Genomic DNA, 72,089 nt, shown 5'->3' with positions numbered 1-72,089 from the left:
AAACATGCTTGAATTCATATAGTATACCTGTATGAGTGACTTTAATTATTATCCATTGTTTTACCAGAGACTTGGTAACAGATCGGCAGAGTGTGTTTAGATGTTTGCTCAAACAAAATAATACTTTAACTCTGAAAGTACACAATTGAATGAGGAAAGAAATGTGTCTACTGGACTGACCGGTTTCCTAGCAGTGCTGTGCTGAGGAAAAATGGGGGTTTAGGGTTGTTAATATGATACTCTACCTGCCGATCTGTTACCAAGTCTCTGGTAAAACAATAACAACCAGTGCGGAAAATTCAAGAATAGAGGGCTACGTCGCCGAAGTTGTACCCACTTACTGCGATATAACGTTTAAATCGCATTTTAGGATGCACAAGACAGTTGAAGTAAGGGTGTAGGCTATATGAAGCGTTTTATCTATTGCTTTCTGTGTCGGAAAGGAGTAAATGATTTCAATATAGTTTAGGCTCCATTGCTGCCTATAGGCTATAATAATAATAAGAAGAAGAATGAATACAACTTTATTTATAAAGCACCTTTCATGAAAGGAAATGTAGCTCATGTTTACAAAGGAATGATATGTACAATGAAAATAGACATCAAATAAAAAAAGAAATAACAGTACACTGAATACAGTAGGCCTAAGCTATATAGTTACGGTCTTTTGGTCTATTTTAAATTCTCTGCCAAGACCTTGGACCTCATCTAAATCAATGTGATGAACCTGCACTGGAGCTACTCATCTTGGCAACACTGGCTGCTAGCCAACAAAGAATCCTTCAGAGGAGTGGCTGATAGGTTTGGGGTCAGCAAGGGCAGTTTACATTACTATGTGATGCAAGTCGTTGAGGGCCTCAGTGCATTAGTGACAAGATATATACGCTGGCCATCGCCTGAACAATACCCTGCTACTGCTGAAAGATTTGAGCGAAAGGGAGGTTTCCCTGGTGTCCTGGGATGCCTTGATGGCACTCACATCCCCATCAAAGGGCCATCAACCCATAAAGATGCTTTCATTAACAGAAAGGGATATGCTAGTTTCAAGCTACAGGCTGTATGTGACAGCCAGTTGCGTTTCACACACATACACACTGGAAATGCTGGATCTGTACATGATTCAAGGGTGTACCGGAACAGTGACCTAAAGGCCATGCTGGCTCATCCCCTCCCTGCCCAGTACCAATTACTTGGTGATTCTGCCTACCCACTCGACTCAAACCTTCTTGTCCCATACCGAGACAATGGACATTTAACAGAGTGTCAAAAAAATTATAACAACATCCACAGCTCAACAAGGGTGTACATTGAACGTGCCTTTGGACTTTTAAAATGCAAATGGAGAAGACTCCATCACCTTGACATGGTCCTACTTGATACCATTCCTAAAGTAATTGCCAACACATGTGTCCTACACAATTTAATTCTTATCCATGAGCCTTACCTGGATTATCTTATCCAAACCTGGATTAGCCTTTTTATTTAAACCACCCCTGGAGGAGATTTATCTCTGTGTTATTGACAACAAATTATAGCCTACTTTCGTCATTTTTGTCACGTTATTGCATGCGTCGGCCCCTTTTCTAGACTTGCGCCATTTTACGCAAGCCTATTGTTCTGGGTGTGAATTGCTTGGCAACACCCCCAACGCAACGCGTAAGCACCTAGCAATTCATGCTCCCTTGAAGGCCCTTGCATGCTTCTAAAGGGAGCATGAATCGCTAGGTGCTTACGCGTTGCGTTGGGGGTGTTGCCAAGCAATTCACACCCAGAACAATAGGCTTGCGTAAAATGGCGCAAGTCTAGAAAAAGGGGCCGACGCACGCAAGACGTGAAAAACCTCTTGCGCTTGCGCTTACGTAACTGAGCATAAATCAGCCTTTAGAAGCATGCAAGGGCCTTAACGGCGTTGGATAGCGTGATAACTTACTACGGTGACAGCAACCTGCTATTCATAATATTTACATCTTATTTACATGTTCACAGTCACAGCAGTGCATAATCACAATAACGATTATAAAATAAAGCTAGCGACGTCATCTAGTTCGTCATCTATTTACTTGCAGCTTCTGTGGCTGTACTGTCATCTAATGCGCCGTCATCGTCGTAGTGGTTGGGGAGTATGGCAAGCCATTTTAACATTTAAAGGCTGTGCTCGAATATCCGAAATGGCCATTGTAGATATCAACAATGTAATTCTGACTAGTCGTAATTATATTTCGGATAGTCGTAATAGTAATTCCATTTCGCCTAGTCAAAATGATAGTTATAGATATCTGCAATTCTTTTTTGACTAGGCGAAACTACAGATATCTGCAATGACGCCATTGAAAACGACATTCAACTCGTCACATATCTAAAATAACAATTAGGGATATCTGTAATTCAGTTTTTTTTTTCAGACTAGACAGAATGAAAGTTAAAGATATCACAAACGTCATTTTGAATAGTGTAAAATATCTTCTCTTGCACGAGTACCTATGTTTAAAAGACGATTGAAAACTTGATGCTCGTTGTCCATTTGAACCAGGCACAGGTGCAACTAATCACTCACTTAGCGAAAACTAAAGTGGTTGGTTGAAGCGAAATCGTGGAGGTGCTCCCGCCTAATGTGTGGGGAGGGGGGTTGGTGTGTGCATGGGTCATTTGCATACAGAAATCTGTAAAGTCATTTCGCCTAGTCAAAACTTTAATTCTGGATATCCAATTTGAGATATCTCTAATCAAAAATAATTTCCAGATATCTATAATTTCATAATGGATATCTACAATTACATTTCGACTATCCATAACTCCAGTATGAGATATCTAAAACGCCATTTTGACTAGTCATAATTCCAGTTACAGATATCTGCAATTTAATTTCGCCTAGTCAAAACTCTATTAAGGATATCCGAAAAGGAAGATATACGTAGATATCTTGAATTACTAGGATTTGAAGCTATCTTGAACTGACATTTTGACTAGGCGAAATTAATTTGCAGATATCTCAAATTGCAATTAAAGATATCTGCAATTCAGTTGCAGATATCTGCAATCTATGTTGTGGATATAGAGAGGACTTTCACTTTCACTTTCAAATAGAATTACGGATGTCCAAAATTACGTCACCCATAGAAATGAATGGCAAAAGTGACGTAATTTGCCCTATACAGAATTCTTTATGGATATCTGAAATTACAATTATGGATAGGAGGAATGTAGTTGCGGATATCTGAAATGCTAATTTTGACTAGGCAAAATCGAATTACAGATATCTGCAACACATATCCTGCCTGGCTATTAAATGTTAAAATGGCTTGCCATAGGGGAGGGGGGAAATCTGCTGTTATATTAATGATCTTCTTTGACATTGGTGGTGGTCCGCCGCCGGTTTGAAATTGACCGCCGCATCTTTTTTGGCTTTAGCCTTGAGGTTTTTCCGACAGGCTTTCAGTTGTGCCCTGTCCCTCGTCTCTCAATTTTTTTCTGTAATCAAACTGATAGCCTATTACCACCTTTGTTTACGGGTAACTTTGCTAACATTACCTGAGTAACACTGAGTATACATCGTAAACCGACCTATTAAGTGTTTTAGAAATGGAAAATATGCGTCGATTTAAAATATTGATGTCGACGCATTTTCAGCGTCGACGTCATCAATGACGTTTAACCAAAAGATTCAGTGGTTGTATTAGCTCATAATTCATCATATTCATTTTATTTATATTTTTTGCTTAATATCCATGCTCAGTTCAACTTAATGATGATAATTATGGTAGTCTGAGATTGGACAAGAAGTGGCACTCCACCAGTGGTGCCAACCACCGGTGCACTATGCCGGCTATCTGGATGCCACTGCCAACCACCGGTGCACTAACATGCCGGCTATCTGGGTGCTAGGTTCAGGCAGGCGGCTCTTGTCTAACTGTTGTTACAGCTTTACTTGAAACTGAAATCCATGGCATGCAGTACAGGAAGGGGTGCATAAATGCACATAAATTGGAAAAAACATCAATCAAAAGCAGGGCTCTCAAGTGTCACGCATTGAGCGTGACAGTCACTCATTTCGGTCTTTAATCACGCACTCCCGCCACACATCGTATTTCTCACGCTGAAAAAAAAACCTCTAGGCTAATGTGCCGCAGCGCGCAAACATGACCTGGCCGCGCTGCTCTCACCATGGAGGAATCAAGCACGTCTCCCCGAATCCCCTGGAGTTCTGACGTGAGGTGCCACTTATCAGCCAATCCAAAAAAATAAATGGGCTACACAATAGCCAATCAGAAAAAACTTATCTATTGTATCTGGGTAAGATTTAATCCAGCAACCAATGAAAATAAAGCATCCTGGCATTGCGCGCTACTGATCTTCTGAAAGTTTCGTTCACCTGAGGAGACCACTGGAGACCTGAACATCAGTCTTCCACACTTAAGTTGTCTCCGGTTTTAATGTTACGACAAATTCACAATGGTTTGATACAAGCAATGACAACTTGACAGCAGTTAGAGAACTTTTCCCAGATAATTAGCACCAGTTTTTAATAAGTGTTTGTAGCCAACACAGTTTTAGGCTACAGCCTGCCCTTTCACTATAGCTTTGACTCCGAACTTCGTTAATAGGCTATAATACATTTAATTAGGCCTATTAAAAATATATAGCCTATAATTCGAACGACTATTAGGCAGACCTTAATATTCAATGATGTTATCGGCATTATGTTTTGTAAATGTGTTTGCGTGAACATTATATTCAGATTCCGGGGCTTCTTCACGTGAACTCATTAGGCATATCTTGTTATAAATATCCTGGCCATGGATGCATTAATTATTGCATATGTCTTTCAATGATGTCAGATAAAAAACAATAGTAGTATACTGGTGCTCTATCTGCAGCCAAGAGAACTCCTGTGCCCATTAAGGTGTGCAGGATGTGACAAGGCACATAGGCAGTAAGGGGCATCAGGCCAAACAGCAGGCACTGAAGTCAACCAGCACAGTCAAAAACTTTTACTTGCCATTGACTGCAGAGATGAGTGTACAAGAGGTGAAGGTACATTTAAATGCATAAGGTTGACTAAAATGTTCAAGAATACCATTTTTCCCAATTAATACATCCAATTCTATGACTATGGCATATATAAGACATTCATCCATGTAATGGACAAAATACTGCTCAGTAATGTACTTTTACTGTTACTGGGGTCTGTGGGCATACGGCAGGGGCGGGGCGAGTGGAATGGGGGCGGGGCGGGGCGTGGTTGGGGATATGTCACTCTTGACTGGCTTCAAAACTTGAGAGCCCTGCAAAAGCAATATCTAAATCAAAAGTAGTATAAAAGTTGCATGTAGATGTATGAAAGACAGTAGAGGAGTAGTAATACATAACCCAGCCACAGATCTTAGAAAGACTTTGAGGCTAGTTTGAAGCAGAACACCTACATTGAGATTAGCTTGAGCCAGGGTAGTTAAATCTGGAACATTCCTTAAAGAGAGAGATATCTTAACTTGCCTATTCAAACACTTTATCTAGCTTTCAAACTTAAGTGACACTCAGCCTTGCTCAATTTGATGTTATAGGACCCCTTTTGGTATTCCCATAACTGGATGGTTGATAACTTCAGTGTGGGCGGACATGATGGATAATACAGCTGGGAGTAGACTGGCCGTGTCAACGATACTTTTGTCACTGGTGTTAACAACAGTACCACCTCATGGTAGGTCAATTTTAATATTATGTAACAGGAATAAATGTCATTTTTAGTGCTGTCAATCGATTACACTAATATTATCGAATTAATCGCACAATTTGCTTTGATTATCGATTGAATGTAATGTGGAGAAGAGGAGTTTGAAAGTGGAATTTTGACAGCACTAGTCATTTTAATAGCTTGCTTATAATTATATATGATGATTCTCTGACAACTTGCCACAATTTGTAAAATGTAAACGTTTAATCATTGCATCTCTCCCATCTTTTGGTATCATCCGCTGACTACTGTTACAATGAAGCGTGGTGTGGTAAGGGCCCTATTTCTATCAGTTTGTTTGCTGTGTGAAATACAGTTGCATTGGAAGAATATATAAATTGAAAATAGCCTGTTTGTGAGGTATTTAGAGTGATTCCAGATTAGTATATACATTATTAAATTATCGGTCCTTATGAGGTATTTAGACAGATAATAGATTAGTACATGTAGTGGCAAAAACAGTTTTTGGGTTTCTTTCTTTAAACCCACGGGTCCTATTCCTATAGTATCCTTAATGATTTGCCAATGGTTTTATTGCAGAATTTTTGTTTACAAAAAATAAATGAAAAGGAGGTGAAGGAGGAGAGGCAGGTTGGCTGGCTTGAGACCGATGGGGGTGGTGGATGAGACACACAGTCCAGTCAAGGTGTTACAATTCAGGGTTTTATTTAGGACTGTAGGATGGGTAGGTGTGTGTGGGAGGCAGGTGAAGGAAGGTGTGTGGAGGGAAGGTGTGTGGAAGGATGATGTGTGTGGTCAGGACTGAAGTTGTATGTCAGGAAGGAAGGTGTGTGTGTGTGTGTAAGGCAGGTAGGTGGGAAGGTGAGAAGGTGTGTGCGGGGAGGGAAGGTAGGAGGGTGTGTGTGGCAGGTAGGTGGGAAGGTGTGTACGGGGAGGGAAGGTAGGAGGGTGTGTGGTTTCTAGGGGGAGGAGAAATGTACAAATCAGTACCAAATACATAGAACAAACAATGTGCCACATCAAAACTACAAACAAGGTATCGGCCTACACAGGCAACACAGCACTAAACAAACTGAGGATAATCAGGGCAACAAATTAAGCTACTTACATGGGTCAAACAACGCACACGGAAGGAGCATATGGAAACAGCTTTGGAAGTCCATGAGCACAGGTGTAGTTTATAAAAGGTGGTGGCAGGGTGGCAGGTGATCAGGCTGATTGGGGGTGAGTGAAACCAGGTGGAGAAATGAACAGGCTGGGAAAAGGGGCATGGCCGTGAGTGTGAGGGAACAGGGAAAGGGTGAATCTTCTGAACAATAAGGAAGCAATTGACCCTTCCGCGACCACTCCCCAAAACGGTAACTGATCAATCATAGCATAGCAACAGTTACTAAGCTCGGGACCTCAGTCAAGCGAGCCATTTTGATGAATGGAAGTCAATGAGAGAGACGTCTGCTCGAGAAGAGAAAATGAAACGTTGTGCTTATGGAGTGTGTAATTCTGGCAGTCGATATCCAAAAAGGCTGGAGGGAGGGGTAACATTTTATCCCTTCCCGAAACCCAAGACCCAGAGAGAGAAATGCCTGCTGTGGATCAAACAATGTAGACGACCCCCACCCCCCATCAGCTGAATGTCAGCAACGTAAACAGAAGCACCTACTTTGTTCCAAGAAGCTATGTCGCTAAAATCTGCCCACTGCATCGAAAACGTGAGAAAACCCTTGCTTAAAATACGATTCAGTTTTACCACCTTACATGTTTGCGTAGCGGTGACTGTGTAGATAATAGAACAAATAAACATAGCTGGAATGAACCTGTTAGCCTTAGCATTTGTCTGTCTACAAACACGGCATGTAATGTTGTGGTTGTAGCCTATATAAGCATATTGCAGACCCTTTTGCCTGCTTCGATCTGAGATCTTGCTGTTTTTCCAAAAAATGCTTATGATTTCTTTGGGTAGAGCTGAAATTGACACGGTTGAAAACATGTTGCCACCCCATTCATACCAATGCTGAGAACCTGGGAAACGTGAATGCTTGACTGATATACCAAACGTTGCTAAGCGGGGCGGAGTTTGCGGAAGGGTCAATTGTAGTCAAAGTTTAAAGTCCAAATGACTGCATGCACAGGCCCAAATGCCAGCATGGTTTAAGGCCTCAGCTTTGCGGTCAATGACGGTATTTTGCGTCCCGCCTTCTCCTCGTCATGCCCGTCTCGCAGCCATTTATAGGGTGGCACCGTCACCACCTATAGAGTATGGAGGATTATCGGGGCCAAAACTAAATAAATAAATGAATGGTTAAATACTTGGATAAATACATAATAAGATAACAAAATGAATAAAATGAGATACTTAATATATAAATGTTACATGTACCATGCCCTGTCTGTAGCCCACCCCTGCACAACACAACATGGCTAACGAGAAGAAATAAAGAACAGAGAAAACAACAATGTGGAACAGTGTCACCTCAGAAGACATAAAGCTATTAGATATAATATAAGCCAGCAAAGGGATGGTTAATACCCCTAGTAGTAATGTAAAGGGCTTGAATGCTTATGCAAACAGAATATTTTAGTTTTTACTTTACTTACTATTGTTGTCAACAAACAACTTATGTATCCTTCTGAAATATACACAATGGAAATACTGATTGGGAAAATATGTACGAGTATTTTTTGTAAACCAGGAAATGGTGGTGACTTTCAGGGGGTTTTAATGTTCTTGTAAGCGACTGTATCGCTCACCCAACAGCAAGGGGAATGAGCAATGCTAAGTGGGTATATGCATTCTATGAAGTGAGCTCAGCCAAGTCGCATTGCACGGGGATACCTCTTTGTTGTCCTCTCACCAAGGCACATGTAATGTTGACCGTTCACCCCGTGTATGGACACAGGGCTGGCTTCACCCTGCCATTTCACACCCTGAAGTGTGAGTGTTTGTGTTGGCAGTGTTGAAATGAGAACTTTGCTTGCCATTATAACGCCAACAATGACTCAAGATTCATTAGTAAGGGTTCTTATAAATTACAATACAAATGAGAATGACTGACAAGGAAATTATTACTGATGCTAAATGCTTGAGAAAGGGCATGGTTGGATTCAGCGGCGCTTTCTCACTGAGTTAGTCACTGACGTAGTGGCTTCAGACCTGGGCTTCTGGAGGGTTCATGAGGGCGTGGATGCTGTTCAGTCTCATGCAGCCCTGAAAAGCTGCGCTTAATTTCATTGCCTCAGAGCAAGCAACCTTCTCACATAAGGCATGCTATTCCAGATGGCCATGGAGAGAGTGAGAGAGAAAGAAAGAGAGAGCGAGAGAAAGAGAGGGTGGAGGGAGGGAGAGCGAGAAAGTGTGAGAGCGAGAGAAAAAGAGAGGTAGAGAGAGAGGGAGCAAGCAACCTCCTCACATAAGGCATGCTATTCCAGATGGCCATGGAGAGAGAGAGTGAGAGTGAGTGAGAAAGAAAGAGAGAGCGAGAGAAAGAGAGGGTGGAGGGAGGGAGAGCGAGAAAGTGAGAGAGAAAAAGAGAGGTAGAGAGAGAGGGGAGAAAGACAGAGAGGGGGTGGAGAGAGGGAGAAAGACAGAGAGGGTGGAGATAGAGAGAGCGAGAAAGTGTGAGCGCAAGAGAGAAAGACAGAAGGAGAGACAGGAAAAAAGACAGAGGAAGAAAGACACAGGGAGAGAGAGAGAGAGGAAGAAAGACAGATAGAGAAAGGGGGAAAGACAGAGGGAGAGAGAGGAAGAAAGGGAGAGGGAGAGAGGGGAAGAAAGACAGAGGGTGGTTTTGATATATTTTTCCACCACATCCCCTCAGCCATGGAGCCCACACGGGTCTCGCTGTTGTCATCTGCTGTGATCCAATGACATCATTGAAATTGGTTTGGTTAGGTCATAGTGCAACTTCAGTTTCCATCATTTGAGGAAGCTGAGGAACAAAACTGACAATAATGAAACTTAATGAACAACAGCCCCAGAAGATTGAGAAATGTTTTTAAAGCCATTTTTAAAATCATACACCAAATCACCCAAAAATATACAGGTGCATCTCAATAAATTAGAATATCATCAAAAAGTTGATTTATTTCAGTAATTCTATTTAAAAAGTGAAACTCATTTTTTTATATAGATTCATTACACACAGACTGATATATTTCAAGTGATTATTTCTTTTAAATTTGATGATTATAACCGACAGCTAATGAAAACCCCAAATTCAATATCTCAGAAAGGCTTCCTGAGCCTTTAAATGGTCTCTCAGTCTAGTTAAGTAGGCTACACAATCATGGGGAAGACTGCTGACTTGACAGTTGTCCAGAAGACGATCATTGACACCCTGCACAAGGAGGGTAAGACACAAAAGGTCATTGCTAAAGAAGCTGGCTGTTCACAGAGTGCTGTATCCAAGCACATTAATGGGAAGTTGAATGGAAGGAAAAAATGTGGTAGAAAAGGTGCACAAGCAACAGGGATAACCGCAGCCTTGAGAGGATTGTGAAACAAAGCCCATTCAAGGGAGATTCACAAGGAGTGGACTGCAGCTGGAGTCAGTGCTTCAAGAGCCTACACACACAGACGTATCCAGGACATGGGCTTCAACTGTCGCATTCCTGTGTCAAGCCACTCTCGAACCGGAGACGTCAGAGGCGTCTCACCTGGGCTATGGACAAAAAGGACTGCACAGTTGGTCAGTGGTCCAAAGTTCTCTTTTCAGATGAAAGTAAATTTTGCATTTCATTTGGAAATCAGAGTCTGGAGGAAGAGAGGAGAGGCACAGGATCCAAGTTGCTTGAGGTCCAGTGTAAAGTTTCCACAGTGAATGATGGTTTGGGGTGCCATGTCATTTGCTGGTGTTAGTCCATTGTGTTTTCTCAGGTCCAAGGTCAGCACAGCTGTCTGTTTTAGAGCACTTCATGCTTCCCTCTGCTGACCATCCTATGGAGATGCGGATTTCATTTTCCATCAGGACTTGGCGCCTGCACCCACTTCCAAAGGTCCCAGTACCTGGTTTAAGGACCATGGTATCCATGTGCTTGATTGGCCAGTGTGATGTTCTAGTTATGTGTGTTGTTAATAACCAGACGGAGTGTTCAAGAAAGATGATTTACTGATATGAAGGCAATTGTATAACTGTACTGTACACGTACTCGCGGGCTCTGCTCTGCATGAACACTTAACCTGCGCATGCCTGTAGGGGCTCATGCCATACGTCACTTATGTCATCATGTTGTATCTCATAAACATTACATCACTTCTTTTTTTTCCTTTTCTTTTCAACAGAATAAACATTGAATAAACATTGACATTGAAAGAACTCATTCACTTATTGTGTGTATTATCAAGTGTAAACATCAACATTTTTCTCTTTTCTTTTCACATTCAACCTGTGATTCAAAGTCACTTATAGTCTTTGAGGTGCAATGGCGGCTGGCGGTTAATCCTGGATGGATACCTTGGTGTTGCCATCACAACATTGTCATTGACAGTGTCACTACCGTCACCATCTGGATCTGTTTGAGCGTCTTGGGTTTCAGCATAAATCTTTTTGAAAAAAGAAGAATTCCTTGTTATGGAATTTCCACCTTTAGTCGCTGTGACCATGGAGCCCTTGACCTCTGACACTGTGTATGGCTCACTGTTGTATGGAGGTGTGAGCTTGTTGCGCTTGGGCTGTTGGCAAAGTACTGTGTCTCCAGGGGTCAGTGTGCTCAGCTTGGCGTGGCGGTGTGAGTCGGAGTTGGACTTCATCTTTGCTTTCGCCGCTTTATCACGCTCTCTGATGATGTGATCAGTGCTGTTGTCGCTGGCTATGGTGAGCAGCGGGATTTTGGTGTGTATCTTGCGCTGAAACATCAGCTCTGCTGGTGATGCTTCTGTAGTGCTGTGTGGTGTGGAGCGGTACTCACGGAGGAACGTGTTGAGTCTCTGTTTCCACGGGATGCTCTGAGTCTCTGCCACACGTAATGCTTTTCCAAGTGTGCGCATGAAGCGTTCTGCTGTAGCGTTTGCTTGGGGCCAGAGAGGTGTTATTTTCCGATGGTGGAAACCTAGATGTACAGCAAACTTGGAAAACTGTTCGCTGTTAAAAGGGGGGCCATTGTCTGTTTTCAGAACTCTGGGAATGCCAAACATGGAAAACACTTTGTCCAGGACAGGGATGACTGTGTTGGCTGAGACAGATCTGACTATCTCAACAACTGGGTAGCGAGTATACTCATCTACGATGACCAATAGGTATTCGCCAGTCTGAAGTGGGCCATAGAAATCAGCACATATATTATGCCAGGGGGCTTCTGGCAGCTCAGACATTCTTAGGGGTTCTGACTGTGTGACAGGTGTGTTGGCTTGACAGGCTAAACAGTTCTTAACAATGGATTCTGCTTTCTGGTCAATGTTAGGAAACCATACCTTTGATCTGAGTAGTGTCTTGGTCTTTACAATACCCTGATGTCCTTCATGGGCTAGCTGGAGTACTCTCTGTTCGAGGGATGCAGGTATGACGATCTTTGTGCCTCGAAGTATGATGTCATCGGAATGAGACACGGTAAGCTCTCCACTGATTTGTCTGAACTTTTTTAATGTCTCATCATGTTTTGTGTGCCATGTGTTGTTTCTGATGTGGGCACAGACCTGCTGCAGGATCGGATCCTTGCGTGTTTCCTCTTTAATCTCCATGAGAGTCATGGCTTTGGGTGTGGCATGATGTGCCAGGAAGTTGACATACTCCTCTGCTACCTTCCCTGCTCTTGTGTTCTCGCCTGCCCGCAGCTGGATGGGGTGACGGGATATGTAGTCGGCAGGGTTTTCTTTGCCTTTCCTGTATTCCACTCTGAGGTCGTAGGGCTGTAGCCTCAGTCCCCATCTCTCGATCCTGGCTGGTGGTTTTGAACAGGGGCTGTTCCATATGGTCTCCAGAGCTTTATGGTCTGTGACAAGAGTGAATGGGTTGCCGTACAGATACAAGTGGAAGTGTTCACAACCCCACACGATGGCCAACGCCTCTCTTTCAGTCTGTGAATAGCGTCTCTCTACATCACTGAGAGCACGGCTGGCGTATGCTATGGTACGCCTCTCACCTGATTTATTCTTTTGGTAAAGAATGGCGCCGAGGCCAACTGGGCTGGCGTCTACCACAAACTCTGTGTCTTTACCTGGATCAAAGTATGACATCACCGTGTTACTGGTCAGGCTGTCCTTGATCGTCTGTAGAGCTCCGGCATGCTCTGGACCCCAGTGCCACGGTGTGTCTTTTCTGGTCAGTTCACGCAGTGGTGCTGAAATGGAAGCAAAGTCTTTAATAAAACGAGAGCAGTAGTTTGCCATGCCGAGCAAGCTTCGGACTTCTGATGGGTCTTGTGGGTCACCGGCTTCTTGTATGGCAGTAACCTTTTTGGGGTCAGCTGAGATGCCTCCAGCTGAGAAGATGAATCCAAAGAATTCCAGCTTGGATTTGTTAAACTCACACTTCTTCTTGTTAAGTGTAAGCCCTCTTTCCTTTAATCTTTTAAACACAGCTTTGAGACTGTCATCATGCTCTATTTGTGTTCTTCCATATATGATGATGTCATCACTAAGATTTTTCACACCTTTAATGCCTTGCAGTGTTTGGCAGATGGCATTTTGGAACACCTCAGCTGCTGAAGATATGCCAAAGTTCAGGCGCTTGTAGCGTCTCAAACCAAGGTGTGTGGTGAATGTGGTGATGTACCTGCTGTCCGGGTGGAGCTCGAGCTGATGGTACCCGGCTGTCAGGTCAAGCTTGGAGAAGACCGTAGCTCCATTCAACTCATGGATTACATCATCCATGGTGGGGGTGATGTGTCTTTCACGTTGGATGGCGATGTTTGCCTGTCTCATGTCAACGCAGACTCTCACCTTGTCCGGGTCCTTTGGCTTGGGTGGTGTGACGATCGGGGAAACCCATGGTGTAGGGCCTGTGACCATCTCAATGATGTCCTCTTCCTCAAGCTTTGTCAGCTCCTCTTCGACCTTTTGCCTGACGTGAAAGGGAACTCTCCTGTGTGGCTGACATGTTGGTTGAATGTCTTTATTTATGTGGAGTTTCACTTGAAAGTCTTTCAATTTTCCAATGCCTTGGAACAACCCAGGGTAAGTCTCTACTAACTCATCTGCTACTGTGCCGCTAGTTGGAGAAGACACAGAGTTTACGACTTTGATGAGGCCCAGCTCTTTAGCAGTGTTGTAGCCTAGCAAGGTGCAGCTATCACCCTCCATCACATAGAATTTGGCAACAGTCTTTTTGTGCTCAGTCTCTGTGCTACATGTGAACGCACCAGCTATGGGCAGTGGCTTGGTGCTGCCATACGGAAAAATCTTAATGTTAGCTGATGTGAGCTGTGGGCTTGGTCTCAGGGTACTGAGAACAGTTTCACTTATAATGTTAACTGCAGCTCCTGAGTCAATCAGTGCAGATATTCTTACCCCATTGAGTTTGATGTGCGTCTGTGGCTGTTTAGCGTTGTCGTTGCTGCTGGCAGCGAACACGTAGGCTTCATCGCTGCTGGAGGAGTCTTGCACGTTATCTGTGTTGGTGCTGGTAATGTTGTACACCTTCTTGTGCGTTCTCTGACGTCCACCGTTATCTCTGCAGTCTCGACGTTTTGAATCAAAGTCTTTACCTGAGCTTTGTTTAGACCTGCACTGCTTCGCGAAGTGGTTCAGCTTGCCGCATGCTTTGCAGTCCTTTCCTTTAGCGGGGCATTCACCGTCGTGTGGGTATTTCCCTCCGCAATTTCGGCACTGGATGTTGGGCTTGGCTGTCCCGGCGCGTCGGCTGGTGGCTGCTCTCCCCTTCTGGTGCACTGCGTTCACTGACACAGCGCTCTCTTCCATGCCTGCTGCTTGCTGCTCGGAAAGTTCCATCGATCTCCCGTACTCTAACAGGTCATTTAGGCTTGTTCCTGGCTCTCTAAGCGCTCTCCTGCGCAGTCTGGTTGAACTGCAACACTGAATCAACTGTGCCTTAATTTCACTGTCGATGTCTGCAAACTCACAGTTCTTTGCTAGGATGCGTAGTCCCGTGCAATATGTGTCTAAATTTTCATTAGGCTGCTGTACTGCTTTTCTAAACATGTATACTTGATATTGCACATTCTTTTTCGGTTCAAAGTACGTGCTTAGCTTCCGCTTAACGTCTGCAAACTTGTCCTGACTAGCAGCTAACGTGTCATAGATATCATGTACGCGCTCGCCTGCTAAGTGCAGTAGCAACGCTTTCTGTCTAGCATCTCCATTAAAGTTCATTGCAGTAATGTAGTTGTCAAACCTTTGCAGCCATTTAGTCCAACGTGGTCCCACGGAACTTGGTTCGCTCTCGACATCAAAGGCTGGCAGTGCGACTGTGTTTACGAGTGCCATTTTTTTCCTTCTAGAATGTTTTATTAGCCACTCCAATACCTTAGGCTAGGTTGGCTTGCACGTCTAGCTAGCTGACACTTATCCTCACGTGTCTTCACCTTAACCGTTAACCGTCCTTCACGTATTTCTTTCTTCCTTTTTTTTTTTAGTGCAGTCGACTTCTTCGGTTTTGTCCTCGTCGCCAATGTGATGTTCTAGTTATGTGTGTTGTTAATAACCAGACGGAGTGTTCAAGAAAGATGATTTACTGATATGAAGGCAATTGTATAACTGTACTGTACACGTACTCGCAGGCTCTGCTCTGCATGAACACTTAACCTGCGCATGCCTGTAGGGGCTCATGCCATACGTCACTTATGTCATCATGTTGTATCTCATAAACATTACAGCCAGCAAACTCGCTTGACCTAAAACCCATAGATTCTATAGGGTATTGTGAAAAGGAAGATGCGAGACAATAGACCCAACAACGCAGAAGAGCTGAAGGCCACTATCAGAGCAACCTGGTCTTCCATAACACCTCAGTAGTGCCACAGACTGATTGCCTTCATGCGACGCCGCATTGCTGCAGTAATTCATGCAAAGGGAGCCCAGACCAAGTATTGAGTGCTGTAGCCTACATGTTCATACTTTTCACTAGTCCAACATTTCTGTGTTAAAAATCCTTTTTTCTATTGGTCTTCAGTAATATTCTAATTTTCTGAGATACTGAATTTGGGGTTTTCATTAGCTGTCGGTTATAATCATCAAATTTAAAGGCACCCAGTGCAACTTTATGTAAACATTCAATGAAAAATAAACATTCAATTTCTAGTCTTTTTTACACGTAGTAAGTTTCAATAACTCCATACCATTACATATCGACATTCAAGGAGCAAAGATGAGACGTCGTTGTGTGGTGAGAACTGATAGAAAATCGTAAACAACAACAATCGCCGGTGGGGAGAAGCCATTTTTCCATTGACTGGAAGCCTGCTTTATTTATTGTAGGTTACAAAAAATAAAGAAAATGGCGGCGATTGTTGTTGTTATCGATTTTCTATCAGTTCTCACCACACAACGACGTCTCATCTTTGCTGCTTGAATGTCGGTATGTAATGGTATGGAGTTATTGAAACTTACTACGTGTAAAAAAGACTAGAAATTGAATGTTTATTTTTAAGCCTCGAAAGTTGCACTGGGTGCCTTTAAAAGAAATAATCACTTGAAATATATCAGTCTGTGTGTAATGAATCTATATAAAAAAATGAGTTTCACTTTTTGAATAGAATTACTGAAATAAATCAACTTTTTGATGATATTCTAATTTATTGAGATGCACCTGTATATGAACATCCATTACACATTTTACAGCTGAGGTCAAGCCGAAAAAAATACACTGTATTGCGAAAAAACATTTTGCTCCACATACTATAAAGACAAAGTGGAAGAACCATTTTTGACCCGATTTTGTTTCTCTCATTTTCTACAGCAAATTGTGGGAAATCGCAGGGAATGCACTGGAGTATACGGAGCCACTTCAATGTTGCCATGGCATCTAAGCAACGGAAGCAAAGGCAGAATTGCAGGACAGGTGCAACTTACCATGCTATGACAAGAACTGGCCAGGAGATGACAGTACAGGCTTTATTCAAACCACTGCAAAATTGCTTTTTAACTTCATGTTCAGTAATTCTCAAAAAGACTTGTTTGAGTTAAAAAAAAGAGTTTATTCTTCTTTTTGTACCACATAATAAATAACACAAAATTAAAAAAGTATCAGTTAACACCAGTTGTGATGAACTGAGTGGAATCAGGATTAAAACAGTTTAATTACTTTTAAAAGTAGAAATTACGCAGGCACTTTTTTTTTATTCAGACAGTAATACAGGTTTTTGCAGCACACTCAGAGAGCCTATCAAAACACTCACACAAATAAAGTCATCCAAGAGCAGAGAGCTGCTTACTTCCACACAATTACACACACATATACTTTGGCAGGGTATGTACAGGCACATGTTCAGCAGTAATCTAGAGGAAAACAGAACAGAGCAACACATAATTCTTCACAGAAAAACTAAAACACAGCACTAACGCCATCCAGACACAGAAAAAGGTTTGCAGTCTATGTGGTAATCAAGATATCAATAGCATGATGTTCAGTGGGTATAAAATCGGACAATGACACAGTTAAGGAAAATCACCTGAAGAGAACATCTAGTGCTGCGGCTGAAAAGAACACCGGGACTGGTTCTGGGTAAATAATACACCGCATGTCAGTTAAATGATAAGAGAGTTAGTGGACCTCTACAATGAAACTGCTGTCTTCCAACAAGTCACAATAAGTCACTTGATAAAAACAGTGTGATAGTCCTGTCCAATGGTTTGCTGTATTTCAAATACTCCAATTTCTTTAAAATACATCTAAAATGTGTCTGCGTCTTTGCATTCAGTCTTTCTTTACGAGCAGAAAGTACCCTTACCTAAAGGACTGAACGATTGCCATTTAATTAGCATCAAATTCAGATGAGCCTTTTGACCGCTTCTTTGAAACCCTTTGGGATCACAGTGTTCGGTCCCGGGTGGGCAGAAAAAGAAAGCCCAAATAAGCAAGAGTGTCTGGGGAAGGGGTTCAGTGGGCAAGAGCGTCTGGGGAAGGGGGTTAAGTGGGCCTTTGCTGTCAGGTAATACCTAAAAGCTACACTTGGTAAATCCTCCTGTGCTCCGCATTTAAAAAAAGACACAGAAACGGAGCAAAAATCAAACTAAAAAAAAAAAAAGATCAAAGACATTAGAATCATGTTGTTGCTCTGGCAACCACCAGGGGTTAGTGGGTGAGTGAAGCCAAGGCTGTGAACTGAGCACGTGCAAACGCCTACCTGTTCCCTTTCATCTGTTTTAGAATAGAGCATTTATTATGTGGTTAGAAGACAAACCTCTTAAACAAACCGTGTTATACAGTAGAATAAACTGGTGGATAACTGCATAGGCTTCCTTTCAGGGATTTCCTGTGTTGAAGGCCTCAGATCATTTCAAGCTAAGAAAAAGAGGGGGAAATGTAACCCTTGGGATTGACAGTCCACACACACACGCACGCACACACACGCACGCACACGCACGCATGCACGCACGCACGCACACCTTTCCAAAACTTCAGTAAGTTTCCTAGAGAAGATATGTTCCCTGTGGACAGCTGTCTGTCCACATTACCTTGAAACTATTTTCCCCTTTCCAGTCTGTTCATTACCAGCCTTCTCCTGCAGCCTGTAATCTTCACTGAACTGCTAACCTACAGCAATCACGCGTTGGGAGTGGTGCCATTGCTATAGCTCAAGGCTGGCAGCATGGCCACTCGAGAAGAGGGCCTTTCCAATTGGCAATAAAAAAAAATAGAAAGTAAAAGGAGCGGGGTCTGAAAGAGGCCCTAAAGGATGTGCTGATCAGTGTGAGCCAGCCTGAAGAATGCTGGGGGCGCTGACCCTCCATCGTTAAGGTTTCCCATGCCTCCCCAATCTCTTCACACCTTTCAGGTCAAGCCTGCTCCCTTCTTCTCATGCCTTTAGATTCCAATTACTTCTTTCCAACCCCCCCCCCCCCCCCCCCCCCCCCCACTCCTTCATCGCTGCCACCATGTCGCACTCTCACTTTCACCCAGCAACAAGTAGATGAGGGTGAATGGGGTCAGACCAGGCTGACTGGTAGCTCGGCGTCATCCAGGTCCAGGGGGGAGTCTGTGGTGGTGCACGGCTCGTAGCTGCTGCGCCGTCTCCATGGCGATTCCTCCTCCTCCTCCTCCTCCTCTTGATGCCGTTGCTGGCAGCTCACTTGGAGAGGCGCGTCTCCTGCAGGGAGAGGCGTGCCTGTGAGCGGGGCAGCGGCAGCAGGCTCATGAAGTGCTCGCTGTCCCAGGCCAGGGCGCGCGGCACCTCGCCACTCACAGCAGGGTGGCACTGCAGCGCCGGGCGGCTGAGCAGTGGGGCCGCACGAGAGGGAGCGGTAGAAAAAGGAGGAACCGACAGAGTGCTCCTGCAGGGGGAGAGAGAGAAAGAGCAAGAGAGAGAGCGAGGATGAGGAGAAGAAAGGAAGACTTAAATAAGGTGACAATGTACCTATATGTACACTAAAAAGAAGAAGACATACTTAAATAATGGAACCTCTTCTAGTGATGTGAAATACTTAAGTAAAGACGGGTACTGTCAGAGTAGTTGCAGTCTGTTGAGGAGGAAGTCACTAAGGACCTCACACAGTCTTATGATACCTGTGCCTCAATATGAGAATACGCACATTGGCCTCACAGTCTTAAGATAACTGTGCCTCAATATGAGAACACACACATTGTTACGGATGTGTAATCTGCTGACTGTATTACTGTTGTAACTTATCATTGCTCCACACATTAAAAACTAAATAGAAATAAAAAAAAATGTATTTTTTAAAAGGCTGACACTTGACATTTGATATGCAGGCAGTATGATTTTAAAATAAAGATGATCTATTCAAGGTTTTCCTCCACCCCTACCGGACAGAGACTGCGTGCTTCCCAGTGCAGGAATCTTGCTCACAAGGCCAACGTCACAGTTAGAGAGAGCAGTGGGTGAACTAGCATTGGGAAGAGCAGCCCAATACATGCGGTGCTGGCAGTCACAGCAGTAAGTAGCAGCAGAAGCTCTAGTAATATCAGTAGCAGCAGTGTGGTGGTGTTGGTAGAGTCATTCACTTTAGAGAGCAAGCAGCAGCAGTAGTAGTGAGGATGAAGAAGGTAGGCCTGGTAATAGCAGCAGTTGTGTGGGTAAAATGCTCTTCGTGGCAAAGGCCATCATTGTGGAGGTCTGAGGAACACACGCGGTGGAGTTGTCAAGGCCGTGGTTATTCACAGTACTTCGGTGGTAGCCGTAGACTTAATTATGGTAGTCGTGGTAAGGAAAGGCAGTTGAGAGTAGCGGAGTAGCGTTGTGGGTTGTTTGTTTTAGCGGCGCTTCGGTAGTAGCCAGTCACAGTGATAGCACATGGGCAGTGGTGGTAGCAGTTGCAGTAGCAATTTAGATGGGTAGAACGGAAGCTGCACAGTGGTCAGTTTTTAGGGGTTAGTGTTTCTGTGTTAGCCCTCCCCTTCTGAAAGAGAAGAAGGGGTGTAGAAGGAAGAGAGAGAGAGAGAGAGAGAGAGAGAAAAATAAGCAAGGAACACAGGAACTGTGTGAGAAAGACAAGGCACAACATACAGCTGCCCGTGTTACGAGGTTTGCAACCCCAGAAACCCAGAGGGTTGCGAGGAGAGTACAATGCAACATTGTAGTGGGAGGAGAATTACTGAAGCCCCAGCATGGCTCTTTACCCGTGACACACAGAACTACTCTTCTCTGAATTTAGAGAGTGCGGGGGGGTGGGGTGACTCAGCCTTGCGGTCAACTAAAGGACAAATAGCACATATATGTGGGCTGATTCACCCCTTATAACAACTACAAAAGGAGTCCGCAACTTGGCCTGATCTGGAGTGAGTCCTGTGGTCAGAGGTATAGAAAGATCCCATTTTCACCCACAGACCTACTCACAATGAGGATGTTGAGGCCGTGGTCAATGATCAACGTGTGAATAACTGGGTTGTGTGTTGTATCCTTTTCACTTAGAGGAATAACCAAACCCTTTAGTGAGGCTTCGAGAGGCCACACAGCTTCAATGACGCTCATTCAAATGATCAAATAGTACTTTCCCTATAGTATAATAACATTATTTTGTATAGATGTGTCTATATACCTTATTTGGATAGTCTGCCTACAAATGATTCCTTGCGGTCAACTAAAGGACAAATAGCACATATATGTGGGCTGATTCACCCCTTATAACAACTACAAAAGGAGTCCGCAACTGGCCCTGATCTGGAGTGAGTCCTGTGGTCAGAGGTATGGAGAGATCCCATTTTCACCCACAGACCTACTCACAATGAGGATGTTGAGGCTGTGGTAAATGATCAACGTGTGAATAACTGGGTTGTGTGTTGTATCCTTTTCACTTAGAGGAATAACCAAACCCTTTAGTGAGGCTTTGAGAGGCCACACAGCTTCAATGACGCTCATTCAAATGATCAAATAGTACCTTCCCTATAGTATAATAACATTATTTTGTATAGATGTGTCTATATACCTTATTTGGATAGTCTGCCTACAAATGATCAACGTGTGAATAACTTGGTTGTGTGTGGAATCTTTTTCTGTTTCTTCTCATTTCCCCACGTCAGTTCGAGTTATAACCAAACCCTTTAGTGAGGGCCAGGCTTCGAGAGGCTACACAGCGTCAATGACTCTCATTCAAATGATCAAGTAGTACTTTCCCTATACTATAATTTTTTTGAATAGATGTGTCTACTTAATTAGCAGCTTAATTGGTTATACCTTATTTGGATAGTCTGCCGACAGAGGGTATAAAGAGTATCTGTAACATTTCAATCTCAACAGTTTATTGGATGATAGGTTGTTAGGTTGTCTGTAGATTTTCAACAGATTATATATAGATTATATGTGATGGTTCATGTACATACCTACATATTCTACTTTTAAGAAGCTCTTGAAGACCCAACTCTTCAGAGAGCACCTCCCTTTCTAACTTGCACTTCTACTAGTACTTAACTTGCACTTAGAGTAGTTTACTTCCTGCACTTTATTTATTTCTTAAGTAAAATAGTATTTATTGTTACACTAGGTCACTATTGCTCATAGCTTGATTGTTCTCTCCCTTGTACATACCTTTGGATAAAAGCGTCTGCTAAATGACTAAATGTAATTCTCAGAATAAGTGAATTAAATTTGAATGATTTAAATCAACATATACTGTTGTAATATTAAACAATTAATTAATCTTTGATTAACATTCCAATGCTTAACTTATGTTAAACATTACATATAGATATGTTAAACAATACATGGACAAATGATCAACAAATGTTTTACCATGTGAATGCATTATTCCTTTAACAGATGTTGATCATTAATGAGATTTTTAATTTCATGTTCCAACACTGGTTGGTGAACTTCTCCTTTCGTTAATGTAAAATTGCTAAATATTGTTAAAAGTGAATTCTCTCATTTAAGAAAGACCATGTTGTGCATTCATAAACCTTAGCTTTACCCCAGAATCCAAATCACATAAATGTAATGAAGTGGATTCTCACTTGCATAACCAGTTCATATCTGTACATTTTCATTTGGACTTCCAAAGGAAAGTGACTCAAGATGAGAACATTAAGCTGTAATATGCAAGTGAGAGAATTGCATAATTTCAACACGGTAATTTTAATTGTGATTTATACATTGATTTTGCAAAATTTCTGCAGCCTTGCGGTTAATGCTCGGGTGCATCCTACACATGGCATTTGTTTTTGCCTGGTAGTTAGTAACGTACAAAGTAACTCTACAAGATGAGGCGTGAATAGGTCTCTCTCTCTCTCAATCTCTCTCTCCCTCCAACACATACAAACAGCAACATTGGAGAGATGACACATGTTCCTTCACACTCAGGCACATTCAGTCTTCCATAATGATAAAGTAAGGGGTGTTGTGTATTCCTAAAAGACTTTATCTAACAGGATGCTACGGAGCATAAACCTCCATGAGAGGTGTACGAGGCCTCATGCCAGTTACCTATATCTAGCTTAGGAAACCACCTTAACAGTTTGTAGTTGCTAGTGTGTGTACAATTAACTCATGCTAATGTAAGGCTGCACATGCAACCAGAGTGTTTCCACCTTTCATAGCTTTTTAGACATCCTAGCTATCTTTAGCTTAGCTTTTTAACTATCCTAGCTATCTTTAGCTAAGCTTTTTAACTATCCTAGCTATCTTTAGCTTAGGGAACCATCTTTACAGTTGGCAGATGCTAGTGCATGATGAACTTATGTTAATATGTGTGAAAATGAACTTCAGAATATGGAGCTGCACAGCCACTCTGAGGGTTTCTACCTTTTCTTCTCATAATTGTATAGGTTAAATCGAGGAGACTACATAATCATTTCATGCAAAGGAAACTCTTCCATGTAAACCGTTTAAGGTTATTCAAATGTGTCCTTAGCTTGCTAGCTTATTATTTTTGGCAGATATTGATAAAGTAGGAGATTATTTTCAAATCAGCCTACACAATGCCACAGTTGTCAATATGTAACTGACGTCTTGTTAGAACAGTACATACCACTAAGTATGCACTATTTTGTCCATAAAAACATACATGAACATACATGAAACTGACTGTTTAATTTGGAAATATAACACAGTTCAGGGATTTCTTGCATGAGAAACATTTAAATGTGTGTTGTATGCACAAGTTTGTTAATTTGCATGGTTTGGGAATAGTAAGGTGGGTTTAGGGAAAAACTCAGAAACAAGAGTGTAAATACACACACAGTCACACGCACACTGACACACAAAATGATCTGCGCTTACTGCAACAGAGAGTAGAAAAGGAGAGAGGAAGTGGGTTTGTTTTGCAGATATTCAGGTTTAAAGCAATGGTAGAGCTAGTCGTTAGCTTTACAGTAGCTCAGTCAATGGGAGGAGTGGGAAGGCTCACTTGTGCAATTTCATGTGCAGGTTTGGTCATGAGGGGAAAATGTAACAGGAGATGTTCCCTGTTAAAATGTTGCACAGGAGATGCGACAACGTTAAAAATGTGAACATATCCTGCTTTGCCACTGAGGTATAAGCATTAGGGAGAGATGGGAGGTCAGGTGATGACTGCAGGGTTGAGGGGAGGGAAACAGATGCGTTTAGGCTTATTAATGAGTTAAAAGGATTCACCCCTACTACAGGATCGAAACATTGGGGGGACAGAGACACATTCAGACTGAATGACAGAAGAGAAGAGAGAGAGAGGTAAAGGAAGAAGAGGAGGAGGAAGAAGAAGGGACAGGAAACGGGTGCTGAGTTTGAGCGTGGGAGCGTGTGAGATGGTAGGCTTGGCTGCGCTGCGCTGAAATCACCTCTAAACCACAGGGGAGAGAGAACAAAGGCCTGAGAGGCGGTTTTGAGGTAGCGGAGCTGACATACGTGCTGCCTTCAGCGACGCGGGCCCAATATCTCTGAATACAAGGGTTCGAATGCCGCCTGGCCTGACGCATCTGAAACAACACAGTGCAAAGCCGCATTAGAGAAAAGAGAGGTCGAGGGGGGGGTTCTGAGGAGTAACAGAGAGAGAGTGAGAGAAAAAGGAGAGTAGAGAAAAGAGAAGAGAAGAAAGGGCTGTGGGATGCATCTGCACTGCTCGTCTTTCTCACCATCTCACCAGGGGACCATGGTGCTAGCACTCACTTCTGACCTCCACCGGCTGCAGCCAGTGCACACTTACTGCCAGATCTCCTGTGTGCGTGGGTGGGTGGGTGGGTGTGTGCGTGCGTGGTTGCGTGCGTGTGTTCGTGTGTGTGTGTGTCTGTGTGCGCCTGTTGGGGGGGTATTGGCACTGAAGATAAGAGGCAAAAGGAAAATGCATGGATTGGATAATAATGATTTCATGTTCTTTGGCCACATTCTTTCATATTGAGACAGGACACAGTTGGAGTGATGAGTTGGGATAATCACCTGGTCCACATAGTTAGTGTTGGTGTGTGTGTGTGTGTGTGTGTGCGCGAGTACGTACAGAAGCGGCTGTGCGTCCGGGCCCTCTCTGGGCCACGATGGCCCCGGAGATGGCTTTGATCCAGCTGTGCATCTCCTCAGGACTATCAGCCTGTGGTGGACAGATCAACAGATGAAGGCATCAGACTGAATGACTCAAAGAGACAACGAGTGAAAGAATGGCCGCTACACAGCACTCCTGCAGCGGTGCCACTTCAAGACGGCTCACCTGGATGTAAAAGGTTCTGGAGGACGTGACGACTTCAAAGAGATTGTCTCTCATCATGATGTCACTGCAAACGCAGGAAACATCGACTCATGACAATGACAAACATGACAAACAGGAAGAACTCAACCACAATAATAAAAGTGTTATTAACAGTTCTATTTTGAGACCCTAGATGGATGTAATGGTAATAATATAGGGCAGTGAAACTCCATCAGTTGGTGATATGAGCGCTTTGTTTCTCCCTTCCCCACCTCTGCTTGCACTCCTGCACCTTGTGGACCTCCTTCAGGGAGATCGCTCGCAGTGGCTCCTTCTCCTGGCAGGGAGGAGAGGGTTAACACATTATGCTTGCTCTTTGTACTTTGACAGCAAAAGCATTACTATGAGCATCAGGGCATAAAATAAGGGTGCGTACATGTGTAAACACACACGCGCACGCACACACACACTTCCATTACAGCATCTTGAGCTCAAAGGTAACATGGCTCAATGCAACGAGGCACTCACAAGATGGAAGTAAGTACTGTATGTTGGCGTGCGAGTGACAGACACTTGATATAATCAGTCGGGGTGGCTTGGGTTAGTCTCTGCAGTGATTGCCTTGTCCTCTGTACACGTGAGCGGAGACTCAGTCTTATCCAAGCGCTGTATTTATTTCAGTGCTTGCAGTGTCATGCGAGCATGACATAAGTAGACCTCTGTTATCCACATGCCTTTTGTTTTGGCTTTCTGTTGTAAAACCGCAATGACTTTGGGGTCATGTCATCAAGCCTTTGTTTGTGTTGCTTTACCATAGATTTCATGACAGCTGTTCAGATGAATTCATTTGAAAAAGAGGCCGCTGTTGAAACTCCCGGCGCCCTCAACGCAACCCCCCCACTGAGTAAGAACTGCACAACATGCAGAGACTTGCCTGCCTGAAGATAATCTGAGAGCACATACGAACTTGCACACTCAATGAAGAGGTGGAATTTCAGAGGCAAAGTCTTTTGCACGTTCAGGCACGCACTGCTGATGTATACGTAAGTACTGAGGATATTAAACTCTACATGCATGTTACTGCCGTGGTCAGGTCCTGATGATGAGAAATTTGACATGAAATTGTCACAGGTGTGGGTGGTTTCCCAGCCCCTGGATCTTGCTGGGACCATGGAGCAGACCTGGGACCATGGAGCAGACCTGGGACCATGGAGCAGACATGCTGAGTGTCTGGGGGGGCTGCAGGTCAGAGTTTGTGTGCGGGAGGCTAAAGGGCGCCTGAATGGAGTGCAGGGGGTGAAGGATAAAGACTCACTAGATCAGACTTGAAGTAGCTCATGGAGTTCTCTTCCAGGATGAAATATCTTCGCTTCCAGTTCTTCATCTGTTGTATTAGAAAACCAAAATCACAATTGAGTTTGTAAAAAGTAGCTTTGGTCTCTCCCCCCCTCTCCCCCCCCCCCAACAGCCTTTAAACATGACTTAAAATCCACAGAAACTACTGCCACTGTGTCAGTCCAGCTTAACCAAAACTGGAGCTAACCTTAACCAAATGGTGCTGCACAAACCCATTAAGGGTTAAACAACAGCAGCCATGATACTGAGGCAAGGTTACACGTCCACCCTGAGGTACAGTAGTGAGCCATCTGCTGTTATCAGTGTGCCACTCACCACAGCTCCCTGTTTGACGCAGTAGCCGGCCTTGAGCACGCTCTGCTCCTGGGCTGGCCGGTAGGGGTGCTGGCTGTGAGCGCGCTTCAGCACCTCCCTCTCTCCTCCGTTCTGGCCGTCCGCACCCTCCTGCTGGAGTTTAACCACAGACGCACAGGCATAGAGATAACCATCAGACACAGACATACAGCACAGACACAGAGACAGAGATCACCATCAGACACAGACATACAGCACAGACATCACCATCAGACACAGACATACAGGCATCAGACATAGACATAAAGCACAGACACAGAGATCACCATCAGACACAGACATCACCATCAGACACAGACATACAGCCCAGAGATCACCAGACACAGACATACAGCACAGACACAGAGATCACCATCAGACACAGACGCACAGGCACATAGATCACACAAACCAACAAAGTACAAGCTGCACCTAAGGGGGAACCTGTCCTTACCTCATGCAGAGAATAACACAGACGTGACGATTGATCTGAACATTAAAGTCTTGTTTAACCAACATAGATTTTCCTCAGTCGATCTTATCTAAACCACATATAGCCTACTCTGACATACAGGTATTTGAGAAGCTAATTTCCATGCCTTTTCTGGCCTTTTTTTATTTTTCCAAAAGTTCTCCAGGCCTGGAAATTGCCATTTTCAACTTTCATGACTTTTCCAGGTTTTTCATGAGCATAGAAAGCCCTGGATGTGTTATGCCTCCTTGGAGATGACTTGCACACACCCCCCACACCCCCAGATCTACAATATTCCCATGGATGAAACAGCTGGTCACACTCACACAAACAGCTCTACAACAGAGACTTGAGGTGGTGCACACACGAAAGCAAGTACAAACACAAACACACACATTTACTCCACCACTTATGATCACTGTTGACTACCTGTGTCTGTGTGATGATGGGGACCCCTCCAATGATCTCGGTCTTGTAGGATGCCTGCTTCCTAGTGGCTTGGCCTTCACACTGGCCTCTCTGCAACTCACCTGTCTGGGCGGCCTCACAGGGCTTTGGCACCTGGGCACAGCAACACATGAACACATGATACAGTGGATTTAAAATGGGGTTTGGGTGTGTGTGTGTGTGTGTGTGTGTGTGTGTGTGTGTGTCACTAGCTGGCTCATACATGTATATGTATATATGTGTTCTGGTGTCTACAAGGGAATGTATCACTTGTGTGTGTAATTACGCAAGTGTGAGAACAAGCATGTGTGTGTGTGTGTGTGTCATGACCATGTGCATATATGTGCCTCTGTGTGAGAGTCAGTGAAACGGTGTGTGTGTCTATGAGCATGTGTGGAGGAAGCGATGAGGCATAAGCGTGGTCCGTATAAACAATACAACATCCTGTTGTGCAACCTGCTGGCATGTGTGTGTGACACAGAGGGCCTAAGCCACTCTTACAGTAAAGACACAAAGACAGACAGACAGACAGACAGAGAGACAGACAGAGACAGAGAGACAGACAGACAGACAGAGACTGAGTCAGAGTCAGGGATTAAAGATTAAGAGCAAAATGTGAAAGACTAAAGGTGAACATTGAAAAGTGGGGTAAAATAAAGAGACAGACAGACAGACAGACAGACAGACAGACAGACAGACAGAGACAGACAGACACAGAGGAGATTAAAGATTAAGATGAACAGAGAAAAGGGGGTAAAATAGAGACACATAAGAATGGAGAAATTGTAAAAGCGAAGGAGTAGTAGAATGACTGTTAAAAAGAGAAGGGGGAGGAAGGAGGAGGAGGAGGAGGTTGTGGTGGCGGTGGGGTAGTGGTGTCTGGCGTGAGGGCATATATGCACTGGCAGCTGGGTGCATTGAGGTCTTTAATTTCCTCACTGTGAAGCCCGCTCCACTAATCACGCTAATTATAGATGCCAACACGTCTACATTCACTCCCAGCAAGGATGGGCAAGAACTAAAGTCTGTGTGTGTGTGTGTGTGTGTGTGTGTGTTCATTAAATACTCACAGTGATTTTGGTTGCATTGTTGAGTGCATTGACCCACTCCACAAGGTCCTGCTGATCATTCGCCTGCAGGAAGAACTTCCTCATGCCGGCGTTAATGACTGCAAACACAGAGAGAGAGAGAGAGAGAGAGAGAGAGAGAGAGAGAGAGAGAGAGAGAGAGAGAGAGAGAGAGAGAGAGAGAGAGAGAGAGAGAGAGAGAGAGAGAGAGAGAAAGAAAGAAAGAAAGAAAGAAAGAGAGAGAGTGAGAGAAATGGAGAGGGAGAGAAAAACAGTTGGAAAGGGAAATCAATGGCCATTCACAGCACACTTCTAACAGGGGAGCTGCTTGTAATTCCAGTGGGGCTCTTTCACCCGGATGCCTAAAAAGTGGTCCATTTCAACCCCCTGAAGAGTTCATGCCTAGGACAGCTCCTGCTCCCCACACAAGCTCACATCTCCACATTCCCCCACTGCGATGCGCACCACAGCGTCGTTACATACTGACTACACACTCACACATTAGTTCTGAGTGAGTGAAAGTGTCCCAGAAAGAAAGGGCCTCCCACTCTTGTTCTGGCATTTCTTTTTCTAGCATTTTTTTCTCTGCTCAAGTCAATTTGGTTACTGAAGGTGGTGGGGTGGGGTGGGGTGAGGAGGTGTGAAGAGGTCTGCAAGCACAAAAGAGAGCCTTCTCCCTCGACAAACGTAAATTAGTGTGACCGATGGAGAGATGGAGAGGCTTAGTAAAAGAGAGGGAGAGGCAGGGATGTGAGATCAGAAGGCAAATGGAAAAAAAAAACCTGTGAGACTCAGACAACGAGAGAGAGTGAGGCACAGACAACGAGAGTGAGTTAGACATAGACAACGAGAGAGAGTGAGACACAGTCAACGAGAGAGAGTGAGTCACAGGCAACAAGAGAGAGTGAGAGACAGGCAACGAGAGAGAGTGAGACACAGGCAACGAGGGAGAGTGTTGGTGATTTAATTTGTGCAAGCATGCGTGTAATGGTACTGTGTAACTGAGGTAGGCAGTGTAGGTGTATGTGTGTGTGTGTCACAGAATGAGAGGGAGAGAGAGAGAGCTCATGTGCACGGGTTATATGAACATGTCTGAACCCTTCTTGCAAGTGTGTTATGTTGTTTCTTGCTGCCTGATGCCTTGAGGTCAATCAGGCGTGTTTGTCTTAACATTTATCTCTGCAGAGACCTAGTTACACTTTAGCCGAAAATATGTGGGGGGAAGCGTGTGCGAATGAGCCATTCTGACTGGCATAACCAAGCCGTAAAGTGGAACTCGAGATTCCATAAACAGACACACACACACACACACACACACACACACACACACAGACACACACACACACACACAGTCTCTGTGGTTGAGTCACCGTGCATAATCCTTCCATAACTCACGCTTTTGGCCTTGGCATCTGTATGAATCACACGCAGTCAACTCTGCGGGCCTCCTTACCGTAAGGCAGAGATTAATCGCCAACTTCACCCAAAACAGCCCCCACCATCAAAACAACATGCAAGCAGCTCCACTCTTAAGTGGAAACACATTTGGGTTCTGAAACATGACAACTGCAACTGAAACACGCTAAATTCAGCTTAAAACAGCACCACTGAAAGCACATTCAAATCTCACACTAGATGTACACGGAGAATTCTTAATGTACAGGGAGTATCTTTAAATAACCCATGTCAACCATCCGAACATGGCTTAAAGTCAAAACACAATTGAATAAAACATTGCACCTATGCCGCTGCAAAGAAAAAAAATCACATGCATACCGGAAAAGGAACTGAAAGAGGGTTGATTGATATAGTCTTTATCTACTGTCCTGACTGAAATAATGCACTACTATTACTACTACTACTAAAATCATTTGCCTTTCATAAACATGGCGTGCACCGCAAGCTGCCAGCAGCCTTCAGGTTCAGCATTTCCCATCATACAGTCCATCACCTAGACCCCCTAACTTTGTTCATATTCAACCGCAGAAATCACACCCTGTGGATATTTATAAATTCTCAACGCTAAGGAGGTTCTGATGAGGATGCGAGCATCCTGCGAGAGACGAAGGTTGTGAGTGTGTGCGTGAGAGTGAAATGCACGTACATAAGTGTGTGCTTAATTGTATATGTGCTGTTGTAAAATAAGGCAAGTTTACCCCCTGGAAAAAAAGCAAGAGTGCATTACTGTGTGGGTTCGTTATTAAGATCACGTGTGCCCACGGGCCATTTCTCTACTCTCTGCCTGAGAGGCCTGGAGGGTGAGGCAGGGCTCGCAACATTTCTTACTTCCTCCGGGCAAGCATTCTTCAGATTTTGGTTGCCCAAATCAAAAAAATGTATAAAAAAGAAGCACAAAAAAAGCAAAACCTTTATTTAATAATCTGCAACAATAACCATAAAATATCACTATGCATCTTACGCAAGTTTGCTCTTCTAACACAGTTCTTACTTCTGTCTGGTGAAGCAATGCTAAAATATTGGCATTGATCCATCATCATTATCTCCCGTGGATGTGGTAATAAGGTGTTTGCTTAACTTTCTGACTGTTAAGGTTCTTTCCTACTTGGATACCTGTATATTAGAGTAGGCTATATGTGGTTCAGATAAGATCGACTGAGGAAAATCTATGTTGTTTAAACAAGACTTTAATGTTCAGATCTTTCCTACGGATCTTTTTTCAGGGATCATTTCTGATAGCCTGTTGGACAGGGACAGGGGGCCCTAATTTCATTGACGAGCAACTGGCAAGGAGCAAAGTCTGCCGTGCCGGAACTAAAGCTAATTTAATAATTTGGCGAAATCCTTTTGCTAATTCAATTCCATTAGCAAGACCCTAGGAGGGCACAATGTTCACGCCACACGATAGCTTTAGTTCATTTAGTTTAATTAATTGAATTAAGGCCCAAGGAACATTCTGGTAACCCAATGGGAAAATGTGAATGTCCCGGGACACCGGGCTAGCGATTTGGCAAGCCTTGAGGAGCTCTGTAGCCGTGTCTGGGTGAGCCTGAGATGACACCACAGCTGACAAGAAGAACAGCAGAGGACATAGTCACGTCAAAGGAAATCCCACTATGGAAACAGTGAGTCTTTGTATGCTAACATGTTTGTGTATAAGAGTGAGTGCATGACTGAACGTTTGTATTTATGGGTCTATTGGTGTGTGTGTGTGTGTGTGTGTGTGTGTGTGTGTGTGTTTGTGTGTTTGTGTGTTTGTGTTTGTGTGTGTCAGTGTGGGAAAGAAAGTGCACATTTGAGTGTTTGTGAATACTGTGTGTGTGTGTGTGTGTGTGTGTGTGTGTGTGTGTGTGAGTGTTTGTATATGTGTGTGCAAGTGCATATGGGCAGAGGACAGACAAAAGGAAACGGGAGCGTGTTTGTTAAACAGAGCTCACTGTGGAAAGGGTCAACACTAGCCTGAGCGGGAGGCTCATGCTCATACTCTCCCCACCCCGACTTCCTCTGCTACTGAGAAAACCACCAACACCAGAAGACGCCCATTAGCCACAGGATGGAGGCCTATACGAGTCTCCTGCTCATCTTCCCCAGAGCAGAGCAGACTCAAGCTGCACTCACTTCTCACCCCCAGAGCAGAGCAGAGCTCATGCTGTACCTCACTTCTCACCCCCAGAGCAGAGAAGAGCAGAGCGGGCTCATGCTGTACTCACTTATCACCCTCAGAGCAGAGAAGAGCAGATCGGGCTCATGCTGTACTCACTTCTCACACCCAGAGCAGGCTCATGCTGTACTCACCAAAGCAGTACTCAGCTTTGGGCCTCAGCTTGGTGGCATCGCTGACCTGAGGTGACGAGGAGAGAAAAAGCGAGAAGGAGGAGGAGGAAAAATAGAAAGAGCAGGAAAAGAGAAGAGGAAGAACTTATCAGGACAGCCATTGGATGCCATCATTTCAGCAGGAAAACAATGATACATTGATTAATTGGCTCTGGCTTAACCAATGTCGTTGGTCAAAAATACCACCATCTCACCAAGGCCACACTTCATCCAAACAACAGTGAAAACAGAATCTATGTTCTATGGGTGCCTTCTCTTGCAGGGCTCAACGTTAATGTTAAATAAAGCATGCTCTGCATACAAATGTGGTCAGACATAATTTCCAGCACACTCTTCCAGGGAAGAGGCCTTACATATTTTACAATGGGGTATGTGATGAAGGCAGGATGGATAGAGAGAGAGAGAGAGAGAGAGAAAAACAACTCACCTTTGAGATGTAGGTGAGCTTTAGGGAACCCTGACAGGCTGCACCTACAGGCAGATTCTGACCAGACAGAAAAAGAATAAAAGATTACATTTACATTTAGTCATTTAGCAAAAGCGACGTACAAAGGAGAGAACAACCAAGTTACGAGCAATAAAGTCCTTGTTTAACAATAAATACTATTCTACATAAGAAATAGAAAAAAAGTGCAGGAATGTTACTGCTGTAAGTGCAAGCTAAGTACTAGTAGAAGTGCAAGTAAGGAAGGGTGTTGCTCTTTGAGGAGTTGGGTCTTCAAGAGCTTCTTAAAGGTAGAGAGGGACGCCCCTGCTCTGGTAGTGCTGGGGCGTCCCTCTCTACCTTAAAGAAGCTCTTGAAGACCAAAAAGATACAACGTGTCAGACAATAATGATAAATGTAGCTCACTCACAGAAACATAAAGCAGCTGAGGACTCTAAAAATAGACATTTATGTATTATTGATACTGGGGATGCTATGAGCACACGACTACTGTGGCACGGATGCAGACATGTTTAGTATGCTTCGGGTGACAATAGGGCTCTAGGGGAGGCCGAACGTACAAGATGAGTCAAAGACTCTGTTGCTCACATTTGAGACCATGAAGACAAGATGCTTCACATTGCTTTGCTTAGTTTCTCTACAATATTTCTTCAGATAGTATTTCATTTATTTATTTTGAAAAAAATGTTTATTTATTGATTTATTATTATTTTATTTTTTACCCAACAAAGAATGTGCATATTTTAAAAATAAAAGCTCATCATCTACATCTTGCAAAGTCTTTTTTTTAGATACATTGTGAGATCCGGTATAAAAACCTGGAAACAAACAAGGCAAATATAATTCCCTTCACTGCCGTGAAACTCCACTAACTTCCAGTAGTTCCTAGCGTGGCTCCTCACCTGTGGGTTGTCCATGTACCAGACCAGGCCACCCTGCTGGCCCGTGTCCAGGATGAAGTAGCGACGGAGGAACTTGCCGCTGCCCTCCTGCTCCTCGATGTCCAGGAAGCCACAGATGCGATTCTGCCGATCCACGTAAGGCATGGCGCCGGCTGCTCATGCCACGAGTGCGCTACCCGGCAAAAGCTGCAGTGGGGACAAGACACAGGGCACTGAGTGTCTGGCAAGGGAGATGAGAGATGAGATCTCTCCCACTCAGTCGTTTTTCTGAACTCTATTTATCTTTCTCCAGCTCTCACTCGGCTCTCACTTTTGGCTAGTGGCTCACTCTCTCCTCTTTCTCTCCCTCCCCCATGTCATTCCTTCTCCTTCTCCGTTCCTCTCTCTTTATCCCTAGCTCCACAAGGCTGAATCTGGGCTGCCGCCTGAGTCACATGCTCTCATCTCATCCATCAATTAATTTTGTGTGAATCACACACCAGAACAACGTCACATACAAAACAAAACCAAAACACTGCGTTGGGAGATCAGTACCAAACAGATGTACAGATATACAAACAGCATTCCAGGCAAATGTATCAGTCTAGATAAAACACTGAGGGTAGTCCTGCTGACTGTATCCTGCATGCGGGCCCATGACTGAAAGAGAATTGCACCTACCAACTGTGAGTACAACCGGCCTTAGTGTACTTATCGTACTTGTTCACACAACATGTAACATTAATTACCCAACCTTAGCCACAATGGTAACTTTGTCAGTTATATTACAAAAATGGGAACAAAGTGTTATGTCACCCTGACCACAGATGTCATGACTGCGGGAACAAAACGTCTGCTTCTGGCACATTCTGCATATTCAGAAAAGAGATAAACGTCTGCTTCTGGCACATTCTGCATATATTCAGTAAAATAGATAAAGGTCTCCGGTCATGTCAGGCATCCATTTTAAAAAGTTCATGTCGATACAAAATCAGTTTAACCAGACAGTCCTGTCGCCATCTCAGACCTCAAAACTCACAAGGCTACCGACATACAGCCGCCCCGTCTTGGCCTGTGTGATGGCTGGACCTACAGACACTGGGCCTGGGCTAATTGATGCTAGTCAAACCATTCTCGGAATAAGGAGCCATTGGACGGTGCAAACGGTGGGGTCGGGGGGTGGGGGGGGGGAGAGGAGAAGAAGGCATCGTCAGACTCACATACACGAGACAAGAGTCTGCAGCTGAGTGGGCGGAACAAGGGCCAGCAGTGTGAGCGTGAGATAGTGAGAGTGCAGAGGAAGGAGGGAGAGGGGGAGGAAGAGCTGGAGACAGAGTCCGAGGAGGACACTTCTCTCGTTTATAAATAGAGAGTGTGAGCGAGGAGAGAGACACGAGCCACTGGGGCGAAAGAGAAAGACACGTCAGCCTGCGCATGAGGGTGTTTGTGTGTGTGTTCAAGCATACTATACTAACAGGACAGAAGGGAAAGAGGACGGAGAGCATGTCGGATCCATATGGGGGAGAGAGGGAGAGACAGAGAGACAGAGTAATGGAGAGAGCTAAAATGAGAGTCTCTTCATTAAACAATGCTCCCACGGACACATAAAGGCAGCCTTCTCTCCCTCGGAGACTGCAGGCCGGGACGTTTAAGGCCTGTGAGCAAAACGAATGACGGTATAAAAAAAAAAGACAGCAAAAAAGAAAAGAAAGAAAGGGAGTGAAGCTTGTGACCGAAACAAAGGCCACTGTGTCACTGTCAGGACGGAGGGCAACAATGGAGAGGCAGAACTTCTGCATGATTCATCCAGTGGCCCTCCTTAGAGCCCATCATGTTATGCCTGAACATGAAGCGGCCTCTTGTCTGCTGGAATGTCCCCCTGTCCTGCAGTCTGAGCGTTGGCGTTGGCAATGGCGTCACCCCAACAAGGGAGACACAGACATACTGGCCGAATGACTGAGGAGGCAGCGCGAACCGTGATAACATGCAACTCCCAAGTTTAAGGTTCTCTCTCCTCACCTAATAAGCTAGGAGTACATGTCTGTGTATGCCTGTAAATACCTACTTACTTAAGTTTTCACCTGCAAAAACGTGCACACACATACGCGCGACTCCTTTCCTTGGAGAGGAGGCAGAGAGGAAAAAAAAAAAATAGGTCAGGTTGAAATAAACGGAATGAGTGAAGTCACACCTCAACACTGAGCACATAAAGAATAAGGAAGTGTACACTTAAAACGGTTTCTGGATGCACAATCTTTTTTTAACAGGACTTGTTTTTCCATCAGGAAGAACAGCCGGGATATTGTTGATAATGCTGACGCCTGAAGTAGAACTTCAGTGGTCAAGGAAGAAGATTTCAGCGACCTTCCAATGGCTTATTTATGATTAACTATGGGGGGTAGATCTACCGCATTTAACTGACATTAGTTATGCAACATTATGAATAAAGTTCAACCCAGGTCAATTCGTCTAAACAAACCCTCCTACCATATGAGTTGTGCCAATTATGCCTGATTCTAAAACAAGTCACTCTGGAGAGTGCGTCACCTGAGTGGGCCAAGAGCCTTGTTTAGGAACTGGAATACGCAGGAGATAAAACAGAGTTAGCCTAGCAACATCCTACTTTTTTTTTTGCGATCGCAAGCTACGACAGTAAGAATGAAGGTCTTTGCAAAGACACAAGGGAAAAAGATATTGATCGACCAAAATCACAACACCACATTTATACAAACACTAGGCAATGTAATTCAAGAACTGAAGACCAGTTTGTTTGCCAACAAGCCAAGCAGCCTATTCTTTACAGTTGTAAGAAATTTCATTAATACTAAAGTACATACATTGACTGGCGCGTGCTTTGCTGATCAGGGTGTATTCATCTCCATGACTCTTGGTTCTGTGCTGCTTGCACACGTTTTACAAGATGTGCATTAGGCTGTGACCGCAGTTTGAGGTCTTCATATGGAAGAAAAGAAGCTCAGTTCAGAGCACAAGCTGCGTGTGTGGGAGGCTGTGTGCGTGTGTGTGTGTGTGTGTGTGTGTGTGTGTGTTCGACTGGAGCGTGAAGAGAGGCATGCCCGGTCATGCTCACCTTGGACTCGCTTCTCACAGAGCAAAAAGAAGAAGTTGCCACGGTCAAACTCAAGCACAGGTCAACTCAAGAACAGGTCAAATCCACTTGATACTCGACGCTACTGCTGCTGCGACACTCATGCATAATCACACATTTCAGTTGGAAGGCTGAGCAACCACACAAGCAAGACGACCTCAAATAAATCACCTGGATTGCACACGCCTTCTTCGCGACAGAAGAAAAAAGCCTATTCATCTTTGCATTCAGAACATCAACAGTTAAGGGATTAAGGGACCCCAGAGATCTCAGTGGCTGGGCTTTTTGTTCAACTCATTAAAATATCGCTAGGAGGGAAAGTAATGTGTCACCAATTAAACGATTTTGCAGTGAACAGGGAGAGACAGTGGGCATGTTTGAACGGCTAGCAGCAGGCCGACAAGCGGATGTGTTTGTAGGGTTTGCTGATGGCACAGGTGGAGACGAGCATCCCAGATGAGCCCAGATAGAGCACGACTGAAGAGTGTGTATGGGAGGGGGCATCTTTTTTTTGACCTACTTTATATACAACACTGCAACAGAAATCAGATGTTTGTAAGGCTCTGGGTCTATATGATTGCTGTGTCTGTGTTTTTGTGTGTATTTGTTTGTTTATTACTAGCCTACATCGGATGACTATTTCTATTCGGACAAGGGGGGGAAAATAGGTTACACTTCCTCTAATCTCCTAATTCCATTCATCCCATTCTTTAATGTATGATTTAATCCCTTCCGTCTCTTTCACTCTCCTCAATGCCACATACATAGGAACACACACACACACATTCCTTTTTCTCCTCTCACAGTAAAAAAAACACACACCCTAAAAAAACACTCCCTGAGCAACACAGAAAGTAATCCAGCCCTGCCCTGCATCTGAATAGTATGTAATTGTAGCTGTGCGAGTGAGCATACTCTCCCTCTCTCACACACACACACACACACACACACACACACACACATACATACACACACACATACATACACACACGAACACACACACAGTTCTTCACAAAAAAGCCTCTGTAAACAGCCAATAACTGCAGCAGCACAAGGTGAAAAGCAGGTCAACATTAGCTTCAGGCCCCAAGTCCAAATTCTGCCTCTCTGGCACTTGTTAAACTGGAGCCACTCAAAAACTCAGTCAAGGAATAGCATGGCATTGGGTAAGGCTGAATAACAGCACTGTGGCTGTTAGCATTCAATAAACAAACTAAATAACAATAGTGTTGGATTTTTCTTTCCATGGGTAAATCAACAGACTTTTGGTGCTACAGAATCTCACACATCATCACTGCATGCATATGTTTTCTGTGTGTGTGTGTGTGTGTGTGAGAGATCAGTAGTATGGCTTGCCTAGTTTGCACATGAAATAATGTGTGTGTGTGTGTGTGTGTGTGTGTGTGTGTGTGAGAAAGAGAGAGACCAGTGTGGCTTGCCTAGTTTGCACATGCAATAGGGGTGCATGGCCGGGCCATCTGGAAGCCCACGTTATTTCCTGTGCTTTTCTGTTAAAAGGAAGTAAGATAACCTAGGTGAGCTTCTCACAGTATCTTCTTTTTAACAATGAATGGTAAATCCTTGTGTCAATCCAGACAAATCACCCAGATGAAAAACTATAGGCCTACTTCATTCAGTTAAGTGAAGGCTGGTCCACTTCAGTGACAAGTTATGGTATTATAGGAACAATGCACCAAACAGCTTACATTACAAGATACTTATGCCAAGACAGAGGATGCGTTTGACATTTCGGATCTGGTGCTTGCCTAACTGATGGAATGAACAGTCTCGGATAGGGGTCATAAAAGTGGATACACCACTTATAAATGCAGCCATCACAAATAGCCAATGGTGCTATAAAAAATGGATCACAACAAAACAACGTCACCACGGGAAAAGAGAAACACTTGTCATTTCCATGTCCATCACAACTGTTACAGCACGCACACACACGAGAAAAGCAACATTATTAAACAGTGACACCTTACATGGAACTTCGTCAACTTTGCTAACTAGCAACCACATCATTTACAAGCTATCTTTTCTTCTATTCTCCAACTTGTGCTGTGGCCTGATAAAACGTGTAACGTGTATCACGACTTTTCCCAGCACAGATTAATTTTAACAATGCGTTTGCTATTCATCTAGAGAGCATCGCTACCTATAAACAGTCAATGGAAGTAAGTTCACTGAAAGGCTGTAGAGAAAAACACTCATCAAATCTTTCTAAAGTAAGTTGGTAACGTTGACGTATACCTTTAAGTTAGGTTAGCCAACTCGCAAATGTTCTCCTAGCCAACTTCACTACTGTGAGAGCTAACCCTAGCTACCCTGCAAGATAGCAATCACTGTTAACCGTAACCAGCTCGAGGCTGGTTGCTGTCAAGTCAAATTTACAACATAATCAGAACAACCGTGTCGTTTGTATTCTATCTAACATAAAACAATGTTGTAACGTTAACTTTTCAACTGCCTCATCGTGGTCCTGTATCCTGGATACCTTGTCAGTTAGCTACACTGGCTAACTAGCTAACGTTAACTTCTGTAGCAAGTTTGAACAAGTTCAAATCAATGCTAATTCGGACAACAGAGCTAGTGAGTTTAATTAATCTCCATAAGCAGGTATTTACACGAGTGAAGACGTGTGTGCCATCTGGTAACTTACATGGCTCTATACCACTGAAGAAGTTGCGTGGGGAAAATCAGCGTGTGCAGGATTTCAGCCCATCTCCCGTTTTCACCTTGGTGCCTGCGTGAGCGTGCCTGTCTGTGCGGTGCCACAGCCTCACTAGCGAAAGCTTGTTGAACTGCGTTACATTAGCAACGTAAATTACGTGCTACTTCAACGTAGACACCATGCTAGTTTTATAAACCAAAGACCTCAAACTAAACTCACTATCCATAGACATAATCAGACAATATAGTTATAGAGAAGGAACAACATCAGGCGAAAGACAACAGTAAATTCACGTCAGACACTATAATAAATTTAGCAGCCATCAAGTTACTTAATCAAATGCTCACCTTCATTTGAAAGATTAGTCAGATCAGTGGTAGACAGTTAAACCGACTGTAATTCAGTAATGTTTACTGTAAGGCCTACAATATAACCTAAATGCACATATCCCTACTTCCTATTAGGCTTAGTATGCATATTAGCTTAAACATGACATCTTCATCATAAAGTTTCTGGGAACCATGCATTTGATATCCAACACATAATACAGAGCGTAATTATATGTATTATAAGTCACTGCATGCCAAATAACCAAGAAATAAATGTCTGGGTAATTATTTGGAGAACCACCTTCGTAGCTGTAGCGTCTGGATGGGCCTTCTTCTGTGCTTGACACAGAGCGCCTCCTGTTGATAAAAACGGATACTACCCGGTCCCAATAATATCAAGCATCACCTCAGCTCCACAGAAAGTCTTTATCGTGCAAGTCAAAGAAAGATGATATTGATATTCAAATGCAGTCTTAGCTTTTGTATTCCAAGATTTGGATGTGGCTGTGGATTTGTGGCCGATTTCTGGAGATTACAGATTTTTGTGGTTTATGCCAGGAGGCATGTATCTGGACAGGATAGCAGAATGATGCTTTAAAGAGCACTGTATATAGCAAAAAAACAATAATAAAAAAAAAAAAAACATTTCAAAGCTTATGTCCATACAACAGTGAATTCCATTGCTCAGTGATGCATGGTAGCCTATTTTCAAGCCCAACAGCTTGCAGTTTTTCTCGATTGCTTTGGCACATTTTTCCATTCACTGTTTACTTTTTCAAAACAGCTCACACTCAGCCCAAACAGAGGATGAAATTACCAAAACACTATATGATGTTTGCAGAATGACACCACCTTCTCAAAACGTATTACACATCCATCAAAACCAAACACTTCCATCAAAACCTACAATTTGTGCTCAATTGAAAATGAATGTTTTCTCATTTATTTAACAATGGATGACAAAATTCAAACTATGGCTATCAATATCAACCTCTGAAACCATCACTTCAACTTTTTTGCAACACCCTCACAGTATTGACTATTTTACCACTGACAACATACTATAATTTGGGTTTTTTACTGAGCAATCTTACTTAGGGAATATACTGTCAGAAAGTATTTGAAATCTGAACATTTGTTTTTGTTTTGCTATTTTTATTTATAAAAGATGTTCTTACGTAACAAGGACCTGTCAACACCATTGATTTACGTTTGTTCTACTGTGTACAAAATGGCAAAGATTCTGAAACAAATATTCATTGCAGTCATTTTTCCACAATACATGTATATACTGTAAGAAATCTAAATTAAATGTTTCAATATACAACAAAAAGGTAAAATGTGTTCTGCAGTGAACATTCCCCCCCTGCCACCAGTGTGGGCCAGTGTGTTGATTCTGTAAAAATAGTGCAAGGGGCTGTAAATACTGTAAATATAGGCCTACAGTAATCAGAATTCTACCGTATATGTTGTAAATGACTTTAGTGACACTACAGTACTACATTGTATTGTGGTAACACACTTTACAAAAGTATAGAAATAGATGTTGCCAAGAGTGCAAATACAGTGAAACCCAGTACAGTTAATTGACTGTAAAGGCCAGCAAATTGTCATTCTCATTGCCGAACGTACAAAGAATTGATGCCACAGTATGACGGCTCAGGTTTGGCTGAACCCTTCGGCCAGCCTCTTTCATGGAGAAGTCATGATTGACAATGTGATCAATGACGGTTGCCCTACTTTCATTAGAGCATCTTACACAAATGCCACGTCCCCTGACAGGGGCCCCTCTACCAAGGCCTCTTCCTTGTCCTCGTCCCAGTCCTTCCTGAGGTGGTTGGTGGCAGTCAATCCATCCTCAATCCATACTTGGTATCAACTTCAATCTGTTGACCTCTTCTATTGAGGTTGAGAACTACTTGATTAGTTGTGCACAGAGAGTTCACACAGGTGCTGACGATATTTAGAATATAGAGCAGTTCCAGTAGGCTGCTACTAAGTGTCTGCAATGTGTTGACATGGTTATTCAATTAGGTTTCGTGTCTTTCTCTAAGAAATGCGTTAACTGTTTTGGAAAGTGTGTTAAAACTCAAAGAAATGTTTGTGATAGCAATGAGAAATAGTTACGTAACGCATACGCCAGACTCTTGCTGTGCAAAGAAGATGTGAGCATTAGATTAAGTTGACACATGATTAGCTAAATGTGTGTAAGCAATCGAGAAAAACTGTAAATGGAAAATAACTGAGAAAAGTTTTATAAGGGGGGGATCAAAGCCAACTTTTACAATCAAATATCAAACAAAAAGAATAACCCGATTAACACAGAACACTCAGCTGACAACTTTCTGTGTTACTTCCTGCCAAATGATTTCCTCTGACACGTACAGTGGCAATAACACTGAGAAAATGCCATGTTTATCTCATGTGTTGGAACTAATAAACAGCCATATTGCAGGCTGTTACAATGTCAGTGGCAAACACACACAAATAAAGAATTCACAGCTGAATCAATTCACTGTATCAAACCTGGCTTCCCATCATAGCACACACACACATATATCACGGGGGAGTAAGACATAGCATTGACAGTACCAGTTACCACTTTAGAAGCCAACTTTTACAAATGAAAAGTGCCTGTACTCTTGAGGCACTGCACTATAGTCTACTGTTTGTAGGCTTTTATTACAGTCCATGTAACTAAATCAATTAAACTAACGTTATTCACGGCCATTTGGTAATTTTGCATATAATCCACAGGGTGAAGCCAGTACTCATTCAGACAAAGTGCTGAACCAGGTAAAATGGTGAAAAACATTGCTCTCATTTGTAATATTATCTGTGAAAGGGTGAAAAACATTTGCTTTCATTTGTAATATTATCTATGAAAACAATGCCCCGTTACCTGTTGTCAACATGTCAGCTTCAGGAATACTGTTATGTCAGCAATATTTACAGGCAGTTCAGTTTGTTCATTTTATCATCATAATCAGATTGATTAATTGATCAATTATTGATGAATCAATTTTCACATCAAGCTGGTTGAGGACACACACTTATGTATGTAATAACTGCAAATAGTTGCAGTTCTGCTGATGTGGCACAACACAACTTGGCCTAACTTTCCACCACAGTGAATATGTTTGAACTAATCACACATAATAAACTCATGCCATCTCACAGGTCCAGACATCTCACCAACTTTACACCCTTCATGCTCTGCCCCATTTAATCATGTCAACGTCTTGATGATGGCTTATCCATTACATAAGTAAATATACGTGAAATGGCCGTTATCTGTTTACTTTATTGTGACAGATGTACATTTCCCATCATCTTCAACATGAGTTTATGACTGTCATAAGGAAGGATCATGCCCTTGAGGTCTGAAGTTGGGCATATAAGCCTGAAGCAGGGGCCTTGAGGACACATTCAAGCTGAGAAGAAAGATGGAGATGAGCTCAGTGATTCTTCTGCTCTGCAGCTCTGCTGCTGTTCAAGGTGAGCACTACAGCACTTGTTTTGGTTATAACAGGTATTCTCTATGCTGTCTGAAGGAGGATGCGTGATCAGCTGCAATACAATAGAATCTATCTGCAACACTATGCAACTATGTTTTAACGTAAGATTTATGTTTTCAAAAGATTACTTAAAGGCTTAATAGCCGTGTAAATACTCTCTCTTTTCTATCTGAAGCTTATGTCCTATGAAAGGAAAGATATTTTTTCATGACATGATTTTCTCACTGAATTGCCATTTGCCTTCATTGTACTTTATCTACAAGTCACTTTGGAAAAAAGTGTCTACCAAATGACTGAATGTAAATGTTAAATGGTAAAGACGGTGCAGAATGATTACATGAACTATAACTCTTTATTTGCTTTCCAGGTTACTGGACTACTCCACCCTTGACTCCACCCCCGACCACCGGTGGTAAGTTTGTTCACATGAAATATTTCTGTATTTGGCTACTTAAAATGTTTAAAATAAATTAAGTTATGTTATTAATTGAAGCAGGAAAAATATCCATTAAGGTTTACTGTCTCCTCAACATTTTCAAACTAAAAACTATTAATTTCAACCAACAAACAGAAATCAACAAAAAGTTGCAACTCCTTAAATGGACAATGCCAAGGCTCGCAAAATTTTATATCTGTTAATCTGTCAATTTTTGTATCACATGGCTCACACCCAATATTCACCTGCTACATGCTTGTTTGTGCTTTCTGTGGGCATGTTTATCTTTGATAGACGTTGGCAGACTGGTTTTCAGTGTTACAATGCATTGTGTGATGTTCTTCACACACTCTTCACTTCACAAAAATACACTTCTGTATCAAAATAATTTTTTGTTTGGTCCCTCAAATACTTCACAATGTAAAATATTGGGATAGTCCTTAAAAAAAATTATCTGTATTTATGTACTACACAGTAATCATAGAAAACAAAATGGATATCCTATACAACCTCTATGTTGTTCTGCCTTATAGCTAGTCACACCTGTAGACACAACTGTGGCTACTACACCGGCAGCTGCTCCTGTACAAGTTCCTGTCAACGCTATGGAGACTGCTGCCATGACTACAACGGTAAAACATAAATGTTTCAAGTTAAAACACTAGTCACTATATGTAGTGGTACCTACAATTAATCTCTCTCTCTTTCTAAAGACTACTGCAGCACAACAACAACTCCTGACATCGGCCAGACAACAGGTATTTGACATGATTATGTTTATTTAATTTGGTGTCACACAGATGCTTATTAAAGCTATTCTTAAACAGAAAATATCATATCAATTCTTCACTTTTATAAAGTTTGTATTTTTCTGTCTTGTAGCCGACTATAGCTCCTGTAGGTACAACTGTGGCTACAACCTTGGCAGCTGCTCCTGCACAAGTTCCTGTCAACGCTATGGAAACTGTTGTCCTGACTACTACGGTAAAACATAACATTTACATTTTACATTTAGTCATTTAACAGACGCTTTTGTCCAAAGCGACGCACAAGGGAGAGAACAGTCAAGCTACGAGCAATAGAGACCTAATAAAGACATACAGTAAATGTTTCAAGTGAAGTGGTACCTGAAATTAATCTCTCTCTCTCTTTCTCTCTCTCTCTCTCTCTCTCTCTCTAAAGACTACTGCAGCTCAACAACAAGTCCTGAGATCCATAAGACAAGTATTTTACATATTATGTGTATTTGGTGTCACACAGATGCTTATTAAAGCTATTCGTCAACAGAAAATATCATATTAATACTTCACTTTCATAAGGTTTGTAATTTTCTGTCTTGTAGCCAACTATGGCTCCTGTTGGAACAACTGTGGCAACAACCTTGGCAGCTGCTCCTGCACAAGTTCCTGTCAGCTCAATGGAAACTGCTGTCAAGACTACAACGGTAATCTAACCACTTCTCTGCTCTTCTGGTGGCTCTCTGATACTTGGAATTAATACAAAAGGTTCTGCTTTGGAATTAATCAATATTTCTCCTTTATTCCCTCTCTCCAGGTTACTGCTACGGTACAACAACAGTAGAAACAAATCACATCAGTACAATGGATGTATATCTGCAGTTCCACATGTTACCATTCTTCCTTACTTCTGATTCCTACCTGATTTTATATTTGAAATTAATGCATTCAGTGAATATGCTTCTACGCATTGGAAACAGGAAGTTGATTTTATGTCAAAAAACATTTCTCAGTGGAACGTAAACACAAAGACTGAGTTTGTCTTTTTAGATGAAAACCATAAGGTAACAGTGACCTTAAAAATTCTTAAAATGCCTAAAATGAAACTGACCACTCACATTATAACAAACAAATACTGGTACAGTTCAAGAGCCTTGAGTTCAGCCAATTGAAGCGAACATCCCAGACAAGCTGAAGCAAAGAGTGTTGATTGATCTGTCTGACAAAAAAAATATGCTCATGTAATGCCCTCTTTACCACACTTTATTTCTTCATATTTATACTGTAGGGAACATGACGGATATACGACTACTTGGGGGCAACAGCTCCTGCTCTGGGAGAGTGGAGGTAAAGGTCCGTGGCACCTGGGGCACTGTGTGTGATGACAGCTGGGACATGATGGATGCTGAAGTGGTTTGCAGACAGATCGGCTGTGGACCAGCCCTGAGCGCTCCAGTGATGGCTCATTTTGGACAGGGCAGTGGACGGATCTGGCTGGATGAAGTCACCTGCACTGGCCATGAGTCGGCTCTCTCTCAGTGCTACCATAGAGGCCATGGCATCCATGACTGTGGCCACAGTGAAGATGCTGGGGTAGTCTGTGAAGGTAAGGCTGCACATCTGTCTTTAAGGATAAAGAAGAATCCTTTTGTCAGTGCGTGCTAAGAATAAGAAGTATGTAGGTATCTGCAGGTTGACCTGGTAGTTACTGGGTGCTCAAGCACATTCACAACTGTTGACACCTTGAAGATGCTGGGGGCAGTCTGCCAGGGTAGGGCTACGTTTGGATGTTTAGCGGCCAAGCACAAGAGACTCAAAGGCTCCTTGTGTCTGTGTATGCTTAACAGTGAAGGGGTTTAAGAATGAAAATATGTTAGTTTTCTTATACTAGGGTCTATCAGTCAAGTCTACAAATTTGAATTTTTACGATATATTTTATTATATATATAATTATTTTTTATTAATTTCATAGAATGTTTTTTTTCTCAAAAGTGCACTTGGACCTTGTTAATTCCTGTCTTGTTGATTCATTTGAAGTACCTATGACCTACTATGTCTTACAGTTATACTTTGATATGTATCATTATACATGTGAAAATATAGTGCAGGTCACATTTTAGTGCTTTTTTTCAGAATGTACAAGACTGGTCTTATTAGCTTTTATGCAAACCAGAACACCAAAGCCAAACCAAAACCATTTGAAATCACTGCCTTTTCATTTCCTGACTCAGGCCTATGACATACGACATATGACACGGTCTCCGAAATACTGATCTTTTCACAGTTTAAAAATATTGCTAATACGACTTAGCTGGGTGTTCATATGTATGTATAGTAGTATACATGACCGGTTAACATGCAGTCCAATATCAATGCCTCTGGGAAAACTTTATTTTAATAATGCATGTAAAGAATAAGTACATATTTAACAAATATTCAGAAAAAACAACCTCAACCCTCGTCCCAACTCTGGTACTTTTCTCTATTATATCTCTACCTTCTGCCCAATCTAAGCTTCTGTCCTTTACTGTTGACACTGTGTTTGTGTTTGAGACTGAGCATTATTATTCAGAGTATGAATTAAACAGAAAATATCATAAAAATACTTCACTTTTATGAGGTTTGTAATTTTCTGTCTTGTAGCCGACCATACCTCCTGTAGGAACAACTGTGGCTACAACGTTGGTAGCTGCTCCTGCACAAGTTCCTGTCAACGCTATGGAAACTGCTGTCATGACTACAATGGTAATCACTTCTCTGGTCTTCTGGTGGCTCTCTGATTTTTGAAATTCATACAAAAGTTTTAGAATTAATCAATATTTTCTCTTTTATTCCCTCTCTCCAGATTACTGCTACAGTACATCAACAACAGAACCAGCTACAACAAGTATTACATAGTCCTTTCAGAGTGATCCCATTACATAACATTTAAAATGATTGCTAATACTACTTAGCTGGATGTTCATATGTATGTATAGTACACATGGCCAGTTAAACTGCAGGCCAATATTAATGCCTCTGGGAAATCTTTATTTTAGTAATGCATGTATAGAATAAGTACCTATTTAACAAATATTCAGAAAAAACAACCTCAACCCTATTCCAAACTCTGGTACTTTTCTCTAACATATCTCTAACCTTTGCTTTATCTACCTATCCACTTTTTGTCCTGTACTGTTGACACTGTGTCTACAGAGCATTATTATTCAGAGTATGACCAAGTTCATACAGGAAACGGAGTGACGCCCCTAATTAGTGACAACGCAACCTATCCAATCACTTTGCTCCCATAGCCCGCGCTAGTTTAAATCCTCCGGTCTCCAGGCCAGATTCACCCAGCTCTTGAGCTATGACGCCGCTTATTTGCTCCCTCCTCCTCCCCAGCTCCACCTGTCTAGATCTGCTTATAGTTAAAGGGGGATTTTCGTTAATTCCTGCTTGTCTTATTTATTGTGGCAGCAATTTACAGTGTAAATTGTATTTTATGCAGCAGTTGCAGTTTTGCAGCTTTATCTTGCAGCAGCAGCTTGAGCAGATCTAGGGCGCCATGACCAAACATACTACCTTGTACTTACAGTAATAAAATCTTGTTTACTAATTCTGAGAGTTTCCTGTCTGAAATGTATTTCTTATTTCTTGTTCCAGATGTAAATCCACAATGTGGAGGGTACCTTAGTGGTTCTGGATCATTCTCCAGCCCCTACTATCCAAACTACTACCATGAAAATGCCCACTGTGTGTGGAGGCTGTCCGCTCCCTCTGGGCAGAGGATCCTCCTGACATTTTCAGACCTGGAGTGAGTGAAGGGAAAAATTATTTAATTTCCTGATTTTGTTAATTTACATTCGAATTGGTTAAAACACACTATTGTTGCCAAAATGATCCTCACAACCGTTTCACAAAAGCTAATCATACGATTTTCCTCTTCAGGCTGGAGCGCTGCTGTGACTGTGACTACATCACCGTGTATGACGGCCCCTCGGAATACTACAGTCAGCTGGGTCAGCTCTGCCACAACTCCTCTCTGGATACCTTCCACTCCTCCTCCAGCCACATGACCGTGGTGTTCCGTAGTGATCATGAAGTAGTGAGTCGTGGCTTCCGGGCAGAATTCATTAGCTCCCTGCCAACTGATAAAGGTGAGTGACATCTGAGAGTCCTGAATGAGCCACTGCACAGCATCACTTCTCCTTCTCCACTCAAACTCGAACTCAAACTCATTTTTCAGAGTGATCTACGATGAAGAAAAACTGCTTAGAGCATTTGGCTACTGTGAGATGTTATGACTGAGGTCTGTCTAATGTACAGTATAACTATTATGAGCTTAAAAATATATATATTCTATTCAACCCTTTCTATAGGTAGGGTTCAGTGTTCCTCAGACAACATGAACATTGTCATTTCAAGATCTTTCCTGAGCTCTCAGGGATACAGTGGTCATGATGTTTATGTCAATGATGAGCACTGCCGGCCAACTATCAACAGTTACCAGGTGGTGTTTAACTTCCCTCTCAACCGCTGTGGAACTGTGAGAGAGGTATGTCACTCCACATTCAGATATAAACACTGATATTAGAACTCAAGATGCTCTTTACATCACAAATCACAAACATGATACCAAATGTTGAAATTAATCTTTGCACACCAGAAAAGGGGTTACTTCTGACCATACAAACATCATCTAGCCAACCGATTCGGCCATAAAGATAGTATTCATTTTTATTTATACATGGACTGGAGTTGAGAGATATTTGCAACTGTATTCAGCTACATTAAACACCAGCATTTAACACTCTTAGGCTATTTAAAAAATAACTCTGCATCACAAAATCAGTCATATTACAACTTTCAATGTCTTTTTTCATAAATGTTAGTCATGTACATTGGATATAGGCCTACGGTGCATATATGGAGCATACAGTGGATAAAGTTTGAAATTTTGCATTTATTAACTGAATAATTTCCATTTCTTTTGACCTCTGCCCCCTGTCCCCTGTCCCCCGTCCTGTTCAGTTTAAAAGCGGTCGGGTCATTTATCAGAATGCCGTGCGGGGACATAGATCCAGCTTTGGGGAGATCACACGTCAGTCAGGGTTCAAGTTGTCTGTTGCCTGCCACATGGAAAAAGACTCTGTTTCACAGATAATGTATGAGGCAACAGAGAAATCTAACTCTACAATCACTGGGACAGGGCGTTTCAACACCAGCATGGCGTTCTACACCTCTGGAAGTTTCTACCAGCAAATCTATGAGAGTCCCTACTTAGTTTCTCTTAATGAGTACATGTATGTTCAAGTAAGCCTAAGGAGAGATGACAGCAGCCTCGTCCTATTCCTGGACACATGTGTGGCCTCACCCAACCCACATGACTATGCTGACTACCGTGCCTATTATCTACTGGTCAATGGGTAAGACTACTAGGGTTGACATTTCTCATCCCCCTCCCTCCTCTCCAAGTGTTTATCCACTGTGGTAATATGGTGACACAAATTAAAGTGCCAAACCATATCAGTTACGGTTGGTTTATGTAAGTATTTCAGCCGCTTTGGTCATACAATGACACAGTTTCTGACACTGTTTTTCTCTGTGTTCAGCAGACATATGACAATGACACTATTTCTGAAACAGTTTTTCTCTGTGTTCAGCAGTCTTATGACAATGACACTGTTTCTGACGCTGTTTCTGACGCTGTTTCTGACACTGTTTCTGACACTGTTTTTCTCTGCCAGGTGTCCGAAAGACAACACGTTCTCCACCCACGTGAGCGGTTCTCGGAGTTACGCACGGTTCAGCTTCCAGGCTTTCAAGTTCCTGCGGGCACATCCCTCTGTGTACTTGCAGTGCAAGGTCCTAATCTGTCCTGCGAACGACTACAACTCCCGCTGTCGCCAGGGTTGCCGCACCCGCAAGACTCGAAGCCTGGGCTCTCAGCACCAGACAGCTACTATGGTGCTCGGGCCTATCACGCTGAAAGGTCAAATGCCAACTCTAGTTATGCCCTTTTTTATTATAATTTAATAATAATTCATGCTGTCACTTCAATTTTTCAATTTGTCCCTGGAATCCAGATTTTAAAACAGTCTACCCAGTTTGATAGTAAAGTTGACCATGACAGCCCACAAATGGGAAACTAATACTGTTTTTCACTAAGCATAGTGTTAGATGCTTGTGTTAATATGGTTAACATGGTAGACCATTGCAGACTACAGACTTATAGTATCTGTCAATAAATGCAAATACATACCAGACTAAATATTCTGCATGTTTATGTCATGAATATAAGAATGTACAAGAACATATCAGTAGCTGCTAGAGGATTAATGAACTGAACCAAGTCTGACTCTTCTGTGTTTAGATGTGGAGAAGCCTGCAGTGGAGCAGCTTGAGGACAAAGTGGCTGAGGTCGATGCCTGAAGAAACCACTAGTGTTCTCATCAGTCCAGAATAAATCACTAATTCAATCTATCATCATTTCCTTCTTACTGTCTGTCATGATGGCACTCTGATGCCTTACTGAAAATCTCTTTCTTTCTTTCTGTAACTTTGTGCCTCAACAAAATTATTAAAGCATTCCAAAAGACAACAAGCAGAGTTGTGCATGCTTTTTTCAGTGCTGGTCATCCAGCTAGGCATTCATCATTGAAACACTGTATTTCGATAGCGAGTTTTAAACACTCAATCATCACAGCAATAACAACTGTGTTTTTTCATCCATGCACTGTCACATACGTGTTAATTACGCAGAATGTCAACAGGTATCATTTAGATGATGCCATGAGATACTGAACATCAGTCATCAGGGCCAACTGAGACCTAATATGACAATGGGGTCAAAGGGGGGAAAGTACCAAACAGCAACTGGCACACCCTCTTCCATAAAACTTTTTAAAGATGAGAAGTTTTTTTCAATAAAATAGTGCAAGTGCTTGGATGAGTCTGTCCCTGGGGAAAGGTGCCAATATGTTTGCCAATTAGCACAATGACTGTCAAAAGCACACAGAGCATGGCATCTTTCACTAACTTTAAGCCAAAACTGGTCTGCCATGTTGGCCCAATCGCAGCCTCAGTCTGAACAGTTAGTACTTTCTGCATTCAGAATCAAACCACATTTGGTTAAATCTGACATTTTTTTGCTGCTTGCGGTGGCTTCACTTTGGACTGAACATACACTGTCCATGCCTTTCACAGTCATGGCACGGAGCACAATAAAGCACAAACAATGAGTCATGCTGCTATACACGTTTGTCTGAAGCGAGAGAGAGGGGTATACTCTCTATGACTGATGCGCACAATGCAGGATAGATGGGAGGGTGACAACAAAATGTGCTCTTGCTCAACCACAACACGGGACAAAGCTGCCCAGGAAGCCTTCAGTTTTGTACACTTAAGGGAGGGAATGGCAGCTTCTGTATCCAAGGCATTTCTATATTCAAGTGCAGAAGTGCTCGTCATATCTTTACCAGCAGCAGCTGGCTTCACATAGGGGATCTCCTAGAGGTCACTGATGACATTGTTTTAAAGTGCTGGGAAATAATTGTCCCTTAAGGCATACAAAATCCACAGTTAAAATGATTCTTCTGGCTAGCAAACAAGGTGCTTAAGCAAATGAGTGTTGCAAAACAGATTTGTCCCGTCCTGTCACATCAGGAAACACAGACGAATGACAGCTAGATCAATGTATGAGCGCAAACGCCTACAGGACGCAACACTGACACAATGTTACACGCACAGGCTGGAGAACACTGACACAATGACACACGCACAGTCTGGAGAACACTGACGCAACACTGACACAAAGGTACACACACAGGCGTGAGATAGTGCTGCTGAATGCCATGCAGAGATATCTGTGTTGCTGAAGGCTGCAGAGAGATAGTGTTGTTGAATGCCATGCAGAGAGAGAGTGTTGCTGAAGGCTGCAGAGAGATAGTGTTGTTGAATGCCATGCAGAGATATCTGTGTTGCTGAAGGCTGTGAGAAAAGCAGCCTGAACAAACAGGGAAGAGCTGGGAGGGAATCAGCAAAATATCAAGTCTGTGGCATTGATGCTAGTATCTGTTAGAGAATTGTATTAACTGATACCAATGCTGCTTTACAATAGCATACGAATACCACTTTATTTTACTTTAATATAGTAATGTAGAACCGCAGGATAGGTGTGACATGAGGTACTAATGCAATTTGTTTGCATAAATTGATAGTTTAGGGGTTGTAGACTCAGAATCTGACGGGTGCCGCTCCGGCATCCTTGAGCATTTCCTTTAAAATTACATAATAGGCCAGGCCCCCTTTTTGACCATTAAAAAAAGAACTAGATGCACATTATTGTATAAACCCATCATGTGTGGTATCAAATGAAAGCTCTTCTCATACAGAAATCAGATTTGACAAAAAGAATGGTGAAAGTAAAGTTTAAGTTTTAGATAGGATATCACTTTGCAATGTTCTGTGCATGACTGCCCTTTGCTCCGTGCTCATCCTCTGGATGGCAAGAAACACAGGTATGTTCTAACGGCGCTTTTGATGAGATTATAAAATAAAGATATGAGATACTAGATCATATAATAATAATATAATAATAATAATTCAAAGTGCAACAGAGTGTTTAATGAGCTCAAAGTGTGTGCCATACAAGGCACACACACACACCCACACGCACACACACAAACACACACACACATACACACACACAAATACACACACACACACACAAACATACACACACACACATACATACACACACACACACACACACACACACATACACACAAAACACACACAAACACGCACACACACACACAAAGACACAACCACTAAACTGCTCTGTTTTGACACCACCGTATGATACAGCGCTGCACGCATGGAACTGCAACCTTCGACAATCTCCTTCAAAGAGCATATCACTGGCATAAAAATACCTTAATGTATGTTATCTTATGTTGATTATGTTGATCTAAATTTCCCTTAAGCCACACAGAGATCCTTTACAGTTTTTTTTACGATTGGATAAACACTTAAATCAAAAGTATTACACAAATATCAAAACCTTCACTCAAGGAGCAAAACAATGGCTCAGATTTGCACCACTATAAGCACATGTAAACTTCAAACTTTTTGCAAAACAATACACACAAGTGATTTGCAAAACACTAAACACACTTGAATGTTTTAAACACAGAAGTATATCAAGAGGTCACTTCCTTGCAATTCCAAAACACTGACTGTTAAATTACCACACGTATGAGCCGGTCAAATAAACACAGCCATAAAGTGCCCAAACACATGATTGCTTAATTGTAGACACAACAAACTGGTTTAAGCACTATAGAAATGCAGTACATGAGTTACTGTTATCTGTCTTCAACCAAAATGGAAGGAGTCAGAACAAGAAGAGTGAGGGTGAGAGGGGGAATCCACAGAGGAGGATAAAGAGGAAGAGGCGGGCCTCCTCTGTGGATTCCCCCTCTCAAAGTGTAACTTTGCTCTTATTAGGTCTGTTCACGTTTCCAAACCAAGGGTACATGTATCAAGTACACATTACAGTAATAAAAATGAAACTCCTGTAGAGTAACAGAGGATGTCTAGGCTCATTCTTCCTGTGTGGTTTAAGCGAAATCAGAGCAGTTCAGTGGTTGTGTGTTTGTGTGTGTGTTTGTGTGTGTGTGTATGTGTGTGTGTTTGTGTGTGTGTGTATGTGTGTGTGTTTGTATGTGTGTGTGTGTTGTGTGTGTGTGTGTTTGTGTGCGTGCGTGTGTGTTTATGTGTGTGTGTTAGTGTTTGTGTGTGTGATTGAGTGTGTGTTTGTGTGTGTGTGTGTGTGTGTGTATGTGTATGTGTATGTGTATGTGTATGTGTATGTGTATGTGTATGTGTATGTGTATGTGTATGTGTATGTGTGTGTGTGTGTGATGTGCCTTGTATGGCACGCACTTTGAGCTCATTAAACACACCTCTGTTGCACTTTGAATTAAAATCAACATTATTTAATCTAGTATCTAATATCTTTATTATATAATCTCATCAAGAGTGCCGTTAGAACATACCGGTGTTTCTTGCCACCCAGAGGAGGAGTACGGAGCAAAGGGCAGCCATGCACACAACATTGCAAAGTGATATCCTATCTAAAACTTAAACTTTACTTAAACTTTTTTTTTCACCATTCTTTTTGTCAAATCTGATTTCTGTATGAAATGAGCTTTCATTTGATACCACACATGATGGGTTTATACAATAATGTGCATGTAGTTCTTTTTTTATGGTCAAAAAGAGGGCGTGGCTTATTATGTAATTTTAAAGAAAATGCTCAAGGGTGCCGTAGCGGCACCCGTCAGATTCTGAGTCTACAACCCCTAAACTATCAATTTATGCAAAAAAAATGTCATTAGTACCTTATGTCACACGTATGCCCACATTCCACAAAGTTCTATCTGACTAATATAAAATGTTAAGCTTAGTTACAGTTTTTCACTGTTGCTAAAACCCGTTTTTCAAAACAATAACGGCTTTCTCAAAACTGCACACAGAAAACTGAAAACCTCACACACAAAATGCTAAACCTGACACTCCCTTTGCAAGATGACTCTTTGCTATCAAATCTCTTAACTGTTCACAAAATGGAACTTGTGTTTTCATTTGGTACACACAGCCATATTTTCAAAACACACACACATACATTCATTTAGTACACACAGCTAAGCATTTGCTGCACACTACCAAGCATTTACAGCACACAGAAGTGCAAAATTGAAAACACAATCATCGAATCACACCATATGAATGACGATGACTCATTGAGCCATTTCTCCTTTTGTAAAATGTATCAGTGTAGGCCTACATTTTTCATAGTCAAACATAAAACAGCAATACCGTTGTTCTCACAAACCATATTTACAATTTCAGTCTCCTGTTCCACCAAACAGTAGATTGTATTGACATAAAATTGTATACAAAATGCTTACAGTTTTCCTCAATTGCCTACACACATTTGTTTTTTACAGTAAAGCATGCCTCGTTTTCTCAAAACTCTAAACACAAATCCCAAAACAACTAACAAGAAATGCAAAACCCTTTATATCTCCTGGAAAATGCTACTTTGCTTTAAAAAAATATTGAAAGTGTGTTTTCTTCCTCCACAGTGTGGTTCTCTTTCAGTCCTGCAAAATACAAATACTGTGAGCACACTATATTCTATTGATATGCAGTATTACAGTACACAAGGCAAACATTCGTACTTGTTCTCCATCCTGAAGGTTCTAATGAAAAACCATGAAAACATGGTCTACCACAGTGGCCCAAATCTCATTAGAGATGACCATTCTCCTTCTTCTTTCTCCTCCTCCTCCTTCTTCACCTTGTCCTCATTCTCTTCCTCCTCCTTGTCCTTCTCTCTGTCCTCCTACTCCTCCTCCTACTTGTCCTCATCTTCCTTCTCTTTGCCCTCTTCCTCCTCCTCTCTCTCTTACCCCTCTCCTTCTCTGGTTGTCGATCTTTTCAAAGTTTTCAATAGTTTACCAAACAAAACAGAGGCTCAAGACACCTGTTTGGTGCAGTCCTCACTGCAAATTGGTCAAAAGACCTGAAAGTTTAGAGATTTGACTATTTGTGCCTTGCAGGTTGATGCTTTGAGATTTTACTTGAAAATTGTGTGCAACAACAGAACTTTGTGTACAGTGTTTTGAATTTGATCAAACTTGAATGATACAATAATATTTGTTGAAGAGGTCTAATTTTGCCAACTTTATTCCCCTCTTCCCTGCTCTTCCCCATTCCATCATGTCTAAATATCTGAGGATCTTATCTTTTACACAGTTCATTGAATTTCCCACAATAAATGGCTCTGCCAATAAATGACTGCCAGAAGGAAGGGTCAGGTCTGAAGTTGGGCATATAAGCCTGAAGCAGGGCACTTGAGGACACATTCAAGCTGAGAAGAAAGATGGAGATGAGATCAGTGATTCTTCTGCTCTGCAGCTCTGCTGCTGTTCAAGGTAAGCACTACAGCAATTGTTTAGGTTTATAACAGGTACGTATTCTCTATGCTGTCTGAAGGAGGATGCGTGATCAGTTGTGATACAATAGAATCTATCTGCGACACAATGCAACTATGTATGAACGTTAGGTCTATGTTTTCATAAGATAACGCAGCCTTCACACCCTTGTAAATATTCTCTCTTTTCTATCTAACGCTTAGGTCGTATGAAAGGAAAGACATTTTGTCTTTCTTACTGAACTGCCATTTGTCTTCATTGTACTTTATCTACAAGTCACATTGGTAAAAAAGTGTCTACCAAATGACTGAATGTAAATGTTATGGTAGAGACGGTGCATAATGATTACATGAACTAAAACTCTTTATTTGCTCTCCAGGTTACTGGACCACTCCAGGTCACTGGACCACTCCAGGTCACTGGACCACTCCAGGTTGCAACAATTTTGTTCATGACATCTAGTTCATTTTTTTACTGTGACTTTAGTTTAGGAAGGAAGGAAGGAAAGGTTTAAGTAGTAATTAAGGAAAGAAGTAAGGAAAGGTATAAGGTTTCTTGACACTTAAGTCTCATAGACTTTAGTCATTCTGAGATTTGGCTCTGCCGTGATGGGATCAAAATATGTTACTTATTCAATTCAATGTCTGTTTTCTTTTTGCTTTTGCTAACATTAACTACACATGGCGAATTCTGGCCAGGGGGAATGGTGTCATAACAATCAATTTCCACAACCTCAGGTGAGAGCTTTTTTTCTCAGTTAAACCTTTTACCTTTGCAATGTTGCAAATCAAAAGCAGAGGAAAGTTTATTTTGACTGAAATTCATAGTTTTAGAATGAGTACTGTGTAGTGGAATATTACATCGTCCTGTAAGGGAATTGATAACAATACCACATTCAAATATTAGTGGAAACTCACAACTTCAATTTATAGATGAACTAGTTGAGAGTACTGACAGTACTTTTACTTTAAATAAAAGTTAACGTATTTTCGTTCACAATAGTTTTGTACTCTAAAAAGTATTTCTATCATGCCCTATTCCTCCTAATTCAACCCTCGTCCAAACTCTGGTACTTATCTCTACCATATCTATAACACTTTTATAAGGTCTTGGAGCAGACTCTCGAGCGGACTACTGTGGCTACAACCTTGGCAGCAACCATATCTCTAACCTTTGCCTTTATCTGCCTATCCACCTTCTGTCCTTTACTGTTGACACTGTGTCAACAGATAACTATTATTCAGAGTATGTATTTCTTGTTCCAGATGTTAATCCACAATGTGGAGGGTACCTTAGTGGTTCTGGATCTTTCTCCAGCCCCTACTATCCAAACTACTATCATGACAATGCCCACTGTGTGTGGAGGCTGTCCGCTCCGTCTGGGCAGAGGATCTTCCTAACATTTTCAGACCTGGAGTGAGTGAAGGGAACAATTATTTAATTTCCTGATTTTGTAAATTTACATTCCAATTGGTTAAAGCACACTTTTGCTGCAAAAATGATACACAGGCCACAAAGCCCTCACAACCGTGTCACGAAAGCTAACCATATGATATTCCTCTTCAGGCTGGAGAACTGCTGTGGCTGTGACTACATCACCGTGTATGACGGCCCCTCGGTAGGCTACAGTCAGCTGGGACAGCTCTGCCACAACTCCGCTCTGGATACCTTCCACTCCTCCTCCAACCACATGACCGTGGTCTTCAAAAGCGATGGTTCTGTAGTGAGTCGTGGCTTCCAGGCAGAATTCATTAGCTCCCTGCCAACTGATAAAGGTGAGTGACATCTGGGAGTCCTGAATGAGCCACTGCACAGCATCACTTCTCCTTCTCCACTCAAACTCAACTCAAACTCATTTTTCAGAGTGATCTACTCTGAAGAAAAACTGCTTAGAGCATTTGGCTACTGTGAGATATTATGACTGAGGTCTGTCTAATGTACAGTATAAATACTATGAGCTTCATAAAAATATATATTCTATTCAACCCTTCCTATAGGCAGCGTGCAGTGTGCCTCAGGCAACATGAACATTGTCATTTTAAGATCTTTCCTGAACTCTCATGGATACAGTGGTCATGACGTTTATATCAATGATGAGCACTGTCTGCCAACTATCAACAGTTACCAGGTGGTGTTTAACTTCCCTACCAACCGCTGTGGAACTGTGAGAGAGGTACGTATGCCACTCTACATTCAAATATAAACAGTGATATTAGAACTCAAGGTACGCTTAGTCTTTACACCACAAATCCCCAACAGGGCCACAAAGTGTGCTGTCACATCAGTAGACAAATGTTGAAATGAATCTTGGCACACCAGAAAATGGGTTACTTCTGACCAACACAAACATTATCTGATCAACAGATTCGGCTATGAAGATAGTATTTATTTTATTTGTACATGGACTGGACTGGAGTTGAAAGATCTCCGCAAATGTATTCAGCTACATTGAACACCGGCATTAAACACTGGCACTGGCATATATGGAGCATACAGTGGATATAGTTTCATGATTTGCATATATTAACCTGATAATTTCCATTTCTTTTGTCCCCCGTTTTGTCCAGTTTGAAAGGGGTCGGGTCATTTATCTGAATGCCGTGCGAGGACATAGAAACGTCTCTGGGGGGATCTCACATCAGTCAGAGCTCAATTTGTCTGTTGCCTGCCACATGGAAAAAGACTCTTTTTCACAGATAATGTATGAGGCATCAGAGACATCTATTAACTCTAGCATCACTGGAACTGGGCATTTCAACACCTCAATGGCCTTCTACACCTCCGGAAGTTTCGACCAGCAAATCTATGAGAGTCCCTACTTAGTCTCTCTTAATGAGTACATGTATGTTCAAGTAAGCCTAAGGAGAGATGAAAGCAGCCTCGTCCTCTTCCTGGACACATGTGTGGCCTCACCAAACCCACATAACTATGCTGACCGTGCCTATTATCTACTGGTCAATGGGTAAGACTACTGGGGTTTCTGTCATTTCTCATCCCCTTCCCTCCTCTCCAAGTGTTTATCCACTGTTTCTGACGCTGTTTTTCTCTGTGTTCAGCAGTCATATGACGATGACACTGTTTCTGACACTGTTTTTCTCTACCAGGTGTCCGAGAGACAACACGTTCTCAACCCACGTCAGCGGTTCTCGGAGTTACGCACGGTTCAGCTTCCGGGCTTTCACGTTCCTGCAGGCACATCCCTCTGTGTACTTGCAGTGCAAGGTCCTAATCTGTCCTGCGAATGACTACTCCAGCTGTCGCCAGGGTTGCCACACCCGCAAGACTCGAAGCCTGGACTCTCAGCACCAGATGGCTACCATGGTGCTGGGCCCTATCATGCTGAAAGGTTAAATGCCAACTTTAGTTACGCCCTTTTTATATTACAATTAAATCATAATTCATACTGTCACTTCAATTTTTCATCTTTTCCCTGAAATTCAGATTTTGAAACAGTCTACCCAGTTTGATAGTAAAGTGGACCATGACAGGCCACAAATGGGAAACTAATTCTGTTTTTCACTAAGCATAGTGTTAGATGCTTGTGTTAATACGGTTAACATGGTAGACCATTGCAGACTACAGACTTATAGTATCTGTCAATAAATGCAAATACATATCAAACTAAATATTCTGCATGTTTATGTCATGAATATAAGAATGTACAAGACCATATCAGTGCCTGCTAAAGGATTAATGAACTTAACCAAGTCTGACTCTTCTGTGTTAAGATGTGGAAAAGCCTGCAGAGGACAAAGTGGCTGAGGTCGACGCCTGGGTTAGGGTTGGCTAACCCAAGACGCTTGAAGACACCACTAGAGTTCTTATCAGTCCAGAATAACCACTTATTCAATCTATCATCATTCCCTACCTACTATCTGTCACAAATGCAATCTGATGACTGAAAATCTCTTTCTTTCTTTCCGTAACTTTGTGTCTCAAAAAGATTATTAAAGCATTGCAAAAGACAACAAGCAGAGTTGTGCATGCTTTTTCGAGTGCTGGTCATCCAGCTAGGCATTAATCATTGAAACGCTGTATTTCGATAGCAAGTTTTAAACACTCAACCATCACAGCATTAACAACTGTGTTTTTTCATCCATGCTCTGTCACATACGTGTTAAGTACGCAGAATGTCAACAGGTATCATTTAGATCAGGGGTCCCCAACCTTTTTTGCACCACGGATCGGTTTAATGTAGGGATTTTTTTCACGGACCGGCTTCAAGGTGTCATTTTACACCTCCTATTAGTCACGTCATCCATTCATATTGATGTGAATCATTCAATTGCACCCGTGAGGCAAGGGCGAGTTTGATAGAATGAAGCCTGGTCTGCTCATACACAAAAGCTAACATTAACGTTAGGTGGAGTTCATTTGCTGCCAACACCATTGTATTACGAACGTTAAGTGCATGAAAAATACAACTCACCAAAACTCTGAATCAGTGCTTGGTCTCCATGTGCCGAAGCAGTTTTAAAGGCTTCATTGGCTCGTTTGCTAGCTTGTCGCCAAACAGAGCGGAATTGGTGCGTGAGAATCACCTGTTGCGATAAATCCGTATTTTAAGTATGACTCCTGGTATTGTCTGTTAAAAGAAGCTTTCTTTTTTTGAGGTCGTAGGCTCCTCTTCTGGCTCCTTAGTTGGCCTTTTCACCTTTGCAAAGAAGCTCTCCAAAGATGTTTGTTTTTTTACAAATTTTTGCTAGTTTGTGTGCTTATTTTTTGAGTGACGTAGGCTATCACTTGAACGAGACAAGCGTCTTGACGTGACAAAAGGCACAGGCGAATGTGACGTCCGGGAAAATCCAGTCGTTTTTCAAAATAAAACACCTTTCAAACGCTAATAATTAATACAGCGGAATTGATATAAATTATTTATTCTTTCTGTGCAGCCCGGTAACAAATGCCTCACGGACCGGTACCGGGCCACGGCCCGGTGGTTGGGGACCACTGATTTAGATGATGCCATGTGATACTGACCAACAGTCATCCGGGCCAACTGAGACCTAATAGGACAATGGGGTCACAGGGGGGAAAGTACCAAACAGCAACTGGCACACCCTCTTCCATAAAACTTTTTAAATATGAAAAGTTGGCTTCCGGTTGGTGAGCAGAATGGAGTAGTCGTGTTTCTTCAGGCTCCTGCCACACAGTTTAAGTTTTGACCATAAGCCCAGTGTTTCCCCTACAATGATATTAGGGTGGCGCCCCGCCACCCCAACGGCCCCGCCCGCCCCCCCTGGAAGCTATGTATAAATATAGCGCCAGATCACAAAATAAGTCATTTAAGATTACCTTTACCATAAAACATGTAAAATTATACTTATTTTTTAAGTAAAACTGCTTATCCTAACCCCTAATCCTGAAGTATAATTGTTGCATACTGTTACTGTAAGATGTTATATTGACTGCTGTCATTAAAAGAAACACATGAACATCATAATTCATTTAAGTGTTTGTGTCCGTGTCCGCCGCCGCGGCGCGGCGCGCCCCTGGAATCTGGATTGAACCAGCTGCAGTTCTTGGAAGCAAAGGTAACCTCTATGACTGAAAATAATGCTAAGCTGAAAGCCAAGCTAACTGACCTGGAGGGGAGAAACAGACGGTGCAACGTTCGTCTCATAGGTGTGCCTGAAGCAGTCGAGGGTTCATGGCCAACGTCTTTTTTTCTCTAGTTTCCTTGTGGATGTGTTGGGGGTTGTCATTCGTGCTGCCCGTAAAAAAAGAGGTGAACTTAAATACGACGGCAAACCAGTCTATATGAGGATTACTGTCCTGAAGTGTTGGACCAGCGTTCGGAGTATAAAGAGGTCATGCGCCAGCTCTACGTTCTCAAACTTCAGCCTTCACTGTTGTACCCAGCGCGGCTGTTTATCAAGGCTGAAGATGGGAGCAGACAGCGTCTCACGTCAGTGAAAGAGGCACAGCAACTTCTGGCCGCTTATCAGAAGCGTTAAAGACGGTTGAGTTGTCAATAGCTTATCCTAATCACATGTAATTGGATGGAACAGGTATGCAATTGTTGTTTTGTTGTTTTGTTTGAACAAATATGGCTGTTAGTGTTAAAAGATGCCAAAGTTATTTGTTGTCGCACACAAAACAAGTTGGGCTCACTGTTTTATTTTTCATCTCTTCTGGGTGGAACTGTTACATTGTACTTTCTTTAGCTTATGTTTTTTTTTTTTACCATTTAGACTGCTGTGTGGCAGGGTGGGAGATTAGAGGAAAGGAACCCCGGGAGAATTTTGCTAAGTGAACATGGCACTCGTGCACGGGTTGTGGGTATTTGGGGGATCAGTGGGTGTGGTGTGGGGAAGTAGGGGGCACTGTAAATGTGTGTGTGGGCTTGGGAGGAGGGGGGGGGGGGGGGGTGTTGCACTTTGTCTCTTTCTTTCTCTTTTTTCTTTTCTCTTCTTTTTTTTTTCTTTCTATTCATCTCTCCTGTCACATTCTTCTCTGATTTAACAAGATATCTCACTATGCTATACAAGATAATCCATCACTTAGGAACGTATGGAAAGTAAAAAAAACTATGAATAACATGAGTTTTATATCATGGAACGTCAAGGGGGCAAACCAGGCTACCAAAATAAATAAGGTCATGTCTCATCTTCAAGATTTGAGAGGTGATGTAGTCTTCCTGCAGGAGACGCACTTGCGCAGTGACGAGGTCTTGCGCATTAAAAGGGGTAGGTTCAGCCATCATTCAAGGTTTAATGCTAGGGCAAGGGGTGCTGCCATTTTGATTCGAAGTAACATTCCATTTGAATCAGAAAAAGTTGTAGCTGATCCATCTGGTAGATTTGTTATTGTGGCGGGAAGGCTGTGCAGCACTCAAGTTGTCTTAGCTAGTGTCTATGCGCCAAACTGGGATGATGAACAATTCATATCCAAGCTTTTCAACTCTTTTCCCAGCGTTGAATCTTACCCCATCATTGTTGGGGGGGATTTTAATTTTGTCCAGGATGCTGCTTTAGACAGATCCTCTTCTAGACCATACTCTATTAATAATTCTGCAAAACTACTGACCTCTTTTGCGAGGGAGTTGGGCTTGTCAGACCCATGGAGGTTTAAATTCCCCAATAAAAAATCCTTTTCTTTTTTTTCGCATGTCCACCATTCCTATTCTCGAATAGACTGTTTTCTCTTAGACAACAGACTTATTTCTAATATACAGTCATGCGAGTACCACAGTATCGTAATCTCAGACCATGCTCCAACATCACTAGACATAGGCCTACAGTTCCCAAATCACAGCTGCATCTTAAAACCATGGCAATTTAATTCACATTTATTATCTATTGACCCCCTCGTAGACTTCCTAAGATCCAATATACAACTATATTTTGAAATAAATGACACACCAGACGTATCAAAAGGAACCTTGTGGGAAGCTTTCAAGGCATACTTAAGAGGCCACATCATTTCATACACAACGCACCTCAGAAAGAACACTAAGGCCAGACAAGAGGAACTGTCACAGAAACTCCTGGAGACCGATGATAGCTATCAAATAACACAGACCCGCTACTTTATAAAAAGCGGTTACAACTCCAAACTGAATTTAATCTTGTATCTACAAATTAAGCAGAACTGCAATTGCTCAAGTATAGACAGCGATTTTTTGAATCAGGGGACAGGGCTGGAAAACTTCTTGCCCAGCAAGCCAGGGCCGCATCCGCCTCCAGGCTTATTCACAGTATTAGTTCCACACCAGGCGTTATTCTTACTGACCCAAAATCCATAAATGAAACATTTACCCAATTTTATTCTGATTTATATGCCTCTGACCACCCCTAGACCAGAACAGCAAGTACTCTAAACACCATTGAGTTTCCTAGAGTTGACGAGGAGCTTGTGGAGAATTTAGCCAATCCAATTTCAACAGCTGAGATCATAAGTGCTATTAGTGCTTTACAGAGTGGCAGGGCGCCTGGCCCGGATGGCTTTACAGTACAATTTTATAAGAAATTCGCCCCACTTGTCTCCACAGTCTTGTGCGATGTGTATAATGAGGCCCTGTCTCTTGGCCGGCTTCCTCCAACTCTGACTAATGCCACAATTACTCTTCTCTTAAAAAAAGATAAAGATCCTTTACTTTGTAGTAGTTTTAGACCTATATCTCTGTAAAATGTAGATTACAAAATCTAAAAATACAAAAGATTTTAGCCCTCCGTCTTCAGGGGGTTCTTCCACAGATCATCTCATCAGACCAAACTGGCTTCATGCTGGGGAGGCACTCATTCCACAACATGAGAAGACTGTTCAACGTACTGAAAATGCCCAGTTCTAGCATCCCAGAGGTAGTGGTGTCCCTTGATGCTGAAAAAGCTTTTGATGGGGTGGAGTGGGACTTTCTATTTGAGGTAATGGAGAAGTTTGGCCTGGGTTCAGGTTTTTTTTCATGGGTGAAATTGCTATACTCCACACCAGTAGCTTCTGTGCAAACAAACAAAACAGTATCACCCCCCTTCGAGCTCCACCGCGGCACAAGGCAAGGGTGTCCACTATCCCCTTTATTATTTGCCATAGCCATTGAGCCCCTGGCCATCTGGCTGAGATCTGAGAGTGGTTTTGAAGGCATCTCCCGCCAAGGATCAGAACACAAGCTATCACTGTACACAGATGATTTACTTCTCTAAGTATCAAATCCTTCCACATCTCTCCCGATAGTTTTGGACGTCCTAAAGCAATTTGGGTAACACTTTATAATAACCCTCCATAATAAACCATTTATGAAGCATTTGTTCATAGTTTGTTTATCATTTACAAATCGTTATCCCAACATTTACAAACCTTAGTAATGTATTTGTAAACGAGTAGTAATGTATTTATGAACCTGTTTTCTAATGATCTATAAGAGTTTTTTATAAGGACATTAGTTAGCGATTATTAAATGAGTATAGATGTATTTATGAACATGTTTCAAATGATTTTCTAACGATCTAAAAGACCATTTATAAGGACATTAGTTAGCTATTTGTAAACGAGTAGTCATGTTTGTATGGACATTTTTCAAACCATTTTCTAATTATTTATAAGATCATTAATAAGGTATATAATAATGGTCTGCTCACATTTTGTAAATAATTTACAAATGAGTAAGCAAGAAGGTTTCAATGAGTTAGTAATGATTCATAATATCCTTTAAAAGGTATGTGCTGATGGTCTGCTCACCATTTATGGGTCATCATGAATAACCTTTGTCATGCATAAGCCATCATCCAATTCATAAGTCTATACTTAATAAGCATTTACAAATGGCCAGTCACTGAGGAACATACTATAGAAACCATTTACTTACCATTAGTAAAGTGTTTTGCATGGGTTGATATAAAGTGGGCACTGTCTATACTTTATAAGCATTTACAAATGGCCAGTAACTGAGGAACATACTATAGAAACCATTTACTTACCATTAGTAAGGTGTTTTGCATGGGTTGATATGAAGTTGGCATTGTCTATACTTTATAAGCATTAACAAATGGCCCTTAACTGAGGAACACACTACTGAAACCATTTACTTATCATTAGTAAAGTGTTTTGTATGGGTTGATATAGACAGTGCCAACTTTATACTTTATAAGCATTTACAAGTGGCCTGTTACTGAGGAACATACTATAGAAACCATTTACTTATCATTAGTAAAGTGTTTTGCATGGGTTGATATAAAGTAGGAGCTGTCTATACTTTATAAGCATTTACAAATGGCCTGTTACTGAGGGACATACCATTAGTCGACACTTCTGCAGCAACAACTCCAAAAATGACCTCAAACGTTAGGTTGTTAAACATATCAATGGCAAAAACACACAACACAGCATCGAGGGAATGAAGTGAAATTGGAAAACATTTATTTATGAAACTACACTCACAATAAATTCACATTTAAACATGCATTCTAATATGCTAAACACAACAGCAACAACAACAATGGAACTTTAAATAAGGGGATCAGCTAATTTGTTTTATTTATTGGCAAAAGTTTGCCAGACTCTTTATATGCTTTTTATTTGGTTACAATGCTTTCGTCCCCCTCTATGGCATCCTTACACATCTGTGTAAAACTAGAGAGCTCCTCCGTGGAGGAAGAGTCGGAAGAAGAGTCGGATGACGCGTCGGAGGAATCAGGCCCTGACTTGGATGAAGCGCTTGAGTCGGTTCTCTGCGACTGACTTTTCTTCGCCTCTGGTGGACTGCCCTTGTCCTTTTTTCTTGCTGCTAAAAACAGACAATGACCCAAGGATGATTAGTGGAAAATATAGGCATGTGGGTGGCACACTAGTAAGTGTGATGGTCTTTGGAAGATAGTTTTCTGAGTTCAAAATCATCCTGTTACTGTTTTTTGTTTTATTATTTACTGTTTTAAAAATATCATAATTCATTAGTTATTATTAATTAAAGTTTGGCTTTCTGTAAAATAAAGAAATACAGAATACAGAAAATAAATATACATATGTAGCAACCTGTACCAATATCCTTAATATTTAACAATATACATAAATACATAGTAATTATTAATTATTTAATATATATAATTCACTATTGTGCAATTACATATTAATCGTTTTTAATATATAATTCACTATTATGCAATATACAGATTTGCTATGCAAACTGAAATAATAATTGTAATACCAATCACCTGCACTCAGTGTATTATAAACACTAGAATTACAATGCAGTTACATAAATATACCACAAAATGGCACTCTAAGACCACAAATGGAAATGGAAACTCTAGCTACCACCACAATCCGAACACGTGGATCTCCGTGGTACAGTGTAGGAGACAGGCTAGAACAGGTCGATGCAAACGTATGTGAGTAAATGACTAGTATGAAACCACTAGTGTCAATCAACATAAACACGAAGAGAGTAATGCTAGCAGGAAAATACGCACTTACGCAATTATGCACTTACATCATCAGTAACGCATACGGCAACACAATGTTAACTTTATGTTAGCATTAGAGATTATAAGCACGTGGTATTAGACCATGAGGGCACGTATGGGCTGGCACGAAAAGGTTTCAAGTTCCCAAGTGTATTGTCAAATATGGCAAATTGACTTACTCATAGCCAGTTGTTCCCTCAGGAAGTCCCTCTCAAATAGTCATGACTTTCAGCATCTCCTGATGCCAGTCCAATTTCTGCCTGGCCATCTCCAGCTCATGGCGCAGAATATTGTCATGAACAGGGTTGAAAGTGTTTCAGTGTGAAATAATTGTTTGAAGCTTTAGTTAAATGATACATTTAATATAACCTTTTCCTATGGTTGGTTCCACCTGTTACACTACGTAGCTAGTAACCTTAGACTAACAAAACTATTTCCCTTCTTGCTGAATTTGCATATGATTAACCTTCATTATTGGAAATAAGCGATGTGAACATTTTTATTGAAAAGTTGTATTCTTTCCCCCAAACATTTAGCTAGGACCACACTCGCTCCTAATGCCCAATTGACGTCAACTAGACTGTGCAATGAGCTGGAGATGGACTGGCAGCAGGAGATGCTGAAACACATGACTAAAGTGAGGGACTTCCTGAGGGAACAACTGGCTATGAGTAAGTCAATTTGCCATATTTGACAATACACTTGGGAACTTGAAACCTTTTCGTGCCAGCCCATACGTTCCTTCCTGGTCTAATACCACGTGCTTATAATCTCTTATGCTAACACAAAGTTAACATTGTGTTTCCGTATGCATTACTGATGATGTAAGTCAGTGCATAATTTGTATGTTCCTGCTAGCATGACTCTCTTCGTGTTTATTTTGATTAACACACTAGTGGTTTAATACTAGTAATTTCCTCACGTAGCCTACGTTTGCATCTACCTGTTCTGGCCTGTCTCCTACACTGTACCACGGTGGTGGTAGCTAGAGACTCCCAGGCAATGCCTGTATTTTCCATTTGTGGTCTTAGAGCGCCATTTTTTGGTATATTTATGTAACTGCATTGTAATTCTAGTGTTTGTAATACACTGAGTGCAGGTGATTAGTATTACAATTATTATTTCAGTTTGCATAGCAAATCTGTATATTGCATAGTAGTGAATTATATATTAAAAAGGATTAATATGTAATTGCACAATAGTGAATTATATATTATAAATAATTAATAATTACTATGTAATTATGTTTATTGTTAAATATCAAGGATATTGGTACAGGTTGCTACATACATTATTTTCTGTATTTCTTTATTCTACAGAAAGCCAAACTTTAATTAATAATAACTAATGAATTATGATATTTTTAAAACAGTAAATAATAAAACAAAAAACAGTAACGGGATGATTTTCATCTCAGAAAACTATCTTCCAAAGACCATCACACTTACTAGTGTGCCACCCACATGCCTATATTTCATCATCAATCATACTTGGGTCATTGTCTGCTTTTAGCAGCAAGAAAAAAGGACAAGGGCAGTCCACCAGAGGCGAAGAAAAGTCAGTTGCAGAGAACCGACTCAACCGCTTCATCCAAGTCAGGGCCTGATTCCTCCAACGCGTCATCCAACTCTTCTTCCGACTCCTCTTCCTCCTATGCAGAGCTCAAAGAGAGCGCCCCCAAAAAGGAGGAGCTCTAGTTTTAGAGGTGTAAGGATGCCATAGAGGAGGACGAAAGCATTGTAACCAAATTAAAAGCATATAAAGAGTCTGGCAAACTTTTGCCAATAAATAAAAAAAAATAGCTGATCCCCTTATTTAAAGTTCTGTTGTTGTTGTTGTTGTTGCTGTTGTGTTTAGCATATTAGAATGCATGTTTAAATGTGAATTTATTGTTAGTGTAGTTTTTTTAAATAAATGTTTTCCAATTTCACTTCATTCCCTCGATGCTGTGTTGTGTGTTTTTGCCATTGATATGTTTAACAACCTAAAGTTTGAGGTCATTTTTGGAGTTGTTGCTGCAGAAGTGTCGACTAATGGTATGTCCCTCAGTAACAGGCCATTTGTAAATGCTTATAAAGTATAGACAGTCTCAACTTTATATCAACCCATGCAAAACACTTTACTAATGATAAGTAAATGGTTTCTATAGTATGTTCCTCAGTTACTGGCCATTTGTAAATGCTTATAAAGTATAGACAGTGCCCACTTCATATCAACCCATGCAAAACACTTTACTAATGGTAAGTAAATGGTTTCTAAAAACCTATATTAAGCATAAACTAAGGTATTACATGTGCTCACATATATTATTTCACATATGAATTGGACGATAGCTTATGCATGACAAAGATTATTCATGATGACCCATAAATGGTGAGCAGACCATCAGCTAATACCTTATAAAGGATATTATGAAGCATTACTAACTCATTGAAACTTGCTTGCTTAATCATTTGTAAATTATTTACAAAATGTGAGCAGACCATTATTATATACCTTATTAATGATCTTATAAATAGTTAGAAAATGGTTTGAAAAATGTTCATACAAACATGACTACTCATTTACAAATAGCTTACTAAAGTCCTTATAAATGATCTTTTAGATTGTTAGAAAATCATTTGAAACATGTTCATAAATACATCTATACTCATTTCAAAACACCTTACTCATGTCCTTATATATGATATTATAGATCATTAGAAAATTATTTGAAAAATGTTTGTAAATACATTAATACTCATTTATAAATCGCTAACTAATGTCCTTATAAAAAACTCTTATAGATTATTAGAAAACAGGTTCATAAATACCTTACTACTCATTTACAAATACATTACTAAGGTTTGTAAATGTTGGGGTAACGATTTGTAAATGATAAACAAACTATGAACAAATGCTTCATAAATGGTTTATTACGGAGGGTTATTATAAAGTGTTACCGCAATTTGGCCATCTCTCTGGCTACGAACTCAACTTCGGAAATAGTGAGTTATTTGCAATTAATAACTTAGTTGGTGACTTGCCAGAAGACAAAGTTCCTTTTAAAAGAGCAGATAATTGTTTTAAATATTTGGGTATTCTTATAACAAGGTCTCTAACAGATACTTTCAATAAAAATGTTGCCCCCTTGCTTGGCAGAGTTGAGGAGGACTTTCATAGATGGTCTACCTTGCCTCTATCATTGGCCGGTAGGGTGAACCTCATCAAAATGAGGGTTCTACCGAAATTCCTCTACCTTTTCCAGCATATTCCTGTACTTACTTCAAAAAAGTTTTTTGCTAAACTGGATAAGGCAATATCAAAATGTCTCTGGGCAGGTAAGCCTGTGCGTATGCAGAAAAGGTTATTGCAGCTTCCTAAGAGTACAGGGGGCCTTGCTCTCCCCAATTTTTACCTCCAGCAAGGAGGTTATGCGATCGGGTCCGTTAATTTATTTATTTATCTATTTATTTGTCCGTTTGTCTGTCTGTGGACAAGATTTCTCAGAAACTACTGGGCGGATCTTTCTGAAATTTTCACAAGAGGTGGATCTTGGTCCTGGGACATCCCCATTAAAATTCCAGGATGATCCGGATCTGGATCCGGATTCTGGATCTGGATTTGTGTACCTCCTTGCTGAAGGTCAGAAACCTCCGATTGCTCTTGTTTATATTACTATTGGGCAGCTAATATTCACAAGCTTTTGTACTGGACTGACAAACCTACCACCGACCAGCCTGCCTGGGTTCATATTGAGATGTCATCATCCCAGGTTTCACTGCGGTCATGGCTGTGTTCTCCTCTTCCTGTGTCAGCCACTGAAGCCAGCGATAACCCAGTAGTTAGGCAGTCATTTAAAATATGGTTGCAATTCAGGAAGCATTTTGGCCCCTCTATTTACGCCCCAGTTTCTCATAATCACAGTTTTAAACCATCCATTATGGATTCTGCATTTCAGTTGTGGTCGGAGAGAGGTGTAGCATCTATCAATGACCTCTACGACAATGGTACTTTCATGTCCTTCAGTGACCTATCGTCTAAATTTAATCTCCCCTCATCTCATCTTTTCCGTTTTTTTCAAATTAGACATTTTGCCCAGAAAAACTACCCAGATTTACCTAACACCCCCCCCCCTCAGACTCTGTTAAACACCCTTCTCAGGATAAACCCCAATCAGAAAGGGAATATCTCCCATATTTGTAATGCAATAGACGCCATCACTTCAGTTTTCCCACAACACACAAAACATCTGTGGGAACAGGATCTAGGGCTCAATTTTGAAGATCAGTGGGAAAATATCCTTGAGTTGGTCCACAACTCTTCTGTCTGTGCCCGACATGGGCTGATTCAAAGTAAACTTATACACAGGACTTACTACATCAATCATAGACTGTCTAAATTCTATCCCAATGTAGCTGACACTTGCAATAGATGCAACCAGTCCCCTGCCGATCTCATACACATGTTTTGGTCATGTCCAAAGCTTACTGACTTCTGGTCCAAAATATTTGATACCCTACAAACTGCTTACCATTTTGTGGCTGACCCTCATCCTCTCTCTGCCCTCTTTGGGATCCCACACACCAACATGTTAACCGCTGAGGCTCGACATTCTATGGCCTTTTGCACTCTGCTGGCTAGGCGCTTAATTTTGTTGAACTGGAGGCACAACTTGCCCCCATCCTTTACTCGATGGGTTAAGGAAGTGCTGCATAACCTTAAATTGGAGAGATTAAGGTTTTCCCTCAAGGGCTCTCTGAGTAAATTTGATAAAATCTGGA

General features: G+C 41.9%; 1 protein-coding gene across 4 annotated transcripts; it reads right to left on the bottom strand.

Moving 5' to 3' along the window:
- Nucleotides 1-18,669: 18,669 nt before the first annotated feature.
- Nucleotides 18,670-39,525, bottom strand: plekha1a (pleckstrin homology domain containing, family A (phosphoinositide binding specific) member 1a). Of its 4 annotated transcripts, none has more exons than XM_080848394.1 (13): nt 39,410-39,525; nt 33,660-33,845; nt 32,740-32,796; nt 32,274-32,319; nt 28,524-28,621; nt 27,436-27,567; nt 26,517-26,648; nt 26,161-26,229; nt 25,118-25,182; nt 24,867-24,930; nt 24,660-24,749; nt 24,007-24,144; nt 18,670-19,070 (listed from the first exon to the last, which is right to left on the bottom strand). In XM_080848394.1, the coding sequence occupies exons 2-13, from the start codon at nt 33,801-33,803 to the stop codon at nt 18,726-18,728; spliced, it is 1,380 nt and encodes a 459-aa protein (XP_080704520.1). In that variant the 5' UTR covers nt 33,804-33,845; nt 39,410-39,525; the 3' UTR covers nt 18,670-18,725. The 4 variants fall into 4 exon arrangements, with proteins under 4 accessions (XP_080704520.1, XP_080704521.1, XP_080704522.1 ...); XM_080848395.1 differs by lacking the exon at nt 39,410-39,525 and adding an exon at nt 36,476-36,548; XM_080848397.1 differs by having other exon boundaries at nt 18,730-19,070; nt 24,074-24,144.
- Between the last annotated feature and the right edge of the window lie 32,564 nt (nt 39,526-72,089).

The sequence above is a fragment of the Sprattus sprattus genome (genome assembly GCF_963457725.1).
Source record: "Sprattus sprattus genome assembly, chromosome: 12".
Taxonomy (NCBI): Eukaryota; Metazoa; Chordata; class Actinopteri; order Clupeiformes; family Clupeidae; genus Sprattus; species Sprattus sprattus.
Note: the sequence above shows the minus strand (reverse complement) of the source record. Positions and strands in the feature narration are given on the sequence as shown.

Bases quoted from the DNA above. Each gene is read 5' to 3' on its own strand.
- plekha1a (XM_080848394.1), bottom strand. From the start codon at position 33,803: ATGCCTTACGTGGATCGGCAGAATCGCATCTGTGGCTTCCTGGACATC. The intron at 26,230-26,516 runs GTGAGTGGCACA...CTAATACAACAG, and splicing joins GCGTCAAACAGGGAGCTGTG to ATGAAGAACTGGAAGCGAAG. The intron at 24,750-24,866 runs GTGAGCCGTCTT...TGTCCACCACAG, and splicing joins CCAGAACCTTTTACATCCAG to GCTGATAGTCCTGAGGAGAT.